Source organism: Lampetra fluviatilis, chromosome 51 (assembly GCF_964198595.1).
Source record: "Lampetra fluviatilis chromosome 51, kcLamFluv1.1, whole genome shotgun sequence".
In the NCBI taxonomy this organism is placed as follows: Eukaryota; Metazoa; Chordata; class Hyperoartia; order Petromyzontiformes; family Petromyzontidae; genus Lampetra; species Lampetra fluviatilis.
In genome coordinates, this window is record NC_136325.1 from 6428272 (window position 1) to 6500360 (window position 72089).

General features: G+C 50.4%; 1 protein-coding gene and 2 long non-coding RNA genes across 3 annotated transcripts; 2 read left to right on the forward strand and 1 right to left on the reverse strand.

Moving 5' to 3' along the window:
* Window positions 1-5508: 5508 nt before the first annotated feature.
* On the reverse strand, window positions 5509-17460 carry LOC144948908 (uncharacterized). Its single transcript, XR_013640213.1, has 4 exons — window positions 17201-17460; window positions 14272-14454; window positions 11450-11573; window positions 5509-5935 (listed from the first exon to the last, which is right to left on the reverse strand). It is a non-coding gene; the product is annotated as an uncharacterized LOC144948908 (long non-coding RNA).
* A 241-nt stretch (window positions 17461-17701) lies between these two features.
* Window positions 17702-19976, forward strand: LOC144948839 (transcription factor Sox-2-like; the record flags this gene model as incomplete). The annotated part of the gene is made up of 1 exon (XM_078878490.1): window positions 17702-19976. A coding segment is annotated over exon 1 (1029 nt), but the record flags the coding sequence as incomplete, so codon positions are not given.
* A 1-nt stretch (window position 19977) lies between these two features.
* On the forward strand, window positions 19978-50624 carry LOC144948909 (uncharacterized). The gene is made up of 3 exons (XR_013640214.1): window positions 19978-19992; window positions 20566-20685; window positions 49870-50624. It is a non-coding gene; the product is annotated as an uncharacterized LOC144948909 (long non-coding RNA).
* The last annotated feature ends 21465 nt before the right edge of the window (window positions 50625-72089 follow it).

A 72089-nucleotide genomic window follows, 5' to 3' on the forward strand; every position in this document is an offset into this window, starting at 1 on the left:
TCAACACCAGTCACGATTATCTGCCCCCCCCCTAGGTCGACTCAGCCTCAAATGAGTACCTGGCGCCACTGGGGAGACAAAGGCGGTCGTGCGTGGTAATGGTCATCTGCCTCGAGTCCCGTTCACAGCGGTGACAAATATTGGAACCAATCCCGGGCCTCCTCTACGTCGACTCAGCCTTAAATTGGTCAACCACCCACGTCGTGTGCTTTGACGGCCTTCATGGGTGCCCGCTGAACAGCTCTTTGCCCAACAGTCTGTCGAAGGCTACACGGGGACCTTTGTCTTTGGTTCACGTGTTAGTATATGCACGTGTGTATGAACTACGTGTGGTTATTCATTCACAAAGACAAAGATCCCCCGTATAGCCTCGAACAAGGCTGTTGGGGCAAGTGCTGGTAGCGAAAAGCGACTAATGAAGGCTGGCACGGCACACGAGGGGGTCAGTGGCCAGCACCACGCCCGGCCGCCTTTGTCTCCCCAGTGGCGATGTTTACACACCGCACCAGGTACTCACTTTGAGGCTGAGTCGACCTAGGGGAGGCCCAGGGCCGGTTCAGATAATCGTCACCGGTGTTGGCCGTGAGCGGGAATCGAACTCGGGTCGCCGGGTTCGTAGCGTAGCGCTAACCGCGACACTACCGCTCCCCAGCTCGCACGCAAACACACACTACATACACACACACACTTACACACATACACACTTACACACACTTACACACATACACTTACACACACTTACACACATACACACACTTACACACATACACTTACACACACTTACACACTAACTTTCACACACACACGTATATGTGTGTGTGTATATGTGTGTGTGTGTGTATGTAGAAAGTGTGTGTATGTAGAAAGTGTGTGTGTAGAAAGTGTGTGTGTGTATATATGTCTGTGTGTATAAGTGTGTGTATGTAGAAAGTTTGTGTGTGTGTATATGTGTGTGTGTATATATGTGTGTGTGTATATGTGTGTGTATATGTGTGTGTGTGTGGGTACACGCGCGACGCACACACGTTGTTCGCGTAGGCGTTCGTGCGTGCACGCGTGTGTGTACGTGCGCATTAACGTGTGTCACTGTGTGTGTCACTGTGTGTGTGTGTCACTGTGTGTGTGTGTGTGTCACTGTGTATGTGTGTGTGTCACTGTGTGTGTGTGTCACTGTGTGTGTGTGTCACTGTGTGTGTCACTGTGTGTGTGTGTCACTGTGTGTGTCACTGTGTGTGTGTGTCACTGTGTGTGTGTGTCACTGTGTATGTGTGTGTGTCACTGTGTGTGTCACTGTGTGTGTCACTGTGTGTGGGGAGCGGTAGTGTTGCAGTCAGCGCTACGAACCTGGCGACCCGAGTTCGATTCCCGCTCACGGCCAACAACACCGGTGACGATTATTTGAACCGTTCCTGGGCCTCCCCTAGGTCGACTCAGCCTAAAACGAGTACCTGGTGCAGTGTGTAAACTACGCCACTGGGGAGACAAAGGCGGCCGGGCGTGGTGCTGGCCACCCACCCCCTCGTGTGCCACAGTGCCGGTAGCCTTCATAGGTGCTGCTGCTACTCGCTAACTGCACTTGCACCAACATTCTCGAAGACTATACGGGGTATCTTTTTCTTTGTGTGCGTGTAACGATGACAAATGTCTGAACTGGTCTCTGGGCCCTCCCCTAGGTTGGCTCAGCCTCAAATAAGTACCGCACCTGGTTCAATGTGTAAACATCGCTGCGAAGAGAGACAAAGGCGGTCGGGCGTGGTGTTGCCCAAGCACCCGCTCGTTTTCCGTGACAGTGTTCATAGGTGCTCGCTAACTGCACTTGCCCCAGCAGTCTGTTGAGGCTACACGGGGTATCTTTGCATGTTGTATGTCTGTGTGTATATATATGTGTACGTACGCATAATTCAAATGTCTATTATTATTATATCCTGTATTGTATTGACACGCGTACATGTGTATACAGTATAGGATACAGTTTACGTGTTCGTGTGTGCGTACGCATCTCCGTAAGCGCGTCTATTATATACAGCGCTTGCCCCAACAGTCTACGAAGCCTACACGGACTCCCTTTGCCTTTGTATTGTGCGTACGTATCCGGGCAAATACGTACGGCACATATCCGTCGATGTTGTATATTTAAGTGTGACAGTACATCTTTGCGAAACGTACACCGCCCCCCCCCCCCCCCTAATGGAACATCTTCGCCAGTTAGAAACATTTCGGCTGGTCTGCTCACGATCTATCCTGTGTGTGTGTGCGTCTAAGTCCATGTGTTTCTATGTGTGTGGGTCGATGTCTGTGTGTGTGTGTAGTGGGGAGCGGTGGTGCAGCGGTTAGCGCGCTGCGCTATGAACCTGGCGACCCGGGTTCGATTCCCGCTCACGGCCAACACCAGTGACGATTTTCTGAACCGGTCCTGGGCCTCCCCTAGGTCGACTCAGCCTGAAATGAGTACCTGGTGCGGTGTGTAAACATCGCCACTGGGGAGACAAAGGCGGTCGGGCGTGGTGCTGGCCCACCCACCCCCTCGTGTACCGTTCCGGCCTTCATAGGTGCTCGCTAACAGCACTTGCCCCTACAGTCTGTTAAGGCTATACGGGGGATCTTTGTGTGCGTCTGCCTTTTTCGCCCGGGGAAACGCCGGGAACTTACCGCTAGTATCTTCATAAGTTCGTTCTTACGCACACGTGTGCGTCGATACGTCTGTGTGTATCCGTGAGGATGTACACACACACACGCCGCTGTACGCTTCCATAGGTGTGTATCCGTGCCTCTCCATGCGCCTGTCTGCGTGTGCTAATGTGGACTTGTGTGCATGATGGTGGTGCAGCGGTTAGCGCTACGAACCCGGCGACCAGAGTTCGATTCCCGCTCACGGCCAACATCAGTGACGATTATCTGAACCGGTCCTAGGTCGACTCAGCCTGAAATGAGTACCTGGTGCGGTGTGTAAACATCGCTGCTAGGGAGACAAAGGCGGCCGGGCGTGGTGTTGGCCACCCACCCCCTCGTGTGCCGTGCCGGCCTTTATAGGTGCTCGCTAACAGCACTTGCCCCTACAGTCTATTAAGGCTATACGGGGGATCTTTGTCTTTGTGCGCATATGCATTGCGAACAAGTGCGGAGCGGTGGCGCAACGGTTAGCGCTACGCTATGCTACGAACCTGGCGACCCGAGTTCGATTCCCGCTCACGGTCACAATCACCGGTGGCGATTATTTCAAACCGATCATGGGCCTGCCCCTAGGTCGACTCGGCCTCAAATGAGTACCTGGTGCGGTGTGTAAAACATCGCCACTGGGGAGACAAAGACGGCCGGGTGTGGTGCCAGCCACCCCACCCCCTCGTGTGCATCATAGGTGCTGCTACTCGCTAACAGCACTTGCCCCAACAGTCTGTTGAGGCTACACGGGGGATCTTTGTCTGTGTTTACGTACGTTGAGTCTTCTCGCTTTTTCGTGTGTGTGTGCGCGTGTCTCTTTTACGTCTTTTTTTTCTTCCATGTACGCGTAAAAGTAGGCAAATATATGATGCACGTTGCTTCGTGTAACTGTGTGCGCATGTGGGAATGCACGCGAACACGCACACAGAGAGAAAGCGAGAGAGAGAGAGGGGGGGGGTCTATGCAGCCCCCCAACTCACCAGGACCCCCTCCCCTCACCCCACCCCCCTCACCCCACCCACCCCCCTCACCCCACCCACCCCCCTCACCCCACCCACCCCCCTCACCCCCCTCACCCACCCACCCCCCCCCCAGTCTTAGCTCAACAAAAGAAATTGCAATTTCATTTTACGCCTTCTAAATCTCTCCCACCGAATTACAGAGAGGCTCACAAGACGCGGCCAGAGTTGAGTATCACGCCGCCCTAGTTTCGCGTACTCATCACACGCAACAACAACAACAACAACAACCAAAGAAACAAACAACAAGTGGCGGTGACATCACCACACAGCGCTTTGTGCCAGGCTAGGTGCAGGAGGTCACGGGACAGACCCGGGTGCCACGGATTTAATTGCTGTGCCAGGCTAGGTGCTGGAGGAGGTCACGGGACAGACCCAGGCACCACGGATTTAATTGCTGTGCCAGGCTAGGTGCAGGAGGAGGTCACGTGACAGACCCGGGCACTACGGATTGACTTGCTGTGCCAGGCTAGGTGCAGCAGGAGGTCACGGGACAGATCCAGGCACCACGCATTGAATTGCTGTGCCAGGCTAGGTGCAGGAGGAGGTCACGGGACAGACCCGGGTGCCGGGGTATGATGACTGGCTGAGGTGGCTGGCAGATGCACCGGTTGTGGCGGTGTTCTGAATTTTACCCACCCGGCGCTCCGCTCGTTGTTGTGAGCGTCGCTCCTCCGCCCTCCGCTGTTGTTGGAGGGCGACTGCCTCCAACTCCCCAGTAGCAGCAGCAGCAGCGTCCTTCACGAGCCTCCTCATCCACGGAGGCCGAATAATTGACACCGGCAAGTCAACTCAGCTCCACATCCTCCCGTACCACATCACCCCGTCTCTTCTCCAGCCCGTCGAACCCCCGTCGATCCGAACAAAACAGAAGCTGCTTGGCCATGCGGTGGTCTGGGCATGCTGTCGACGTGACACAACCAACGCAGCTTCGTCTGCCGGAGGAGCTCACTGGTGCTGGGAATGTGACCAGGTCGTACGAGGATTTGTGAGATCCTCGCACAAAGTAGTGTCCATCCCAAGCCTCATCCTCCTCCTCCAACTCACTGTGTGTGCCAGTTGTGTGTGGTGGTGTCACAGAGCACACAAAGACAAAGATCCCCCGTATAGCCTTTAACAGACTGTTGGGGCAAGTGCTGTTAGCGAGCAGCACCTATGAAGGCCGGCACGGCACACGAGGCAGTGGGTGGCCAGCGCCACGCCCGGCCGCCTTTGTCTCCCCACGTGGGACTGGTTCCGATAATCGTCACTTGGTCACAATCTTACGCAGTCACACACACACACACACCCCACACTACCCACACACAAGCGCACACACACACACCCCACACTACACACACACACAAGCGCACACACACACACCCCACACTACACACACACAAGCGCACACACACACACCCCACACTACACACACACAAGCGCACACACACACACTATACACACACAAGCGCGCACACAATCTTACGCAGTCACACACACCCCACCCCACACTACACAAACACAAGCACACACACACACACCCCACACTACACACACACACCACACTATACACACACAAGCGCGCACACAATCTTACGCAGTCACACACACCCCACCCCACACTACACAAACACAAGCACACACACACACACCCCACACTACACACACACACCACACTACACACACACAAGCGCACACACAATCTTACGCAGTCACGTACACACACACACCCCACACTACACACACACACCCCGCACTATACACACACGCAAACGCACACACAATCTTACGCAGTCACGCACACACACACACACAAACACACTCCAAGAAAAGAAAAAAAACATCACACGCACGCACGCGGCCCATGCTTATTTGTGTATTTATTAATCGGAATTGTTTCACCCACGAAAATCATCAACCGAGTCTCAAGACTCGCTGCCAGGAGAGGGTCTTTGTATCCTGCGTCGCAGTATCGGGGAAGGGGGGGGGCGATGCTTCCACACACACACACATCGATGCTGCTACACACACGCACACACACACATCGATGCTGCTACACACACACACGCACACACACACATCGCAAGCGGAGAGCGCGCGCGACAGATTCCCGACTGCACTGGGTGAGAAAGCTGTCGGCCCTCGGTCCAGCAGTGGATTTGCTCGGTCTGTTCGTGTTCTTCGATGAGGCTGTCAGCAGACAAAGACACCACGCGCTTCCCCACCCCGGAGAGCCTTTGACGGACTTTTTTGGGGTGCAAGTGCTGCATGAGGAGCACCTATGAAGGCCGGGGAAACACACCGAAGACAGAAATCCCCCGTGTAGACCTAACAGACTGTTGGGGCAAGTGCTGTTAGCGAGTAGCACCCTTGAAGACCGGCACGGCACACGAGGAGGCTGGGTGGCCCGCATTCCACGTCCGATGTTTACACACCGCACCAGGTACTCATTTGAGGTCGAGTCGACCTAGGGGAAGCCCAGGACCGGTTCATAAGAAGTCACCGTGAGCGGGAATCGGAGCGCAGCGCGCTAACCGCTACACTGTCGTTCCCCACGGACCCACTTACACACATTTCACACACGCACACACATTTCACACACAATTAGGAACGCTCACACGCACACAGACAAAGATGCCCCGTATAGGCTTCAAGGGAATGTCCGTGGGCCAAGTGCTGTTAGCGAGAGGCACATACGAAGGACGGCACGGACACGGGGACACGGAGACACGGGGACACAGAGACACAGAGACACGGGGACACACAGAGACACGAAGACACGGGAACACGGGGACACAGAGACACAGAGACACAGAGACACAGAGACACGGGGACACACAGAGACACGAAGACACGGGAACACGGGGACACAGAGACACAGAGACACGGGGACACGAAAACACGGGAACACGAGGACACAGAGACACGGGGACACGGAGACACGAAGACACGGGGACACGGGGACACAGAGACACACAGAGACACGGAGACACGGGAACACGGGGACACAGAGACACAGAGACACGGGGACACACAGAGACACAGAGACACAGAGACACGGGGTCACACAGAGACACAGAGACACGGGGACACAGAGACACAGAGACACAGAGACACGGGGACACACAGAGACACGGAGACACGGGGACACAGAGACACACAGAGACACGGAGACACGGGAACACGGAGACACAGAGACACGGGGACACAGCGACACAGAGACACGGGGACACACAAAGACACGGAGACACGGGGACTCACAGAGACACGGAGACACGGGGACACAGAGACACGGGGACACAGAGACACGCGGACGTGTAGATACAGAGACACGGGGGCACAGAGACACGGGAGCACATAGAGACACGGAGACACGGGGACACAGAGACACGGGGACACGGGGACACAGAGACACGCGGACGTGTAGATACAGAGACACGGGGGCACAGAGACACGGGGGCACAGAGAGACACCGCGACGCATTGACAAGGCGCATGGGGGCACGGGGAGACACGGGGACACACGGGGAGGAGGGGAAGCCAAAGTTTGAATAGGGAGCGAATTAAGAGTGGGGGTTGGGATGTGGGCGAGTGGAAGGAGAAGGGATTAAAGTGTTGAGGGTGCGTGTGTGTGTCTGTGTGTGTGTCTGTGTGTGTCTTTGTGTGTGTCTCTGTGTGTCTGTGTGTGTCAGTGTGTGTCTGTGTGTGTGTCAGCGTGTGTGTGTCTGTGTGTGTGTCTGTGTGTGTGTGTTTGTGTGTGTGTCTGAGTGTGTCTGTGTGTCTGTGTGTCTGTGCGTGTGTCAGTGTGTGTGTGTCAGTGTGTGTGTGTCTGTGTCTGTGTGTGTCTGTGTGTGTGTGTGTGTGTCAATGTGTGTGTTTCTCTGTGTGTCTGTCTGTGTGTGTGTCGGTGTGTGTGTATGTGTGTTTGTTAGTGTGTATGTGTGTGTGTTAGTGTGTGTGTATGTGTATGTGTGTGCGTGTGTGTAAGTGTCTGTGTGTGCGTGTGTGTAAGTGTATGTGTGTGGGGAGCGGTGGTGTAGCGGTTAGCGCTTCGCTGCGCTACGAACCCGACGAACCGGGTTCGAATTCCCGCTCACGGCCAACACCGGTGACGATTATCTGAACCGGTCCTGGGCCTCCCCTAGGTAGACTCAGCCTTAAATGTGTACCTGGTGCGGTGTGTGAACATCGCCACTGGGGAGACAAAGGCGGTCGGACGTGGTGCTGGCCACCCACCCCCTCGTGTGCCACAGTGCCGGCCTTCATAGGTGCTCGCTAACAACACTTGCCCCAACAGTCTGGGAAGTTTGTCTTTGTATGCAACCGATTAGGGGAGCGGTGGCGCAGTGGTTAGCGATGTTTACACATCGCACCAGGTACTCATTTGAGGCCGAGTCGACCTAGGCGAGGCACACATGCACGGCGTACGCAAACACAACAGCGCCCTTCCCTCTATCCTCTGTTGGATGATGTTGTTGTTTTTAACTATACTTCACCATGCCGGCCAAGCGAGTGTTTTCTTGCAAGGTGTTGGAGGGTGTTTTGAAGCGGAGTGCGCTAACAACAGCGCCACCGCTCCTCTGCGCCCCCCCCCCCAAAAAAAAATTAATAATAACAACACACTCGTCCATACACACGGTGGCCTTTAAAGGAGATACAATTGACGTTTCGGGCAATAACCCTTCATCAACACAGAGATACGCGTCTGCATTTAAGGCCACGCTGTTATGGAGTTTGTTGTTGTTTTTTTGCACCACTGCCAAACGCAGCAGCAGCAGCAGCAGCAATTACCCAAATAAGTAATGCGTGTGTAACAGGTGTGTGTGCGTATGCGTGTGCGTGTGTACGAAAAGCGAGGGAGCGGTGGCGCAGTGGTTAGCGCGCTGCGTGCGCCAGGTAACAAAAAAAAAACAGCGCCACGAGTTCGATTGCCATTCACGGCTACGACCAAACAAGCATCGGCGATCGCTCCGGACCGGTCCTGGGACCCCCTCCTAGGTCGACTCAGCCTCAAATTGAGAACTGTGCCCGGGTGCTGGTGTGTAGCAAACATCGCCACTGGGGGAGACAAAGGCGGTCAGGGCGTGGTGCTGGCCACCCACCCCCTCGTGTGCCGTGCCGGTCTTCACAGGTGCTACTCGCTAACAGCACTTGCCCCTACAGTCTGTTACAGGCTACACGGGGTATCTTTGTACAGGTGTGTTTGTGTGTGTGAGGCTGAATGCAGAGGGGGGAGGGTCGCGGGATGAGGGGAGGGGGTGGATTCATGTGGAGGGAGGGGTGATGAAGATAAAGGCAAGGGCGTGTGTGTGTACACGTGTGTGTACTTGTATGTAGATGTTTGTGTACACGTGTGTGTGTTCACGTGTGTGTACTTGTATGTAGATGTTTGTGTACACGTGTGTGTGTTCACGTGTGTGTGAATGCGTGTGCACGTGTGTATTTGTGGTGTGTGTACGTGTGTGTAGATGTGTGTGTACTTGTGTGTAGATGTGTGTGTACACGTGTGTGTGTGTGTACAGGTGTGCGTGTACACGTGTGTGTGTGAATGCGTGTGTACGTGTGGGGTGTGTACTTGTGGTGTGTGTACTTCTGTGTGTGGATGTGTGTACACGTGTGTGTGTGTGTACACGTGTGTGTGAATGCGTGTGCACGTGTGTGTGTACTTGTGTGTGTGTACTTCTGTGTGTGGATGTGTGTACACGTGTGTGTGTGTGTACACGTGTGTGTGAATGCGTGTGCACGTGTGTGTGTACTTGTGTGTGTATTTGTGTGTGTGTACTTGTGTGTGTGGATGTGTGTACACGTGTGTGTGTGTACACGTGTGTGTGGATGCGTGTGCACGTGTGTGTGTAATTGTGTTGTGTGTACACGTGTATGTGTGTACTTCTGTGTGTACTTGTGTGTGTGTGTGATTGTGTGTACACATGTGTGTACTTGTGTGTGTACTTGTATGTGTGTGTGAATGTGTGTACACGTGTATGTGTGTACTTCTGTGTGTACTTGTGTGTGTGTGTGAATGTGTGTACACGTGTGTGTACTTGTGTGTGTACTTGTATGTGGGCATGTGTGTGTGTGTGAATGTGTGTACACGTGTATGTGTGTACTTGTGTGTGTATACTTGTGTGTGTGAATTTGTGTACATGTGTAAGTGTGTGTACTTGTGTGAATGTGTGTACACGTGTATGTATGTATGTATGTGTACTTGTGTGTGTACACGTGTGTGTACTTGTGTGTTTGTGCTTGTGTGTGTGTGAAGGTGTGTAGGTATGGGAACAAAGATCCCCCGTATAGCCTGAATGGACTGTTGTCTTCATGTGCATGTGCGTGTGTGTGCGTGCGTGTGTGTGCGTGCATGTGTGTGCGTGCGTGTGTGTGCGTGTGTGTGCGTGTGTGTGCGTGTGTGCGTGTGTGTGTTTGCATGTGGCTGTGTGTATGTTGGTTGGGTGTTTCCAAAGGCTCCAGTTTGGCAGCGGAGGTCTCACTCCTAATCAGTCGAGCGGCATTATCTCTTCATCGGATGCGTAACGCTGCTGCGTGGAAGCTACCTGGCCTGTCGCTCCGCACGAAGCTCCGGGTCTTCTCGGCCACAGTCATTGCTTGCGAAACGTGGAGCCCTTTCAAAGGAACATCTGCGCCGGTTTGAAACATCCAGGCTGGGTTGCCTCCGATCCATCTCGGGTTTAACCACACCGGATTGTGTGTGGAGATCACAGATCATTGGAAGATCTGGACACGGTCCCATTATTGGAAGGCGAGGCCGCATTAGCTGGGTCATGGAGCCCGCAGACGCAGCCAATGCATGGCCAATCAGTTTCTGTTTGTCCGGATAGATGGGGGCTAAACGGGCGCGGCACGGGCCCGAGAAGAGATGTGGGCTTCTGATGTACAGAAAGAGCTGGAACTGAGAAGACTTGCCGATGACCGGTACCGGTGGTGTCAAGATCGGGCTCTGTGGAGGAGGCTCGTGAAGGACGCTGCTACTGGGCAGTTGGAGGCAGTCACCCTCCGGTAACAACAGAGGGCGGAAGAGCGACGCTCACAACAACGAAAGGAGAGCCCGGTGGATAAAACGCAGCAAGTTGGCACATGTGGTGCAACTGCCAGTCATCTCAGTCAGTCAACCTATGGCATCTGGGTCTGTCCCGTGACCTCCTGCAAGCAAAGAGCTTTTTGAAACTTTCACGTGGCCTCAATGCGCACTTAGCCTGGCACAAGCGCAGTGACGACATCACCGCCACTTAGTGGTCAATGGCGGTTGTTGTTGGTGTGTATCTGTGTGTGTCTGCGTGTGTGTGTGTATCGTATATGTATATCTCGTTGTGTATATCATGATGTGTCTCTAAGTGTCTGTATCTGTAGAGCGCGCTGCGCTACGAAACCGGCGACCCGAGTTCGATTCCCGCTCACGGCCGCCGACACACAGTGGCGATTATCTGAACCGGTCCTGGGTCTCGCCTAGGTCGACTCAGCCTCAAATGAGTAACTGGTACGGAGTGTATACGTCTCTGCACTGGGGAGACAAAGGCGGCCGGGCGTGGTGCTAACCACCCATCCCCTCGTGTTCCGTTCCAGCCATCGTTGGTGCTACTCGCTAACAGCACTTGCCCCAACAGTCCGTTGAGGCTATACGGGGGATCTTTGTCTTTGCGCGTGTTGACGTTCGTTTGTCTGTGCCCCCCCCAAGCTCAGTCAATCATCGAATCGTGCGCCTAGGTCGACTCAGCCGGAAAAAAAATAACAACAACAGAGTACCGCATGTTGCAATGATGGTCGCATCTGCAAGAGTCGAACCTTCGCAGTCCATTGGAGACAAAGGCGGTCGGGGGGGCGATCGCAGCGACGAAGCCGCCCACGCGGACCCATCACCACCACCATCACCATCACCACCATCACCATCACCACCTTCAACGACAATCTGAGAATAGATAGAGGCGCAGCCCTGCAACACGTGCCACCCCCACGTGCCACTAGTGACCGCTTGGGGTGGGTTTCTGACAGAGGTCGCAAACGGGTTTTGATTCCTTACCCGTACCCGTACCCGGCCGCACCAGGGTCGCAAACGGGTACCCGTACCCGTACCTGGCCGGGTACGGGTAACCGGGTATCGGGTAGGGTACGGGTATCGGGTTACCCGGTTGCGACCTCTGGTTTCTGACGGCGATCGGACGAACATCGCTTCGTGAACTTTCCTTGTGAACAGGCCGAGCGGGAATTTTAGACGAAATATTCGCCGGGTTCTTCCGAGTACGGAATGCCGTAATAAATTGATGTGTCGGTGGTTTTGTTGTTGTTGTTGTTGTTGATGTTGTTGTTGTTGTTGTCGCTGGGTCTAACGCGTGAGTCGGTGGGTTGTTGCCGGGAGGGAGCGGTGGCGCAGCGGTTAGCGCGCTTCGCTATGGACGCGCTCTCCCCTAGGTCGACTTGGCCTCAAACGAGTACCCGGTGCGGTGTGTAAACATCGCCACCAGGGGAGACAAAGGCGGTCGGGCGTGGTGCTAGCCACCCCCACCCTCGTGTACCGTTCTGGCCTTCATAGGTGCTCGCCAACGGCACTTGCCCCAACAGTCTGATAAGGCTATACGGGGGATCTTTATCTTTATTATTTCGTTGAGCTTCGAACCCGGCGACCCGAGTTCGATTCCCGCTCGCGGCCAACGCGAGTGACGATTACGCGAAGCGGTCCTGTGCCCCCCCAAGGTGGACTCAGCCTAAAATGTGTAAAAATCCCCACTAGGGAGACAAAGGCGGCCGGGCGTGATGCTAGCCACCCACCCCCTCGTGTGCCGTGCCGGCATTCATAGGAACCACACTCTACTAAACAGCACTTGCCCCAACAGTCTGTTAGAGGCTACACGGGAGATATTTATATATATATTGTTTTGTACTTACAAACATAAACACACGGAACATGTCTGTGATCATTGTAAGTACGCACATACGAGTTGAGAATACATGAACTTGCGTGTTTTGTATGAATCGGCATGTATGCTTGCGTATTCGTGATATGATTGTGGTGTATATTGTATGTATATGTGTGTGTGTATAGGGAGCGGTGGTGTTGTGGTTAGCGCTATGAACCCGGCGATCCGGGTTCGATTCCCGCTCACGGCCAACACCAGTGACGCTTATCCGAACCGGTCCTGGGCATCCCCTAGGTCGACTCAGCCTCAAATGAGTACCTGGTGCGGTGTGTAGTAAACATCGCCACTGGGGAGACAAAGGCGGCCGGGCGTGGTGCTGGCCACCCACCCCCTCGTGTGCCGTGCCGGCCTTCATAGGTGCTCGCTAACAGCACTTGCCCCAACAGTCTGTTAAGGCTACACGGGGGATCTTTGTCTTTGTGTATATATGCGTGCACCTAGCATGGCACAAAGATCCCCCGTGTAGCCTTGAGCACAGTCTGGGGCAAGTGCTGCGAGCGAAGACACGCTGGGAAGGTGCGGTCCTGTACCCCTTCCACGGCCGCCTTTGTCTCCCCAGTGTCACAGCGGCCGGGGGGGGGGGGGTCGAACTTAGATGGGGAGCGCGGTGCGCTAACCACTGCGCCACCGCTCGCCAACATGACACGCGCGCGACATTCCAAAGGTGGGAAAAACAAACAAAGATCCCCCGTGTAGCCTTAACAGACTGTTGGGGCAAGTGCTGTTAGCGAGCACCTATGAAGGCCGGCACGGCACACGAGGGGGTGGGTGGCCAGCACCACGCCCGGCCGCCTTTGTCTCCCCAGTGGTCGATGCTCACTCGTCACCTGCTGTTGGCCGCGAGCGCGAATCGAACTCGCGCTAACCACTGCGCCACCGCTCCACTAGAATTCGCGCGCGCGCGCGCGTTTGTTGGGGAGCGGTGGCGCAGTGGTTAGCGCTACGCTGCGCTACGAAACCGGCGAATTCCCGAATTCGGCCAACACCGGTGACGATTATCTGTACCTCAAATGAGTGCCTGGTGCGGTGTGTAGACATCGCCACTGGGGAGACAAAGGCGGTCGGGCGTGGTGCTGGTCACCCACCCCCTCGTGTGCCGCGCCGGCCTTCATAGTTGCTGCTCGCTAACAGCACTTGCCACTACAGTCTGTCAAGGCTATAGACGGAGCTTTGTCTTTTTACGTATGTATATGTGTATATGTGCGCGTCAGTGTATAGATACGTCCATACATTCAAGGACAATTATCCACACGTCCACAATACAATTACACACACACACGTCAATAAGACAAAGATGCCCCGGATAGCTTTTAAGACTGTTGGGGCAAGTGCCGTTAGCGAGCAGTGGTCACCCACACGAGGGTGTGGGTGACCAGTACCACACCCGGCCGCCTTTGTCTCCCCAGTGCCGGGTTCCGCAGCGCAGTGCGCTAATCCGCTACACTACCGCTCCCCGCAATACAAAGACAAAGAGCCCCCGTATAGCCTCCTGCAGACTTTGTTGGGGGCAGGTGCTGTTAGCGAGCACCGATGAAAACCGGAACGGTTCGCATGGCGATGGGTGGCCAGAATCCACCACGCCCGACCGCCTTTGTCTCCCTAGTGACGACGTTTCCACACCGCACCAGGCACTCGTTTCAGATATTCGATCACCGATACGCATCGATGTGCACGCGCCTCCGATGTACGTACGTTCGAAGTGGACACGCGAAAGTTTGCACGTCCCGCACGCGGCCATGGCTAGTGCCGGTCTGCGAGCACCTCTCCAGACGTGAACACCTCAGCATCGGTGGGGGGGGGGGTGGATGGGAGGGAGGCGGGGGATGCAGCGGTGATAGCATCCCCCGCCCGGCCGCCTTTGTCTCCCCAGTCATGCTGCACACACACACACGCACGCGCGGGTACAAATGCAAAGGAACGAGGTCACGCACCAAGAGAACTAATATTTTTTTCACCGGAAGCATATGCGCATGAACATATATATATAAAACGAAGACAAAGACAGTTCTACATTGCCGTGTCGCCTTCAACAACTGACTGTTGGGGTAACGCACACGCACACACATACACGCACACACACACATGCACACACATACACATACTCACACGCACACACATTCACACACACACACATACACATATACACACACACACATACACACATACACATACACACACGCACAAACACACTCACACACATACACACGCACAAACACACTCACACACATACACACACACTCACACATACACACACACATACACACATACACACGCACACACATACACACACACACACTCACATACACACACACACATACACACACACACATTCACACACACTCACACACATACACACGCACAAACACACTCACACACATACACGCACAAATACACTCACACACATACACACGCACAAACACACTCACACACATACACACTCACACACATACATACATACTCACTCACACATACACACATACGCACACTCACACACATATACACATATACACACAAAGATAAAGATCCCCCGTATAGCCTCAACAGACTGTTGGGGCAAGTGCTGTTAGCGAGCGCCGATTAAGGCCGGAACGGCACACGAGGGGGTGGGTGGCCAGCACCACGCCCGACCGCCTTTGTCTCCCTAGTGGCGATTTTTTACGCGCCGAACCAGGTACTCATTTGAGGCTGAGTCGACCTAGGGGAGGCCCAGGACCGGCTCAGATAATCGTCACCGCTGTTTGCCGTGAGCGGGAATCGAACTCGGGTCGCTGGAATCGTAGCTTAGTGCAGCGCTAACCGCCACACCACCGCCCCGCATATACACACAGACACACACACATACCCAAATACCCCCACACACAGACACACACACAGACGCACATACACACACACAGACACACATACACACACAGACACATACACACACAGACACACACACACACACACTACCGCTCCCAGTACACACATACGTACAACCGCATCATACAGATATACACAAAAATATACATAACTACATAAGCGCACACTCACTCTTTAAAACGCATTCGTAGACATAAACGCGCATACACACGATAAACACACGTAACCAAGCGTATACACTCATGTGTGTACACACACACACAATGCTGCACACTATATGCACACACCATTACATACACGCACAACACACTCACGCGGAAACACACACACACACATGCGCGTTTTACACACGCACGCACGCACACACATCCGCCCACATACACACACACACACACCCACCTATACAACCGTACAAACACACACACACACACCCACACAAAGACAAAGATCCCCCGTATAGCGTTCAACAGGACTGTTGGGGAGGGCAAGGGCTGTTTGCGAGCAGCACCTATGAAGGGGGTGGTTGGCCAGCACCACGCCCGACCGCCTTTGTCTCCCCAGTGGCGATGTTTACACACCGCACCAGGTACTCATTTGAGGCTGAGTTGACCTAACACATAGACACACACACAGACACACACATAGACATACATACACACACATACACACACATATACACACATTCACGCGCACACATAGACACACATACACACAGACACATACACACACATACAAACACACATAGACACACACATACACACAGACACACACATAGACACACACATACACACATAGACACACATAGACACACATAGACACACACACACATACACGCGCACACATAGACACACACACATAAACACACACACACATAGACACATATACACATACACACACAGACACACACACATAGACACACACACATAGGCACACACACATACACATCCATAGACACACACACATAGACACACACACATAGACACATACACACACACACACATAGACACACGCACATAGACACACACATACACACATGCGCACACACACCCTTACATACACGCACACACATACACACACACATACACGCACACACATACACGCACACACATACACGCACACACACATACACACACACACATAGACACACACATACACATACATAGACACACACACCCTTACATACACACACACACATAGACACACACACATACATAAACACACACACACACACATAGACACACACATACACACACACACATAGACACATCTACACACACACATAGACACACACACATACACACACGCACACACACACACATACACGCACACACACACATACACGCACACACATAGACACACACACATAGACACACACACATACACACACATACACACACACACATAGACACACACACATAGACACACACATGCGCACACACACACATACACATAGACACATACACACACACACATAGACACACACACATAGACACACACATGCGCACACACACCCTTACATACACGCACACACATACACGCACACACATACACGCACACACATACACACACACCCTTACATACACGCACACACATACACGCACACACATACACGCACACACATACACGCACACACATACACGCACACACATACACACACACCCTTACATACACGCACACACATACACACACTCGCGCGCACGCTCTCCCCCACACACCTGCTTGCCTCCCCATCCTTAAATTCACTCCCCACACCATCGCTCACCTCCACCGCTCGCCTCGCTCGCCATTGGCACTGTGGCTGAGGGGGGGAGGGGGGCACGGAGGGTGGAGGCGGTGACGTCACACGCCACCTCCTCCTCCTCCACCTCCTCCTCCCCAAACGCACAGGCAAGCGAACCTGTTTGACAGACTCCAACCACGGGCTCACGGAGGTGATGGGCGGTGCCTTGACGTTGTAACAGACCAACCACGCATCCAACGCAACGCAACCCAACCCACCGTCCCACCTATCCTCCCATCCATCCCCCCCCTCCTCTCTCGCTCATTCTCTCCACCCCCACCCACCCACCAACCCCACCCCCACCCACCAACACCACCACCACCCCCCACCGAGGCAACTTATTTATTTAATTATTTTCCGTAAAAAAAATTTCCGACTCGCCTTCAACTCCTCGCTATGCCAGGCTCTGTCCCCATTCATTCACCCACTCACTCGCGCGCGCACGCACACACATACACGCGCGCACACTCACTCACTCTCTCGCTCGCTCGTTCTCTCTCTCTCCGTGTATTCATAGGAGGTGGAGGAGAGTTGCATATCTCCTCTCGCCTTAGTTATATGGCAGAAGGAGTCGCTTGCACGGTAGTCGAGTTTGTTAGTTTACAAAGGCGGTAGTGATGCGTAAGTCGGCAACGTAGAAGTAGATTTGAGTCGATTTTGGCTTTTTAATTTCTCTCTCTTTCGCTCGTTGGTGTTGCTGTACGGATTCGTTCGTCGGGGTATTTGTCGCCTTTGGCTCACGGGCTGAAACTTGACGGATAGATAGATATATAGAATCGCATTGCTGTGGAAGCTATTGAAGATTTGGATAATAATACGAGTAATTATATTTATTAGTGGAGGGAGTGAGCGGGTGTGTGTGTGTGTGTGGTGTGTGTTGGGGGGGAGGGGAGAAGACGGGGTAGTAATTTCGCCCCCCAGAATAGCAAAACAAAAGGAAGAACGTGGAGTCGGTTTCAAAAGAATACATTAATTTCGCCCAACTACAGGAGTCGCTTTATCTCCCACTCTCGTTTTGTTATTGCTGCTGCTGTTGTTGTTTGCCGATCCTACTGTAGTTCGCGCTCGTTCAAAATCGACGAATGTTTCGTGCCGGGGAGGTAGTTAGTTAGTTAGTCAGAGTATAAGAACAAACAAAAATAACCGGTCACAAATCGTCTCTCGATTATTTTAGGGGTCCTCGTTTATCGATCGCGAGGAGTACCCAAAATACTCCGATTTATTTTGAATCACTTTTGAGTTCTTCCGGAGGGCTGTTCACGGTTAAACGGCTTGCGACTGTCGCCATCGTTTAGGGCAACTCCAAAAACAACAGCAGCAGCAACAGCAGTAGTAGCAACAGCAGCAGTAGTAGCAACAGCAACAGCAGCAGCAGCAGCAACAGCAGTAGTAGCAGCAGCAGCAGTAGTAGCAACAGCAACAGCAGCAGTAGTAGCAACAGCAGCAGCAGCAGCAACAGCAGCAGCAGCAGTAGCAGCAGCGTCACCTTTGCCAGATCGGCTGTGCGTTGGAGGAACTCTTTAACACAGACGGCGATCACCGTTGTGTTCGAACGAACCACGCTTTTATCTTCACGCCCTACCTCCCGAATCGAACCGCTCTCTTCGAAAGCCTCGGCAAGAAAGAAACCATCGCCAACACAACAGCAGCAGCAGCAACAGCATCGTGGTCGTCGTCTTCACAAGTAAACATTCTAGCGAGTCTTGAACGACTTCGCCCCGTCGCCAAGATGATGTACAGCATGCTGGAGAGCGACCTCAAGCAGCATGTGGCTCAAACTCACGGCGGTCTGTCCGCGAACTCCTCTCTCATCATCGGAGGAGGTGGCGTTGGTGGTGGTGGAGGTGGTGGTGGTGGAGGTGGTGGACAAGGCGGCAAAGTTGGCGGGCAGCAGAGCCAGCAACTTTGCAACGACCGCGTCAAGAGGCCAATGAACGCCTTCATGGTGTGGTCGCGAGGGCAGCGGAGAAAGATGGCCCAAGAAAACCCCAAGATGCACAACTCCGAAATCTCCAAGCGTCTCGGCGCCGAGTGGAAGCTCCTCACCGAGGCGGAGAAGAGGCCGTTCATCGACGAGGCGAAGCGTCTGCGCGCCCTGCACATGAAGGAACACCCCGACTACAAGTACAGACCACGCCGCAAGACCAAAACCCTCCTGAAAAAGGACAAATATTCACTGCCCGCGGGCCTCCTTGGACCGGGCGGCGTGTCGGTGAACAGCAATAGCCCCGTGGGTTCCGGCGCGGGCATGTCCTCGCATCGCGGAGCTATGGTGGACGGTGCCGCGTACCAGGCAGCTGTCAACGGCTGGCCAGGGAGTGGTTACGCGGCGACTCTCATGCAGGATCAGCTGAGCGTGGCCGCGGCCGCCGGTTACAGCCACGGCAGCGTCGGTGGTGCGCACAGCCCCGTCGGGCAGACCATGGGCCACCACCCGCACCACCACCCCGGGCATCCGCATCACCCGGCGCACCACCACCACCACCACCAGTCGCCCCTGCATCACCCGGCTCATCCACATCACCCGGCTCACCCCCATCATCCGGCGCACCCACATCATCCGTCGCGCTACGAGATGGCCGGTCTCCCGTACCACCACCACCACGGCCACTCGCACCACGCCGGACATTCGCACCACGCCAACGCCGTGGCCGCGGCTGCAGCGGCAGCCCACGGCTACATGAACGGGGCCGCCGTAGCCGCCGCGTACGGGATGAGCGCTGCGGCAGCGGCTTACGGCCAGACGGCCACGCTGGGCGGTGGAGGTGGAGGAGGTGGAGGAGGTGGTGGAGGTGGTGGTGGTGGAGCAAGCGGCGCGGCGTCGGCTGTTGCGGCGGTCGCGGCCGCGGCTGCTGCGGCTTCCTCCTCCTCGTCGTCGTCTTCGTCGTCGTCGTCGTCTTCGTCGTCGTCGTCGTCTTCTGCGGGATCGACACCTTCGGCGGCTGCGCAAGCGGCGGCGGCGGCTTCTTCGGGCGCATCGTCGGTGCCGGCTTCGAGCGTGGGCGGTGTTAGCGGCATCAAGTCGGAGTCGAGTCCTTCGTCAACGCCCGTCCACCACCAGCACCACCAGCACCACCACCAGCAGCAGCAGCACCAGCAACACCAACAACACCATCAGCAGCAGCAGCATCAACAGCATCAACAGCAGCAGCAGCAGCAGCAGCGCTCGCTGCTAGGGAGTGCTATGGCGGCAGGACAGGCGTGTCCGGGTGACCTCGGAGAGATGATCAGTATGTATCTACCCGTGGGAGCTGGCGCGGCTGCTGTTGCTGCTGCTGCTGGTGGTGGTGCTGTTGCTGGTGGTGGTGGAGGTGGTGGTGGTGGTGGTGGTGGAGGTGGAGGAGGAGGTGGTGGTGGTGGTGCCGCGTTGGTGAGCGGAGCGATTGAAAATCAAGTGAGCGGCATGGATTTGGGTCAAAGACGCCTCCACGGTCTGACCCAGCACTATCAGACGTCTGGGCTCAACGGTGAGTGGGGGGGCAACATGCGTGTGGGATTCCTTGTGTTTACATGTACTCGTATGTACGTGTGTGTGTCTGTGTGTCTGTGTGTGTGTGTGTGTCTGTGTGTGTGTGTGGGGAGCGGTGGTGTAGTGATTAGCGCTACGCTGCGCTACGAACCCGGCGACCCGGGTTCGATTCCCGCACACGGCCAACACCGGTGACGGATTATCTGAACCGGTCCTGGGCCTCCCCTAGGTCGACTCGGCCTCAAATGAGTAACTATTGCGGTGTGTAAACATCGCCACTGGGGAGACAAAGGCGGCCGGGCGTGGTGCTGGCCACCCACCTCCTCGTGTGCCGTGCCGGCCTTAATAGGTGCTCGCTAACAGCACTTGCCCCTACAGTTTGTTACAGCCTATACGGGGGATCTTTGTCTTTGTGCGTGGCCTCACCAGTCTGTTAAGGCTATGGGGGGGGGGGGATATTTGTGCTTTATTTGCGCGCGCTAACAGCACTTGCCCCAATCGTCTATTAAGGCTATATGGGGGATATTTATCTCTGTCTTTTACGTTCGAAAGTGCCGTCTTTAGATCTGCTGTACGGTGTGTTTAGTTTGGTGTCCTTCAAAACGGCACCTGCGATTAGCACGGTCGGTTACGTACGGCGCGAAAGAAGTTCAACATACTTTCTTAGATGCTGCTCGCGAACAGCACTTGCCCCAACATTAGCGCAAGGCTATAAGGGGGATCTTTGTCTTTGTGAGTATGGAAAGCACTTTACCGAGTGATCTGTCAGTCAACCCATGGTGTGTACCGAGGTCTATGCTCGTGACCTCCTGCACCTAGCCTGGCACAGCAGTCAACCCATGGTGTGTACCGAGGTCTATGCTCGTGACCTCCTGCACCTAGCCTGGCACAGCAGTCAACCCATGGCACCTGGGTCTGTCCCCGTGACCACCTCCTCCTGCCAGCAGCCAGCCTCCCACACTGCCCGTGACGGCCTCATAGTGCACCTAGCCTGGCACAAGCGCTTTGGTGACGTCCACGGCAACTTGTTGTTGTTGTTGTTGTGGGGAGCGGTAGCGTAGCGATTTCAGCTCACAGCCACCCACGACGTTGACTATTATCTGACCCGGTCATAGACCTCCCCTCTCCTAGGTCGACTCGGCCTCAAACGAGTACCGGATGCGTAAAAAAACCCATCACCACTGGGGAGAAAAAGGCGACCGGGCGTGGTGTTTGCCAAGTGTGGTGTGTGTGTATAAAGGGTGGTGTGTGTGTGTAAAGTGTGGTGTGTGTGTGTGTAAAGTGTGTGTATGTAAAGTGTGGTGTGTGTGTGTGTGTGTAAAGTATGTTGTGTGCAAAGTATGGTGTGTGTGTGTAAAGTGTGTGTATGTAAAGTGTGTGTATGTAAAGTGTGTGTATGTGTATGTAAAGTGTGGTGTGTGTGTATGTAAAGTGTGTGTATGTAAAGTGTGGTGTGTGTGTGTGTGTGTGTGTTAAGTGTGGTGTGCGTGTGTGTAAAGTGTGGTGTGTGTGTAAAGTATGGTGTGTGTGTGTGTAAAGTGTGTGTATGTAAAGTGTGTGTATGTAAAGTGTGGTGTATGTGTGTGTAAAGTGTGGTGTATGTGTGTGTAAAGTATGGTGTGTGTGTGTGTAAAGTGTGTGTATGTAAATTGTGTGCATGTAAAGTGTGGTGTGTGTGCGTGTAAAGTGTGGTGTGTGTGTATGTAAAGTGTGGTGTGTGTGTATGTAATGTGTGGTGTGTGTATGTAAAGTGTGGTGTGTGTGTATGTAAAGTGTGTGTATGTAAAGTGTGGTGTGTGTGTGTGTGTAAAGTATGGTGTGTGTGTGTGTAAAGTGTGGTGTGTGTGTGTAAAGTATAGTGTGTGTATGTAAAGTATAGTGTGGTGTATGTATGTAAAGTATGGGGTGTGTGTGTATGTAAAGTATGGGGTGTATATAAAGTGTGGTGTGTGTGTGTATAAAGTGTGAGGTGTGCGTGTGTATATATAGTGTGGTGTGTGTGTTTAAAGTGTGGTGTGTGTATATTAAGTGTGTGTGGTGTGTGTGGTGTGTGTGTGAGTAAACGCAATGGAAACGTGAACGCACTCGGGGGGGGATACGCAAAACGCTGACAGGCGGGGCCGGATTACGGTCCAGTAGCTGTTAAAGTTTTTGTTTCCTGTGAAACTCTTTAACTTTTCAACACAACCACCACCACCATCGCCCCAAGCGTCTGACGAAGCGTAACGCTCCACTACTATCCTGCCTGGGTTCTTTCAGTTGCCGTGTTTAAAAAAAGCGTTAAGTACTCGTAGAGACTCAGAACGCGACTCATAGAGCCACAGACTCGCACAGAGAGATAGAGACTCACAGACGCGGACAAAGAACCACATACTCGCACAGAGACCCACAGACGCGCACGCAGACCCACAGACTCGCACAGAGACCCACAGACTCGCACAGAGACCCACAGAGTCGCACAGAGACCCGCAGACTCGCACAGAGACCCACAGACTCGCACAGAGACCCGCAGACTCGCACAGAGACCCACAGACTCACACAGAGACCCACAGACTCGCACATAGACCCACAGACTCGCGCACAGAGACTCGGACACACGCACAGAGACTCGGACACACGCACAAAGACTCGGACACACGCACAGAGACTCGGACACACGCACAGAGACTCGGACACGCACAGAGACTCGGACACACGCACAGAGACCCACAGACTCGCGCACAGAGACTCGGACACACGCACAGAGACTCGGACACACGCACAGAGACTCGGACACACGCACAGAGACTCGGACACACGCACAGAGACTCGGACACACGCACAGAGACTCGGACACACGCACAGAGACCCACAGACTCGCACAATACCCACAGACTCGCACAGAGATCTAAATAACCGCATTTAATACATGGCAATTTTTGTGACAGATCTACATTCTAAAAAACATTTCTGGAAAAGTGAAAGGGTTCACCGATGCACATTCTGACGATGTTCTATTAGGGGCTAGAGAGCTGAGTGACTCATTGCGATTTCTCGCGATGTTCTAGAAGGCGCTAAAGAGAGCTAAACATTGTGGCGCAATCGTAGCCGAGTCTCGAGAAATCTGAGAATCAAAATAGTCCTCGTTTTATACCGCGGCGCAGTGTGATTGGCGTCGCTCGCACACAAGATTTTCTCGAAGGCTCGTCGAGAAAATCCGCCTCCCGTGGCGGGAGTGCGACGACAAAGCCGATAAAAAGCGCCAATGGGGCCCCCCCCTCCACTGTTTTATAAATAGGAAAATCATCATACAAGGGCAGTTATTTTATAATGTTTGATACACTTATGTCCTTACGGTTGTGGGTACGTATAACGCGGAATATATATGTGTATTTTATACTTTGACGCATAAGGTTAAAATTGACGTTTTCCGTAAATTAATGTTCATATTATGCTAGCGAATTTAATGTATAATTGTGTGTGCATGTGTGTTTGTATATATGTGTGTATGTGGGGAGCGGTGGTGTAGCGGTTAGCGCTATGAACCCGGCGACCCGGGTTCGAGTCCCGCTCACGGCCAACACCAGTGACGATTATCTGAACCGGTCCTGGGCCTCCCCTAGGTCGACTCGGCCTCAAATGAGTACCTGGTTCGGTGTGTAAATATCGCCACTGGGGAGACAAAGGCGGTCGGGCGTGGTGCTGGCCACCCATCCCCTCGTGTACCGTACCGGCTTTCATAGGTGCTCGCTAACAGCACTTGCCCCTACAGTCTGCTAAGGCTATATGGGGGATCTTTATCTTAATTTTATATATGTATATAGGTGTGGTGATCGTTGGCGCAGTGGCTAGGAGATGTTAACTAGCTCGCCTGGTATACAGGAGGTCGTGGTTTCGATACCAACCCTGATGATGCCTGCTGCTGCTGCTGTATATTTGTAGTTTTCGTGTCTCTCTCTCTCTCATCGTCATCACGGTGGCTAGGAGATGTTAACTACCTCGCCTGGTATACAGGAGGTCGTGGTTTTGATACCAACCCTGATGATGCCTGCTGCTGCTGCTGTATATTTGTAGTTTGCGTGTCTCTCTCAACATAACGCGGTTGTTATTTTTTACGCGAGTAATTTGGCCGCTATAAATTTCCACGTGATGATGACGATGATAATAAGGCCACTTGCGGAGAGGTGCAATCATTTGCGATTGTCCAGCTCGCTTCTTCAACAGCGCTAGAATATTGTCTCGGTGGGTCTTACCCGTTAAAATATTTGAAAAAAACAATAGTTTATTAGTTTGGTGTAAATAGAGACGGATCGTGTACCTGATGTACATCAATGTACACATGCGTACATGTAGGTGTATGTATGCACAATTACGAATTCAGATACGTATCGTCTACACGTGCGTAAACATGTAAATTGAGGAAATATTTACGAGTGCACGTGTATGGTTATTGCATGGTGCGCATATCTGTGTGTATCTCATGCGAATATATATACATCTGTATATATATATACATGCACGCGTTGACCTGCGTGGTGAAGTATGGTCAAACATACCCCGCGTGTGGGAGAGCCATTCATCCAGCAGTGGATTAACAGATTCAAATGGTGTTCTAGAACGGATAGAGAGCTGTAAATATTATTGCTATTTTTTTAATATAAAAGTTTTAACTTAATATCCTTAGCATGTTTTGTTTGAATCGAATCGCATGCGACTACGGCGTTGAAAATATTGATACACGCGTATAGGAAAAGCGAAGAGAAAGATCCCCCGTGTAGCCTTTAAGATGCTGTTGGGGCAAGTGCTGTTAGCGAGCACCTATTAAGGCTGACACGGGTGAACTGGTGGCTAGGCGGCTACCACCACGACCGGCCGCCTTTGTCTCCCCAGTACTGATATTTTACAAACTGCATCCAGTCCTCATTTAAGGCTGATTCGACCTAGGCGAGGCACAGATCATTGTCACGAGTGTGGGCAGCGCTAACCGCTACACCCACCGCTCCCCCCCCCCCAACATACACCAATATCACGCACAAACACATACGTAGTTGCACACAAGTGCACAATTTTAGATATCATCACAAATACACATCTGAGCCCCGAGTGAAGTCGGCTTAATATGATCGTATTAACAATAATAACACCAATTAAACTTACGGCCGTTATTGCACGACTTATGTTACGGAGAATTTAAGGCGGGTAAATCACAATCGACAGCGATTAGTGCACAACCGCTACTCGAATTAAGTTCGTTTTCCCCGGCACGGCTACATCAGTGGCTCGGCGCAGCCTGGAACCTGTGCACGGGTACATGAGAGGGCGGGTTGGACAGTGACCACGCCCGACCGCCTTTGTCTCTCCGATGGCAAAGCTTTTTTTTTTTTTACGCCTCGCAGATAGGATACTCATTTAAGGCCGAGTCGACCTAGGGGGAGGCCCAGGACCGGTTCAGATGATCGTCAAACGGTGTTTGCCGCGAGCGGGAATCGAATTCGGGTGGCCGTGTTTTTCGTAGGGCAGCGCGCTAACCGCTACACCACCGCTCCCCACGTCTCAAACACACTCACACAGAGTTGCTAACACACACACACACACATACACACACTCACTAACACACACACAGTTACTAACACACACACAGTTACTAACACACACACACACACGGTTACTAACACACACACAGTTACTAACACACACACATTCACTAACACACACACACATTCACTAACACACACACATTCACTAACACACACACAGTTACTAACACACACACACACACGGTTACTAACACACACACACACACACACATTCACTAACACACACACATTCACTAACACACACACAGTTACTAACACACACACACACACGGTTACTAACACACACACAGTTACTAACACACATACACACACGGTTACTAACACACACACAGTTACTAACACACACACAGTTACTAACACACACACACACACAGTTACTAACACACACACACACATTCACTAACACACACACACATTCACTAACACACACACAGTTACTAACACACACACAGTTACTAACACACACACACACAGTTACTAACACACATACACACACGGTTACTAACACACACACACACATTCACTAACACACACACAGTTACACACACAGTTACTAACACACACACATTCACTAACACACACACACAGTTATACACAGCTACACACACACACACAGTTACTAACACACACACACACACAGTTGCTAACACACACATACACAGTTACTAACACACACATACACAGTTGCTAACACACACATACACAGTTACTAACACACACACATTCACTAACACACACACAGTTACTAACAAACACATATAGACATACACCCACACACACTCACATTCAAACACGTACACATGCAGACTTTTTACGCATACACAAAGTTTTGCACACACATGTACGCACATACACACCAACACGGACACACGCACACGTTTACACAATTCACCCGAATTGAAGCCGACACAAAGACACACACATGTAGCACAACAGCGCACGTTGTGTACACGCGCATGGTGTGCGTGTGTGTACACACGCGTCGTACACATGCACACACGCACATACACTAACAATGCACACGTGTTGCACTACATGTAGATACACGCGCGCGAACACGCACATCTACACACACAAACGCACATCTACACACACATATACACACACACACACACACATCTACACACACATCTACACACACACACACCTACACACGCACACATCTACACACGCGCACACATACACACGCGCACATCTACACACACACACATCTACACACACACACATCTACACACACACACATCTACACACACACACATCTACACACGCACATCTACACACGCGCACATCTACACACGCGCACATCTACACACACACACATCTACACACCTACACACACACACACCTACACACACACACATCTACACACCTACACACACACACACATCTACACACACACACACACACATCTACACACACACACACACACATCTACACACACACACATCTACACACACACACATCTACACACACACACACACACACATCTACACACACACACATCTACACACACACGCACACATCTACACACACACGCACACATCTACACACACACGCACACATCTACACACACGCGCACACATCTACACACACGCGCACATCTACACACACATCTATACACACATCTACACACACGCACATCTACACACACACACCCATGCACACCTACACACACACCCACGCACACCTACACACACACGCACATCTACACACACGCACATCTACACACACACGCACATCTACACACACACATTTACTCAAACAAGTGCATATATAGTGGCGCGCACAGAGACAAAGATCCTCCGTGTAGACATCCAACAGTCCGCCTTGGCAAGTAGCAGCAGTGCGATGGGGCCAACACGGCACACGAGGGAACGGGTGGCCAGCACCACGCCCGGCCGCCTTTGTCTCCCCGTCGGTGGGAGGGGTGTACACATTTAAGGCTGAGTCGACCCAGGGGGGAGCGAGGCCCAGGACCGAGTGAGGCTCGCGCAATTGGGCTAAGAAAGCTGCGGCCTCGGATCGATTCCCGCTCACGGCTCGCATCAGTGGCGAGTGATGTAATGGGGAGCCGATGTTGGTCAGCCCCGCATCCAGTGACCAGAGTGGTGAAGTATGGTTGAACGGCTAACCTCCAATCAGCGACCGATACGCGGTCATGGTTATAGGTGAGTGGTGGAGTACATGCTTACTCAACTTCATTTTAACCTTTTAGCAATCATACGTGTAGTGGTTTAATTGCGCGTGTGCGTATTGGTCGGCTCAGCCTCGGGTGATTACCCGGTGCGGTGTGTTGTAAACATCGCCGCTAGGGAGACAAAGGCGGCCGGGCGTGATGCTGGCCGTACCGGTCTTAATCGGCGCTCGCAAACAGCACTTGCCCCCAAATGTCTGTTAAAGGCTATACGGGCGATCTTTGCTTTTGTGTATATGTCTATGCGTATACGAAGTGAACCTATTCATCTTCACGACCTAATTTTATATTGCGTTAATCACATGCTTTATAGTGAAATCGTACACATTACGTGTATGTTAGTTATTCTACGAGTATATATTCGTTGATCGACGTACGATTTATATGTACAGCGTGGGAAAAAAAAGTTTAACTACATCACAGGCAGTGATCTCGTTCATCTACAAGCATTTTTGTAAATCCACTGCTGGATGAATGTGTCACTCTCCACGCCATGTCGAGAGGGGGGGGGGTGACCATACTTCACCACGCTGGTCAATGCGCTCTCATGGAGAGGGGGGGGGGAGGGCGCTTAAACAAAAAAACAATTTCTGGAATCATTCGCCACTGATGTTGACCGCGCTCGCGAATCCCATCTGGGACCCATGGCGATGGTGCGCTAACCGCTGCGCCACCGCTCCCCTCCTAAATGTACTGAGCATTGTCACAGTAACACGATACGACTCGACGCATGTGTACATCGTACGCTATCTTATTTTCAATAGACAATTTGTTCGTAAATTACATTGGAGCGACCTATTGGTCTAAACTACTACCTCCGTTGCGTATCTACCTGGCTACTTACACAACTACCCACGTACCCACTGATTTCTAACAAAATGGTACCAATTTTATCGACCGTTGAAAGCACGAAGGTTTACGTGATGCGGGTGATGGTCGTCATTGACGATGATGTTACCATGGCTACAATGGGATTGTGATGGGCGTGATGATAGTGGTGGTGTGGTGGTTGTGATAATGACTTTAGAATTAGGATGATGATCATTGAGGTTATTGATGATGGTGCATTTGTATTTCCATGTACATTCACACGGTAAATGTACGTATATGACAGACGTTTTTCCAGCCATTTGAATGTGAAATTTCCACCACTAATTGAAGGGGCCAGTCCCATTTAATAATTTGAAGATCTAGAATAAATTATCGTTATGTTCAAGATGGGCGAGAGAGCTGAGTGACTGATGTGCATTCTAGTGATGTTCTAGAAGGGATAGAGAGTTGAGTGACTGATGTACAACTCTAGCGATGTTCTAGAAGGGATAGAGAGCTGAGTGACTGATGCACATTCTAGTGATGTTCTAGAAGGGATAGAGAGCTGAGTGACTGATGTACAACTCTAGCGATGTTCTAGAAGGGATAGAGAGCTGAGTGAGTGATGGTCAACTCTAGTGATGTTCTAGAAGGGATAGAGAGCTGAGTGACTGATGTACAACTCTAGTGATGTTCTAGAAGGGATAGAGAGCTGAGTGAGTGATGGTCAACTCTAGTGATGCTCTAGAAGGGATAGAGAGCTGAGTGACTGATGTACAACTCTAGTGATGCTCTAGAAGGGGGTGGAGAGCTGAAAATTGGCACAATAAAAATCCGCTAACAACTCTCGGAATCAGAAAACCCACAAATTAGTTCTCGTTTTATCCACCCAAAGCCGAGAGGAGCGCTCCGAGTGTGATCGCTGTGGCTCACAAGGACCAGGAGGCTCCGTCTCGATGTCCGCAATCGTGCTCAACACTCAGTGGTGGACCGAGTAATTCGCCTCCCGTCGACGGGGGAGGGAGGGAGAGGAGTGTGACGATAAAGCCGATAGAAAGCGGGAAACCCCCACCAACAGGTTTTACTGTACGTGTGTGTTTGTGTGTTTGTTTAAAGGTGCTCGCTAACAGCACTTGCCCCAGCAGTCTGTTGAAGCTATACGGGGGGAGGGGGGATCTTTGTCTTTGTATCAATAATTAGAGATCTCCCGCTAAAACTGAATTTGCATTTAAATGCGCTTGAAATCGTATCGGCGAAACGAATAACGTCACGTTTCATAGGGTTTAGATGATTATCGTAATTGTGACTTATTGCAGATGTTTATAATACCAACCATCATCATCATATTTCCCCCACTTAACAACCATCACCACGAGTATCGGATTCATCATCAGCAGCATCAATCATCGTCATCGTCATCCATACAGCGTGGGTGCTCAAAATCACTTGGTCACTGTGTCCTGTCGTTAGTCTGGCTCCCGTCAGGCGAACGTGGAATGTCCATCAATGGCGCCAGGATCCCATTGAGATGTGTAAGAGTTTTGATTAAATTGTATAAAAACAAGTTAAGGGAATTAGAATATCCAGTAGTGTAACCTCATGTTTTGTTAAACCCGTGGACTTGGTTATATGTTTTTGCGAGTGTAACGTATTTCTGGAAATTCCACCTTCCGATGCCGGAGTTTTGTACGTTTCTGAACGGGACAACCGCTTTTGAGTTTCGAAATCTCACGAAGTGGTACACCTTTTATCTTTTAGCGACCGTGCAAAGATGATGATGATGGTGACGGTGTTCATTTTGTTGTTGGTAGTGGGTAACTTTAAACTTTGAATAATCGTTGTGTAAACAATTACATTAATAATGCGCGTGTGTGTGTTTTGTGGGGAGCGGTAGTGCAGCGGTTAGCGCTACGCTACGAACCTAGCGACCCGGGTTCAAATCCTGCACACGGCCAACACCGGTGACGATTATCTGAACCGGTCCTGAGCCTCCCCTAGGTCGACTTGGCCTCAAATGAGTACCTGGTGCGGTGTGCCTTCATAGGTGCTCGCTAACGGCACTTGCCCCAACAGTCTGTTAAGGCTATACGGAGTGTCTTAATCTTTGTACTAATTGTAACGCTTGGAACCACACATCTGGGCGAGGGATGGAGAGGGAGGAAGAGAGAGAGAGGTTGAGATGAGATGGATCGAGATAAAGAGGAACACGTGGATCAGAGAAGATGCGCAGCAGGCCAATGTCATCATTCAATCCGTGGCGAAGAGTTGAGTGGTGGGGCTAAGTCAGGATGCGTCACGGCTAGGAGGAGGAAGTGGTGGAGGAGGAGGTGGTGGAGGTGGTGATGGAGGTGGAGGGAGGTGGAGGGAGGTGGTGGAGGAGGAGGTGGTGGAGGTGGTGATGGAGGTGGTGGTGGTGGTGGAGGGAGGTGGTGGAGGAGGTGGTGGTGGAGGTGTTGGAGGAAGAGGTGGTGGAGGAGGAGGTGGTGGAGGAGGAGGTGGTGGAGGAGGAGGAGGTGGAGGAGGTGGTGCTGGAGGTGGTGGAGGAGGAGGAGAAGGAGGAGGAGGTGGTGGAGGTGGAGGTGGTGGTGGTGGAGGTGGTGTAGGTGTTGGTGGTGGTGGAGGAGGTGGAGGTGGAGTTGGTGGTGGAGTAGGTGACGTCAGCTGGTTGTGCTGGCGGATCGCTCCCTCGCAAGGTCGTGAGAGGTGACGACAGAGTGAGGTGATGTGGGGGGGGGGGGGGTGGAGACCTTCATCCAGCAGTGGATTGAACACGGCTCATGCCGCTGCTGCTACTGCTACTGCTGATGCCTATATACATACACTCATTAACAAATTGGCCTTGTCACTTTCACTAAAGACCGCGACCCCACGATAACGATGTTGAGTTTCTCCCAGACGAGGGGTCCTGCAAGATGCTTGCCCCGAGGGGCGCCTTTTTAAAAGCCGCCTCGGTTTCGAGTCAACGAGGAGTAACAATCGCGCTCACGCATGGACTCTGGGGAGACACCCAGAAGTTTTCGACAACACCAACACCACGACAGCAATTACATCGCAACAACAACAACGACAACATAACGCCACGACTCCAGTCTTGAGTAGATTGAGTGAAGGTGTGGGGGAGGGGTGGTGGTGATGATGATGATGATGATGGTGGTGATGATAGTCATGATGGTGATGCTTTATCATGTGGGACGACCAGAGCGAGGAGGAGGGGGGAGTACATTACAAAGTCAAACAAATTACATTGGATCACTTTAACAATGTCAGAATATGCTTGATAATATATTTTCAGATAATGTAGACCCTTTTAGCGCTGGTTTTTTTGCTGTTTCTCTCTCTGTCGCCATAGATTCACCCCCTTGGTCAATGTGTCCGTTGTTTCTCTCCTCTCCTCTCTCTCTCAAAGAGAGGCTGTCCAGAATACCAAACGCAACTTTTGCACGAAAGTTTCGCTCTCAACGTTGGATGAACGTTACACGGGTGTTTTCCTGACCCCCTCCGCCTCCCCATCACGTTACAGAGGGAAACGGAGACTCGGAGCTGACTTTGCGTTGACCGTCTCGAGCCGAGCAGAGTTTTAAACGACTTTAAATTGATAGTGATCAGAATTGTCAACGTCGTCATCACCACCGTCACCAACATAATCATCATATTTTTCTATCATTCATGATCATAAAAACCATGATCATCAACATCACCGTCGTCGTGATTGTCAATAATACCATCGTAACAACCACCATCATCATCACCATCACCACTATCATCATCATCGACACCATCACCACTATCATCATCACCATCACCATTATCATCATCATCACCATCACCACTATCATCATCATCAACACCATCACCACTATCATCATCATCAACACCATCACCACTTTCATCAACACCATCACCACTATCATCATCATCAACACCATTATCAATACCCTAATCATCCTCACCACCACCACCATCACCTCCATCATTCATCATCACCACGCCGCGAATTGACTCGCCGTGAATGCTTCACGATGTGTGTTACTCTCTTCAAACAACAACCATCATCATCATCATCAATAGCCACGAAACAATCCACTGCTTGACGAAGGCTCCTCCAATTCAGCGCTCCGTCTCCCCGTGGGGTGAGCCCCGGGTGTACGTCCATCCTTTGGGCTGCCACTCGGCGCTTAGTGTCGCCCACCAATAGATCAATCAACCAATACATCAATTGAGCAATCAACATCCTATTCTCGCCAGCCACGCACCGAGAAACGCGTCCCTTTTCAAATGACTTGGGCCAATCATCTTAATTTGTTTTGCGCTCGATAAAAATCGGTACTCACTTGATTCGAGATCATTCTCATCATGGAGTTGGCGATCGTGCACTCCACGTGGTCGCAAAGTACTCGTTGGTAGAGACGTCTAAATAGTTCTAGATTTGAAGCTTTCGTGACTGCAAGGATTCATATTGTTAGGTTTTTTTCGGTAAAGTCACGTAGGTAAAAACATTAAAATTAAAATTAATAAAAGTAAAATAAAAAATAAAATAAAAATCACGACGTTTCGGAGGCAACACAAGCTTCCGTCTTCAGGTGGAACCGTCACAGCACGATAGCTGTATCAAGTAAATTCGTTTTTTATTTTACTTTTATTAATTAAAATTTTTACCTACGTGACTTTACCGAAAAAACCTAAGAATACGTCTAAATAGTGTTTGTGCGTACTAGTCGGTAATAGGAACGCCTGTATATTTAGCTGGGTATGTGTTTGCGTGTTGGATCCGCGCGTATCTATTAACATACACACACACACAAGGCACGTATCAAGTTATGCCAGTTCGTACGAATCCGTTGACGCGTTTACGCATCAATTAGTATGCGCGCGTGTGCGTTTATCGGACGCACGCGTTTTTAAAACTTTAGACACGCGCACGTATCGGCAGTTTTTCGCACGTGTATCAACTGCTGGACACGTCTGTGTTTATAAAAGTGTGCGAGTGTGTTTACATATATAGCGCGTATGCATGCATGCATCAGTCGGTATGCAGGCGTGTGCATATCGAAACTCCGCGTACGTTATGGGCTTGTACACGCATGCGTATCAATTGGGATGTTTTTTTCTTTCACACACACCTAACCATTGGTACGAGTTTTGTCGAGACCGCAAATGTGCGCGCGTGCGTGTCTACATACGTACGTATCGATCTGTGCGTGTGCGTGTATCGGCCGTACGAATTTAGGCCAGTTGTTCTTAATCTTCAATGCAGCCTTGTGTGCACCCCCCCCCCCCCCCTTTTCGTTGTCAATAGTTATAAGAAAAAAAAATGTAAAATGTTGATAAATACATAGGGTAATCTTTGGTTATTTCGGTAAAGTCGCGTAGGTAGCAAAATTAAAGCAAAATAAAAAATTACGACGTTTCGATCGCAACGCAAGCGGGTCGTTCTCAGGCAGAAAAAAAAAATAATCCAGCAGTGCAACTGCTGAATCGAAAGAAGCAAAGAGTTGTGGATGCCTGCAGTCAGTAAAGCTTCAAGTAAAGACTAAATACATAGGAGTTGTCCATAACACAGATGTGTTATTTTGGGGGGTTAGATCGCATAAATAAATGAATGTGTCGTTAAACCCGCCACCACCCGACACAGCCAACTAGTAAGGGTCGTCACGTAAATGGAACGTGGCCAATTCGTCACCTAGTACAGCACTAGTGTGTAGTGTATAGTGTAGTATACTAGTACACTAGTGTATAGTGTGTGTATAGGAGTGTAGTGTATAGTGTAGTGTACTAGTACAGCACTAGTGTATAGTGTAGTGTGTAGTGTAGTGTATAGTGTAGTGTATAGTGTAGTGTACTAGTACAGCACTAGTGTATAGTGTAGTGTGTAGTGTAGTGTATAGTGTAGTGTATAGTGTAGTATACTAGAACAGCACTAGTGTATAGTGTAGTGTATAGTGTAGTGTACTAGTACAGCACTAGTGTATAGTGTAGTGTATAGTGTAGTGTACTAGTACAGCACTAGTGTATAGTGTAGTGTATAGTGTAGTATACTAGTACAGCACTAGTGTATAGTGTAGTGTATAGTGTAGTGTATAGTGTAGTGTATAGTGTAGTATACTAGTACGGCACTAGTGTATAGTGTAGTGTATAGTGTATTATACTAGTACAGCACTAGTGTGTAGTGTAGTGTATAGTGTAGTATACTAGTACAGCACTAGTGTATAGTGTAGTGTATAGTGTAGTATACTAGTACAGCACTAGTATATAGTGTAGTGTATAGTGTAGTGTACTAGTACAGCACTAACCGGTGAGTTGGAGAGCCAAGCCACAACATTTACAAGTCTGAGCTACGACGTTTCGCCAGTAATTGCAACCAGCTTCATCAGGCGGACGGCCACATTTGTGGAGAAGCCCACCCGTCTCGTTCCTTAAAATTAGAGCCGTAGATGCGACGACAACATTCTTACGCGAAGTGGGGAGGAGGAGGGGGGGGGGGAGATGATTAATTAATGCAAATTCACGCATTAACACGTTTTTTTTATGTAGTTAGATCGCGTAAAAAACATATAAATGTGTCGTCAAACCCGCCACCACCCGACACGGCCAATCGGCGAGCAACATGCTGCCGATTCGTCACTGGTGCAGCACGAACCGGGGTCGGGTGGTGGAGGGCCCAGACCCACAGCATTTTACTATTCACAGCTACGACGGAGGGGGGGGGGGCTTAGATGAAACAGTCAACTTGATTTCGATTAAAAGCTTTCGTGACTGCAGGGATTCATCTTCTTGGTTCTTTCGGTAAAGTCACGTAGAAGGGAAGTAATACAATGATAAAAATAAAAGATAATAAAATACATTTCGATTAAAAGCTTTCGTGACTGCAGGGATTCGTCTCCTTGGTTCTTTCGGTAAAGTCCCGTAGAAGGGAAGTAATACAATGATAAAAATAAAAGATAATAAAATACATTTCGATTTAAAGCTTTCGTGACTGCAGGGATTCATCTCCTTGGTTCTTTCGGTAAAGTCACGTAGAAGGGAAGTAATACAATGATAAAAATAAAAGATAATAAAATACATTTCGATTTAAAGCTTTCGTGACTGCAGGGATTCATCTCCTTGGTTCTTTCGGTAAAGTCACGTAGAAGGGAAGTAATACAATGATAAAAATAAAAGATAATAAAATACATTTCGATTTAAAGCTTTCGTGACTGCAGGGATTCATCTTCTTGGTTCTTTCGGTAAAGTCACGTAGAATGGAAATAATAAAATATTACATTATTTCATTACGTTTTATTTTTATTATTTTATTATTTCCATTCCACGTGACTTTACCGAAAGAACCAAGAAGATGAAAAGTCAACTTGCCCGTGTTGAATTTGTCTTTTCGGCGATGAACATTCTCTAAACAACGACAACACAAACATCTGGCCGTGTCTCGCTACCCCCGGGAGAGGAGGAGGGGGGGGGGTGTTAGTGCACCCCCAGGTAAAGAACAACTACCAGGTACACGCGTTGGCATGTGCGTGTGTGCGCGCAATGAGTAGTTCAAGTTCAAGTAAATGTATTAGGTATAGCCCTGTGAGCCAATTCGGCTCTTGAATCGGGTACAACCGCAACAAACAAAAACATGAACAAAAAAACATCTTGAAGGGAATATATGTAACCGAGTGCAAACAGAACATACAAGAAAAGAAAACAGCAAAATATTGCAGAAAAAAACGCCGTACACCGACTCGATACGTGAAACGCATCGAGTGAGCGTGCAACCACCAAAGGTACCTACCTCGTGTTAGCCTAACCCAGGGGTCGGCAACCTACGGCTCCGGAGCCGCATGCGGCTCTTTGCGGGCTGCTTCTTGACGATATGTACGCATGTACAGTATGTACTCAGATGCATTGCGGCTCTTGAAATACTGAATTTTGTACCGAATTGGAAAGAAATGGCTCTTCTTGTTATTTTGGTTGCCGACCCCTGGCCTAACCCAACGCGGCCCTGCGCACAGCGATACAAAGCAGTGCTTGGCCACAGCCGCTCAACTATCAACTGGTACGTGCAAGTTCGCTTGTCTGTGTGTGTGTGTGCGTGGGTGGGTTTTTTTTGTTTGCCGAAACCTGGGGGGAGCGGTGGCGCAGCGGTTAGCGCGCCGCGCTACGAACCCGGCGGCCCGAGTTCGATTCCTGCTCGTGGCCATCAGGTTCTGGCGGCGTGGAGCCCGTCGTGTCGGCCTTAATAGGTGCTCGCTAACAGCACTTGCCCCGACAGTCTGTCGAGGCGACACGGGTGGTCTTACCGGGAAATGTGTGTCTTGCGTACGATTCATCCGCAGTGGTTACGTATAGCAATTGGTACGTGCAAGCCCGTATATACATATACATTACGCATTTGATCTTCCATACCCAGTGGGTCTGTACGTATCAGATTCACGCAGCGTTAGCACGCGTCCGTGTATCACTGGTACGCGTGTACGTATCGGTGGTACGTGTTTCGTATCGTGGTGCCACTACTCGAAAGGCGCGCTCATTTGCCTACCTACTCACCTCGCTCATCCACTCACCTACCCACTCAATTATCAATTCACTCACCGACCCACTCGCCTATCCACTTGTTTACCTACTCACTCACCTACTCGCCTACCTCATTAACCTACCCACACTCACCCGCCCATTCACCGACTCACCCACTTACTCACTTACTCACCTACTCAACTACTAACCCGCCTACTAACTGACCTTCACACTCGCTCAGTCACCTACTCACCAACCCACTCACCAACTCACTCACTTGTTCATCCACTCACTCACCGATCCACCCACTCACCCACGATGCCCCCTCTGTGCCGTGTGGAGGAATCCTCTCTCAACTCGATCACTCGCTCACTCGCCCACCCACCCACTGACTCACCCACCCACTCACTCGCCCACCCACCCACTCGCTCACTCACCCACCCACTGACTCACTCGCTCGCTCACTCGCTCACTCACCCAGTCACCCACCCACTCACTTACTCACCCACCCACTCACTCACTCACCCACCCACCCACTGACTCACTCACCCACCCACCCACCCACTGACTCACTCACCCACCCACTCACCCACCCACTCGCCCACCCACTCGCCCACCCACTCGCCCACCCACTCGCCCACCCACTCGCCCACCCACTCGCCCACCCACTCGCCCACTCACTCGCCCACTCACCCGCCCACTCACCCGCCCACTCACTCGCTCACCCACTCGCCCACCCACTCGCCCACCCACTCGCCCACCCACTCGCCCACCCACTCGCCCACCCACTCGCCCACCCACTCGCCCACTCACTCACCCACCCACTCGCCCACTCACTCGCCCACTCACTCGCCCACTCACCCGCCCACCCACTCGCCCACCCACTCGCCCACCCACTCGCCCACCCACTCGCCCACTCACTCGCCCACTCACCCGCCCACTCACCCGCCCACTCACTCGCTCACCCACTCGCCCACCCACTCGCCCACCCACTCGCCCACCCACTCGCCCACCCACTCGCCCACCCACTCGCCCACCCACTCGCCCACTCACTCACCCACCCACTCGCCCACTCACTCGCCCACTCACTCGCCCACTCACTCGCTCACCCACTCGCCCACCCACTCGCCCACCCACTCGCCCACCCACTCGCCCACCCACTCGCCCACCCACTCGCCCACCCACTCGCCCACCCACTCGCCCACCCACTCGCCCACTCACTCGCCCACTCACTCGCCCACTCACCCGCCCACCCACTCGCCCACCCACTCGCCCACCCACTCGCCCACTCACTCACCCACCCACTCACCCACTCACCCTCTCTGTGCTGTGTGGAGGAATCCTCTCAAATCGCAGAGGACGCAGTTTAAGCGATGCACGCTGGAGACCCCCCCCGGGTGAGAAAACGACAACAACAACAAACTTTAACTTCACGTGCTAATTTAAATTACGACTACCGGCTATATATTCGTACCACTCTGTGAGTGTGTGTGTACACACCCGTGGTTATGCACATGTATACTACGTATCATCTGCACTCGTTTAGCAGACTTATGCTATACCAATCACTACACGCATGTATTTTACGGATCGATCGGTCTGCACGCATAGGGTATGTTGTACGCCTACTCGTTACGCGTATCGGCTTTTTTATTTTTCATAAGTGTACGCACATTCGCGTGTACGTTTCACGCGCACGTATCAGTTGGCGTGTGTGTGTGTGTGTGTATCAGTTGATCTGTTGTACGTACGACGACATGCGCAAGGGTTCCTGCAATTGGCGTTAGCGCTCGCGTACCAAGGTATGTACAATACCGAATCACCGTTAGCGCATCGGCATCTGTGTATCGATGAGTTACAATAATGTCAGTCTTTATTTTCACGTATACACACACACACAGATATCCATGCGTGCGATGTACGTATCGATACGTATCGATACTGACTAATCAACGTTTGTTGATTGATTCGACGCTCCAATCGCAACTGTTGGTACGGATACAAAAGTTACGTGCGTATCGATTTCGTCTCACCTTCGTCCGTTGATGCGAGCGCGTACGGCTCCCCATGTATCCGTCGCCACGTATCGATCTATGGCGCGCGCATATCGATTTGAATCGCGTATTGGGGAGCGCGTTGGTCTAGACTCGAGTTCGATTCCCGCTCACGGCCACCAACAGCAGTGACCGATTATCCGAGCCGGTCCTGGGCCACTCCTAGGTCGACTCGGCCCTTAAATGAGAACCTGGTGCGGTGTGCGAGCATTGGGCAGTGGGGAGACAAAGGCGGCCGAGCGTGGTTCTGGCCCACATCCCACCCACCCACCCCCTCGTGTGCCGTTCCGGCCTTCGCGAGTGTTCGCTCGGAGCACTTGCCCCTGCAGTCTGTCAAAGGACATCTAAGCAGGGGTTGAGCCTGGATCAAGGTCGTAGCCATGGAGTTAACATTTGGGCGGGCAAATCTTCTAGGGGGTCTGCCCCCCCCCCCCCCCCAGAAAAAAAATCTAAATTTTAAAACGAATTTCTTGTCTAAAATATAAAACATTTCACTAACACTTATATGGACTGCAATGATGTCTAAGAGTGTATTGTATTACATTGCTCTGTTTTTGCTTTTTTTTTTACCTTTTCTTGTCTCATTGTATGTAACGGCAGAGAATAGGGATTAATAAAGTACAACCATAACCACAATCGTATAAACAGAAATCTGTTTTAGAGAAACATATTGGGAGGGGGGGGGGAATTTTGAGCATACTTGAATATTGGGGGGGATGTGTGCCCCCCCCTAATCAATATTATAATCGCGGATGGGTGACTGGTGGTTGCGGCTGCTGGACTTTACTCTGCGTGCCCCTAAGAACGTCCTCCCTGTATGGACTGGCGTGGCGTAGTATGGCCAAAATAATCGCACATGAAACCGCGAAATTTGACGCCTTGAGCGAAAGCCGAGTAGCGCTTCTGTCCCGGTTATAACCTCGAGGCAGTGGTGGGCAATTCCACATTCCCGCGGCGAGGGTGGAGGGTTAAGTCCATCCATCAAACAATCAATGTCGACTTTTTAAAGAGTGGTATCGATTTTATGTACTCTGAAAGGACAGTGTTGGTATTGAGTGTTCTAGAAGGGATAGAGCTGAGTGACTGATGTACAACTCTAGTGATGCTCTAGAAGGGATAGAGCTGAGTGACTGATGTACAACTCTAGTGATGCTCTAGAAGGGCTAGAGAGCTGAGTGACTGATGTACAACTCTAGTGATGCTCTAGAAGGGATAGAGAGCTGAGTGACTGATGTACAACTCTAGTGATGCTCTAGAAGGGATAGAGAGCTGAGTGACTGATGTACATTCTAGTGATGCTCTAGAAGGGCTAGAGAGCTGAGTGACTGATGTACATTCTCATGATGTTCTAGAAGGGATCGAGAGCTGAGTGACTGATGTACAACTCTTGTGATGTTCTAGAAGGGATAGAGAGCTGCGTGACTGATGTACATTCTAATGATGTTCTAGAAGGGCTAGAGAGCTGAGATTGTGTTCAAATATTGAAGTCGATACGTTTATAACTTGAGAAGAAAAATACCAAGATAATATGCATAATAATGGGCCGCAAAATCACGGCGCCTGGGAAATCGACGGATTTAGAACCTCAATTTGAAAATCATGAAAACTTTTATTAACTTTCAAATCTTAAGCATTTTAACCAAGAGATGCATGCTAAAGATGTTCACCCTAGAATCCGTAAAAAGGGGTTGACACACTTAATCGTAACATAATATACATTAAGGCAAGCAAGTTGCTAAGCCTCGATAACATAATTTATTTAAACAAATTACTTAATAATTCATCGAGTTTCCCCCCGCCTACGTAAAACTTTCTGTAATTCCCTCCCGTGAAATACTTTAAGAACATCACAGCCATGTGGCTTCAATCAACCCAAAACATGTGCCCGCGTGTGCGCGCGCGCGCAACGCGGTCCTGTGCCTCCCCTAGGTCGACTCGGCCTCAAATGCTCGCTGGTGAGACAAAGGCGGTCGGGCGCGATGTTCGTCACCCAACTCCCTCGTGTGCCGTGCCCGACTTTTATGCGGCACTTGCCCCAACAGTCGGTTAAGGCTTTCCGCTGGGGGGGGGGGGTGGCTTTGCCTTTGTGTTTGAGGGATCGGTGGTGCAGTGGTTGGCGCACCGCTCCTACGATTCCTGGCCACGGCTAACGTCAGGTGGCGTTCGTGATTAGCTGTGTCAAACGTTGGCTAAGTTGTGGGGAGACAAAGGCGGCCGGGCGTTGTTTAGACCACACCATACTCACGGCGCAATAAGCCCCAACAGTCTATAACGTCATGCGAGGTATTTCTATACTGTATAAGTGTACGTGCGTATGCTGTGTACGTGTGTGTACGTGTGTGTACGTATGTACGCGTACGTATGTATGCGCGCTCATATGTGTGTGTGTACCTTAATAGGTGCTCGCTAACAACAGTACAGCACTGCAGATTTCGTCTTATCATTGACCCCATATGTTGACATGCGTGTACGTTCTTATGCATGTATGCGTGTACGTACATACGTATGTGTTAGCACTTGCCCTAAGAGTTTGTTTAGGCTATATGGGGGAGAGGGGGCTTTGTCTTTGTGAGTCTGTGGGGAGCGGTGGCGCAGTGGTTAGCGCACAACTGTTGCTACATGTTGACATGCGTGTGCGTACATGCGTACGTTCGTACGTGTGTATGTATGTACAGCGCCCTGGGTGCGATGTGCAAACATCGCCACTGGGGAGACAAAGGCGGCCGGGCGTGGTGTTGGCCACCCACCCACCCCCACCTCGTGTGCCGTGCCGGCCTTCATAGGCGCTCGCTAACAGCACTTGCCCCAACGGCCCGTTAGAGGCTATACGGGGAGAGGTTTCTTTTACCTTCTTACCGATGTATCGGGATCGTGTTTAAGTTTGTGTGCGCTCGCGATAACTGCACTTGCCCCGACGGTCTAGTAAGGCTACACGCGGGGAACCTTTGTCTGTGTCTGTGTGTAACACACTTTTTGTGTGTGGTCACAAACAAACAAATATATAGACCCCCCTCCGCCCCGGATAGGCTTAACAGACTGTTGGGGCAAGTGCTGTGAGCGAGTAGCAGCCGGCACTCGCAATTGGCCAGCGCCACGCAGGGCCGCCTTTGTCTCCCCAGGGGCTACGCTTACTACACACACACACACCGTAACCAGCTACTCATTTGAGGCCGAGTCGACCTAGGTTGTAGGTCCAGGACCGGTCACTGAGCGTGTTTTTTAATAGAGCGCCGTGAGCGCGAATCGAACTCGGGTCCCTGTCTTGGTGGTTGTAGGTTCGTAACGCGCACGCGGCTATTAGGAACCTCGGTGCGTTACGCACGGAACCCCGAACCGAAGTTCGATTCGATCGCCACGGCAAACGCCCGGCGGCTGGTGACGGCAGGACCAGCGTGGTGAAGTATGGTCAAAGCGAGCGGACACGGCGTGAGTTTGTGAGGTTGAGAAGAGTGAAGTGACAACGAACGAACACAAACGGAGAAGCCCCTCGGCAGATCTGTCCACAGCGCAGGTGGGTGCTCCTGGAAGGGAATGAAAACAGTGTCGATAACGTGCGACGTTTCGGGGAATGAACCTTGTTCAGTACCCGAAATGGCTCATATTATTTATATATATATATATTCGCGTGTACGGACTTTTGTGCGGTTATTACGTTAACAGTTTATTACTTACCGATTTCGTCGTCTGATATTTCGCGACTTGGTTATAATTCGCGTTCTATTACCTCCTCCGCCCCCTCCCCCATTTAAGTCTAAAGGGGCTTCGGGGGAAATCGTAACGACGACGGACGGATGACAAATTGACGTTCCAGCGACGTTCAGATTTGCGGTCAAGTGCAACCTCGCTCGGGGCAAACTCGCCACAGAAGCGGCGTCACGGGAGAAGGGGGGGGGGGAGTGGGTCAATTTTAGGGAGAAAGTCGTGAACGGTAACGTGGACTTTTTTTTTTAAAGGGGTGAGTGGGTCAATTTTAGGGAGAAAGTCGTGAACGGTAACGTGGACTTTTTTTTGAAAGGGGTGAGTGGGTCAATTTTAGGGAGAAAATCGTGAACGGTAACGTGGATTTTTTTTTTAAAGGTGGTGAGTTGGGTGAGTGGGTCAATTTTAGGGGGAAAGTCATGAACGGTAACGTGGACTTTTTTTTTAAAGGGGTGAGTGGGTCAATTTTAGGGAGAAAATCGTGAACGGTAACGTGGACTTTTTTTTTTAAAGGGGTGAGTGGGTCAATTTTAGGGAGAAAATCGTGAACGGTAACGTGGATTTTTTTTTAAAGGGGTGAGTTGGGTGAGTGGGTCAATGTTAGGGAGAAAGTCGTGAACGGTAACGTGGACTTTAAAAAATGTTGTAAAAAACGTAGCAGCTTTTCGCGAACCGATATTATTCGTGTAAAAGTTTTTTTGTGTTTGCGTGGTTAGATCGCGTAAGTATGAATGTTGTGTCGTGAACTCTCCACCACCATGGACAACGGCCAATTATTATCAAGGGATTAGTCGCGTAAACAAAACGCCAAGTGGGTTAACTACTTCAGCCCACCGGGGGGTGTGTTAGAGAGTAAATCCACAAACATTTACTCAATGGAGTCGGCACTGCGAAGTTTCGCTGCTAATTTATTACGATTAACTGGAACTTTTTTTTGTATTCATGCGGGAGCGGTCAGCGGTGTACAACCTAAGTTCGATTCCTGTTCACTGGGTCACACCAACACCCATTGACGACGATTATCTGAATCGGTTTTGGTGCGATGTGTAAGCATTGCCACGGAGGGAGACAAAGGCGGCCGGGCGTGGTGCTGGCCACCCACCCCATCGTTCATAGTCGCTACTTGCTAACAGCACTTGCCACGCCAGTGTGTTAAAGGCTATATGGTGGACCTTTGTCTTCGTGTGAATCTGTACGAATATATTCTTCTGCTAAGACTTAATGGGGGATAAACAACATGTAATTGCCCCGTATTGATTATGTATTAATTATATCAGGTATAATAGAATTACGCAATGATGTTATAACTGACTGTGTGTGCGTGCGTTGGCTGCACGCGTGAATCTTCCACACGTAGTAGATGGTTGACTGACCGGTGATTAACTGAAACAAATGATCGTGATGTTCTAGAAGGGCGAGAGAGAGAGAGCTGAGTGACTGGTGTGTTAGTGGTTGTACGTTGTTGAACTTCTTTCGCATCGTACGTAGCCAACCGCGCTAATAGAATGTGCGAGGAAAGGACAGAAAACCGGTGATTTAAAAGGGCACCGCGCCAGTCGCTTTTTAATACTGTATCGGAAGGAAGAGCGTTCCAGACGGCCGCTGAAGTGCATCTGAAAGCGCGCGGTGGTGATGGGTGTTCTTTTAGGGCTAGAGAGCTGAGTGACTGAATTATATTGATGTTCTAGAAGAGATAGATAGCTAAGTGACTGCTGTACATTATAGTGATGTTCTAGAAGGGCCAGAGAGCTGAGTTACTGATGTCCATTCTAGTGATGTTCTAGAAGGGATAGAGAGCTGAGTGACTGATGTACAACTCTAGTGATGTTCTTGAAGGGCTAGAGAGCTGAGTGACTGATGTACAACTCTAGTGATGCTCTAGAAGGGATATAGAGCTGAGTGACTGATTTACCGGTTTCGATTCCCGCTCACGACCAACACCGGCGATTATTATCTGAACCGGTCCTGGGCTCCCCCCCTAGGTCGACTCAGCCTCAAATGAGTACCTGGTGCGATGTGTATAACATCGCAACTGGGGAGACAAAGGCGGCCGGGCGTGGTGTTGGCCACCCACCCCCTCGTGTGCCGTGTCGGCCTTCATAGGTGCTGCTCCTCGCTAACAGCACTTGCCCCAGTAGTCCCCCGAGGCTACACGGGGGAGGGGGGGGGGCTTTGTCTTTGTGTCTTGGCGCAGTGGTTGACGCACTGCGAAGCCTCAGTAATTCAATTCCCCGCTCACGGCCAACATCAGTGGCTATTATCTCTGAACGTGACTGTGTGTGCATTTAAATTACCGTGCACGTGTTTGTGTGTGTGTGCACGTGTTTGTGTGCGTGTGTGTACACGCCTGTGTGCGTGTACACGCCTGTGTGTGCGTGTGTGTATGCGTGTGTGTGTGTACACGTCTGTGTGTGTGTGTGTACACGTCTGTGTGTGTGTGTGTGTACACGCGTGTGCGTACATGCTGAGAGTTGAATCTTCATGTTTGTGTGTGAGTGGGGAGCGGTGGCGCAGTGGTTAGCGCGCTGCACTACCAACCTGACCCAACCCCCACTACCTCCCCCGAGTTCGATTCCCACTCGCGGCCGCCAACACCCAGTGACGATTATTTGAACCGGTCCTGAAGCTCCCCTAGGTCGACTCAGCCTCAAATGAGTACCTGGTGCGATGCGTAAAGAAACATTGCCACGAGGGAGACAAAGGCGGTCGGGCGTGGCGCTGGCCACCCACCCCCTCGTGTGCCGTGCCGGCCTTCATAGGTGCTCGCTAACAGCACTTGCCCCAACACTCTGTGAAGGTTATACCGGGGATGTTTGCAAACGCGCATTGATCAGCTTGGCGAAATTTCGATTTAAAGCTTTCGTGACTGCAGGGATTCATCCTCTTGGTTCTTTCGGAAAAGTCACGCAGAAGGGAAGTAATAAAATAATGAAAATAAAACATAATAAAATAATGAAATTTCGATTTAAAGCTTTCGTGACTGCAGGGATTCATCTTCTTGGTTCTTTCGGAAAAGTCACGCAGAAGGGAAGTAATAAAATAATGAAAATAAAACATAATAAAATAATGAAATTTCGATTTAAAGCTTTCGTGACTGCAGGGATTCATCTTCTTGGTTCTTTCGGAAAAGTCACGCAGAAGGGAAGTAATAAAATAATGAAAATAAAACATAATAAAATAATGAAATTTCGATTTAAAGCTTTCGTGACTGCAGGGATTCATCTTCTTGGTTCTTTCGGTAAAGTCATGTAGAAGGGAAGTAATAAAATAATAAAAATAAAACATAATAAAATAATGAAATTTCGATTTAAAGCTTTCGTGACTGCAGGGATTCATCTTCTTGGTTCTTTCGGTAAAGTCACGTAGAAGGGAAGTAATAAAATAATGAAAATAAAACATAATAAAAAAATGAAATTTCGATTTAAAGCTTTCGTGACTGCAGGGATTCATCTTCTTGGTTCTTTCGGTAAAGTCACGTAGAAGGGAAGTAATAAAATAATAAAAATAAAACATAAGACCTGGTTTAACTTGAGGACGGCTGCTTGCGTTGTGGCCGAAACGTCGTGAGAATAATTTTATTATGTTTTATTTTCATTATTTTATTACTTCCCTTCTACGTGACTTTACCGAAAGAACCAAGAAGATGAAACACTGCTTGGCGATGTTTGGTGAAGCCATCCAATAAGCGTCACAGCGTGAATCGACATAGACACACACGTCTGCGTACTTCGTGTTTTTGTGCGTGTATGTTCGGGAATGTATTTCGCTACTGTGTGTGGTGGTGGTGTGTGTGGGTGTGTGATGGTGGGGTTGTTTGGTGGTGGTGTGTGTGCTGTGTGGTGGTGGTGGTGATGTGTGTGTGTTTGTGTGGTGGTGTGTGTGCTGTGTGGTGGTGGTGGTGATGTGTGTGTTTGTGTGGTGGTGTGTGTGCTGTGTGGTGGTGGTGGTGGTGTGTGTGCTGTGTGGTGGTGGTGGTGATGTGTGTGTTTGTGTGGTGGTGGTCTGTGTGTGTGGGTGTTTGGTGGTGGTGGTGTGTGTGTGTGTGGGTGTTTGGTGGTGGTGGTGTGTGTGTGTGTGGGTGTTTGGTGGTGGTGGTGGTGGTGTGTGTGTGGGTGTTTGGTGGTGATGTGTGTGTGTGTGTGGGTGTTTGGTGGGGATGTGTGGGTGTGTGGGTGTTTGGTGGGGATGTGTGGGTGTGTGGGTGTTTGGTGGGGATGTGTGGGTGGTGGTGGTGTGTGAGTGGTGTGTGTGTGTGTGTGTGGTGTGTGTGGTGGTGTGTGTGGTGGTGTGTGTGTGTGGTGGTGTGGTTTCTGTGTGTGGTGTGTGGTTGTGTGTGTGGGCGTATGACTGCTTGCGTACACCGCGCCAAAGATAAAGATCTCCCAGGTAGTCTTCAACCGGCTGTTTTGGGGCAAGTGCCGTTCGCAAGGACCTCTTGAAGGGCCGGGGGGACTGTGCAAGTGGAGATGGGGGGGAGGGGTGGCCAGCACCCACTCACAGCCGCCTTTGTCTCCCCTAGTGTTGACATTTTACGCATCGCCCATTTGAGGCCGAGTCGATCTAGGGGAGGCCCAGGACCGTCGCTGATGATGTCCCGTGAGCCCGAACATAAACAATTCGTGTACTTTTCGTGAAACGTAATCCACGCGATTTTGTTCCGTTTGCGTGCTTACAACGTTGTAATTTACACGCGCCTGTGCACACAAAATAAACCGCAGCCTTATGTACATATAGAGACGTAAAACACGAATATTGCTGCAAATATGTGCACGCTCGTATAGTTTAACGATCGTGTAATAGTCACACACACACACATTCTTGCGCGCGCACACACACACGCATACACACACACACACAGTGCTTGTGTAGTGTACATGCGCAAAGACAAAGGTCCCCGGTATAGCCTTAACAGACTGTTGGGGCAAGTGCTGTTAGCGAGCAGCAGCTGCACTTATGCAGGCGGGAATGGATAGAAAACGCCACGCCCGGCCGCCTTTGTCTCCCCAGCCGGGGGGGGGCTTTACAAATCGATTTCTTCTGGGGAAATCGAACTCTCGCTGCCTTGTGGGTCCAACCAGCTGAACAAAGTCATGGGTTCGTCACCGGTCTGTGGTCGGCAAATCGCTTTGTGGGGATCGGGAACCGTTCCATTAATCGCTCGCTGCATCAGTTCCTCGCCTTGATTACTGGAGCATCATCGTCATCATCGTCATCATCAGCACATCGATTATTGAAAATCGATTATTTCATACTAACCTCGCGTCGACGTCTGCCCCGGGCGCACCGGAATAATCTCGAACATTCTAAGAATCCGTCATCATTTTTACTTTGTTATTAAAGTACCAACGTCTTCGAGTGATACAGTTATTTTGCTGTGACGGTTCCACCTGAAGACGGGAAGCTTGTGTTGCCTCCGAAACGTCGTGATTTTTATTTTATTTTTATTTTAACTTTTATTACTTTTTTTTACCTACGTGACTTTACCGAAAAAACCAAAGAGAAGTGTGAATCCTTGCAGTCACGAAAACTTCTAATCTAGAAAGTGGTTGGTTTCGCGACGCGGCAATTGTGGTGCGTCCCTCCAATCCACACACACGCGGCGCGCGCTCCTGATGCGTTTGTGCGACACTCACAGCGTTCGATCGGTTCGCCCGAGGGAATTTGTGTTATGAGGTTGTTATCAGGAGGGTGGCGAGATGTTAACTCCCTCGCCTGGTATGCAGGAGGTCGTGTATTTGGAGTTTGTGTGTCTCTCTCTGTGGGGAGGCCGTAGTGTAGTGGTTAGCGGAACGCTGCGCAATGATCCTGGCGACACGGCCAACACCAGTGACGATTATCTGAACCGGTCCTGGGCCTCGCCTAGGTCGACTCAGCCTTAAATGAGTACCTAGTGCGGTGTGTAAACATCGCTCACTGGGGAGACAAAGGCAGTCGGGCGTGGTGCTGGCCACCCACCCCCTCGTGTACCGTTCCGGCCTTCATAGGTGCTCGCTAACAGCACTTGTCCCTACAGTCTGTTAAGGCTATACGGGGGATCTTTATCTTTGTGTGTCTCTCTCTCTCTCCCCGTGGTCGCGTGGATTTTTCTCCGGGTCCTCCGGTTTTTCCCCTCCGCATTTAGAATCGACATCGCGAGTCTAGAAAGTAGTTGGATGCTGCTGTAAATGCCCACGTGATTGAGCCACTTGGTTGAGCTATAATTTGTGATAGACATTACCTGGTTAAATAAAAAAAAGTGTTTAACGTGTTTTTTTTTATAGATTGGTTTTAGTTTTGTATGTCTGGCTGACTAACGTGTCTCTGTCTCTCTCTCTCTCTCTGTCGTGTCTCTTTGTCTGTGCCTGCTTTGTTGTGACCAGTTCACGACACCTACACGATATGGTGAGAAGCGAGATGGAGTGGATGGGCAAGTCGACTTGAAATGCTCTCAACAAACAACCAACAACCAACAACCAACAACAACAACAACAACAACAAAAACTGACCACGCAAAATTACAATCGATTCTAATATTTTATTTTGTGAACACTCAAACCCCCACCCCCCCCTCCCCCATCCCCTTGAATATTGATGGATTATCGATAAATGTTTTCCTCCAATGACAAAAAAACACACACACACACACACACTTTATAACACATGATAACAACACACACAATAGTACAACACGTTTAACGCGTGCATATAAACACGCGTGCACACATGCCGGATTAACGGGGGGGGGGGGGGGGGGTTGACGGATCGGAACGAGATGGGTATATTTGGGAACGAAATGATGAATGAGTTTAAAAAAATATCAATCCCGTGTCTCTCTCTCCGTCAGTATCGACACTTAACCACACGCAGACAAAGACAAAGCAACCAGCGGCCCCGGTATAGCCTTGGGGAGGTTGGGGGGGGGGGGGGCAAGTGCTGTTAGCGAGTAGCACCAATGAACAAGCAAGGTCGATGTGAGCGTGACATCTGCCCGTCCCCTCCCGCAATTACCACGCCCGACCGCCTTTGTATCCCCACCCGGCACTACACAGCAAGTGGTAGTCGTGTTTTAAGGCCGAGTGGATCGAATCGGGCAGGGAAGCCTCAAATGTATTCGATGCTCAGTTATAGGGTAAGGGGAAGGGAGGGATGGGGGGGGGGGGCAGAGGGGGGCGGGGTGGGTGGGGGGTGCCGTGGGGGAAGGGGTTAAGCTGGGTTCGTCTTGGAGCGCGGTGCGCTAACCGGAGCGCCACCACTCCCCACCAAACGCACGCACACGCGCGCATCGCTTTCATTAAGGCAAGTTAATATCAAGAGTAATAAAGTGAATATAAGACTACGTTGTTGTAAGGGTTATTTATAAAAATGCCATTCTTTTAAATAAAAAAAAAATACAAACCACACAAAATATAAATATGTTCATTTTCGTTCATCATTGAAAATTGTTGCTATTAAAATAATATTAATAATTATAATTGACTGATTTGTGAATAGATTGTTAAACTATGTAAGCATGTCCGTTTCAGGCAATTGCTTATATATTTAAAAAAATACGATGCGTTTATATGTGTGTGTGTATACACTGTCTCTTAATGTCTATACAAAACGAAATGATATAAATACGTAAATACATGAATAAAATAAGTTACTAGATCAGTGTAGATTTTTTTCCTGATATAATTGTTTTTTTGTTTTGGAAAGCTTCGTTAAAATAAAGTTGTATAAACAATTATCATCGTCATTATGATCGGCAAAGTCATCGCGATCATCAGCAGCAGCAGCATCATCATCAGCAGCAGCAAAATGTACATACGCGAACTAATGGCTTTGATTTAAATGATTTAAAGAAATTAAGACCTCCTTTGAATTCAATGAATAAAATTTGTGGATAGAGTGAACTTCTTGAGTGAGGCTGCATTCCAATGTTCCGAGTGTGTGGGTGAGTGCGGGAAGACAAAGGCGGCCGTTTCGTGGTGCTGGCCACCCATCCCCTCGTGTGCCACAGTGCCGGCCTGGGTGAGTTGGTGGGTGGGTGAGTTGGTGAGTGGGTGGGTGAGTGTTGGTGGGTGGGTGAGTTGGTGGGTGGGTGAGTTGGTGAGTGAGTTGGTGGGTGGGTGAATGTGTTGTTGCGGGGTGAGTTGGTGAGTGGGTGAGTTGGTGGGTGGGTGAGTGTGTTGTTACGGGGTGAGTTGGTGAGTGGGTGGGTGAGTCGTTGGGTGAGTGTCATGTTGCGGCCTGAAGTGGGGTGAGTTGGTGAGTTGGTGGGTGGGTGAGTTTGTGGGTGGGTGAGTTGGTGAGTTGGTGGGTGGGTGAGTTGGTGAGTGGGTGAGTTAGTGGGTGGGTGAGTTGGTGAGTAGGTGGGTGGGTGAGTTGGTGAGTGGGTGAGTTGGTGGGTGGGTGAGTTGGTGAGTGGGTGAGTTGGTGGGTGGGTGAGTTGGTGGATGGGTGAGTTGATGGGTGGGTGAGTTGGTGGGTGGGTGAGTTGGTGAGTGGGTGAGTTGGTGAGTTGATTGGTGGGTGAGTTGGTGGGTGGGTGAGTTGGTGGGTGGGTGAGTTGGTGAGTGGGTGGGTGGGTGAGTGTTGTTGGGTGGGTGAGTTAGTGGGTGAGTGAGTTGGTGGGTGGGTGAATGTGTTGTTGCGGGGTGAGTTGGTGAGTGGGTGAGTTGGTGGGTGGGTGAGTGTGTTGTTACGGGGTGAGTTGGTGAGTGGGTGGGTGAGTCGTTGGGTGAGTGTCATGTTGCGACCTGAAGTGGGGTGAGTTGGTGAGTTGGTGGGTAGGTGAGTTGGTGGGTGGGTGAGTTTGTGGGTGGGTGAGTTGGTGGGTGGGTGAGTTGGTGAGTGGGTGAGTTAGTGGGTGGGTGAGTTGGTGAGTAGGTGAGTGGGTGAGTTGGTGAGTGGGTGAGTTGGTGGGTGGGTGAGTTGATGGGTGGGTGAGTTGGTGGGTGGGTGAGTTGGTGAGTGGGTGAGTTGGTGAGTTGATTGGTGGGTGAGTTGGTGGGTGGGTGAGTTGGTGAGTGGGTGGGTGGGTGAGTGTTGTTGGGTGGGTGAGTGTTGTTGGGTGGGTGAGTTAGTGGGTGGGTGAGTTGGTGGGTGGGTGAGTTGGTGAGTGGGTGGGTGGGTGAGTTGGTGAGTGGATGGGTGGGTGAGTTGGTGGGTGGGTAAGTTGGTGGGTGGGTGAGTTGGTGAGTGGGTGGGTGGATGAGTGTTGTTGGGTGGGTGAGTTGGTGGGTGGGTGAGTTGGTGGGTGGGTGAGTTGGTGGGTGGGTGAGTTGGTGGGTGGGTGAGTTGGTGGGTGAGTTGGTGAGTTGGTGAGTGGGTTAGTGGGTGAGTTGGTGAGTTGGTGAGTGGGTGTGTTGGTGGGTGGGTGAGTTGGTGAGTGGGTGAGTTGGTGAGTTGGTGGGTGGGTGAGTGGGTGAGTTGAGTTGGTGAGTTGGTGAGTTGGTGAGTTGGTGGGTGGGTGAGTTGGTGAGTGGGTGAGTTGGTGGGTGGGTGAGTTGGTGAGTGGGTGAGTTGGTGAGTGGGTGAGTTGGTGAGTGGGTGAGTTGGTGGGTGGGTGAGTTGGTGAGTGGGTGAGTTGGTGAGTGGGTGGGTGAGTGTTGTTGGGTGGGTGAGTTGGTGGGTGGGTGAGTTGGTGGGTGGGTGAGTTGGTGAGTGGGTGAGTTGGTGAGTGGGTGGGTGAGTGTTGTTGGGTGGGTGAGTTGGTGGGTGGGTGAGTTGGTGAGTGGGTGAGTTGGTGAGTTGGTGAGTTGGTGAGTGGGTGGGTGAGTTGGTGAGTTGGTGAGTGGGGAGCGGTGGCGCAGCGCGATCTACGCGCTGTGCTACGAACCCGGCGACCCGAGTTCGATTCCCGCTCACGGCCAACACCCAGTGACGATTATCTGAACCGGTCCTGGGCATCCCCTACGTCGACTGAGCCTCAAATTAGCTCCTGGTGCGCATGTAAACGTCGTCACTGGGGAGACAAAGGCGGCCGGGCCTGGTGCGTGTCGTATCGGCCTTTACAGGTGCTCGCCAACAGCACTTGCCCCAATAATCTGTCCAGGCTATACGGGGAATCTTTGTCTTTGGGTGAGTGTGTGTTGTTATGACGTGCACTGTTGCGTCAACCAGTTTGGGACCACACGCTGCGTTTGGCAGACTTTACGTGAACAAAAAAACAACAATGAATAGGGTGACGTTTCATGCAACGAGCCTTTGTCAAGGCACGTGGGGAGGACAGAGAGGCAGAGCGAGTTTCCGCGGCTTTTTTAAAAGCATTGCGTGATTAGAAATTACGTTCGTTCCAAAGTTGATGAAAACTAAAATAGTGGAGAACGTTTTAGCCATCCCATCAGCCGCGCGGCCATTGGGAGGAGGTCATCATTTCAGCAGCGTTGATTCAAGACGAGCCGACAATCTGGAATGCCTTCAACACCCGGTGTCTCATCAGCAGTGCCAGGCTTTGCTGGCATCAATGATGGAGAAACTACCAAATCTTACAGGCAGGAACTGGTTTCGAGACCCAGTGTCTCATCAGCAGTGCCAGGCTTTTGCTGGAATCAATGATGGAGAAACTACCAAATCTTACAGGCAATAGCGGGTTTCGAGACTCAGTTTCTCATCAGCAGTGCCAGGCTTTTGCTGGAATCAATGATGGAGAAACTACCAAATCTTACAGGCAATAGCGGGTTTCGAGACTCAGTTTCTCATCAGCAGTGCCAGGCTTTTGCTGGAATCAATGATGGAGAAACTGCCAACTCTTACACGCAACAGCGGGTTTCGAGACTCAGTTTCTCATCAGCAGTGCCAGGCTTTTGCTGGAATCATTGATGGAGAAAATGCCAAATTTTACAGACAATAGCGGGTTTCGAGACTCAGTTTCTCAAAAGCAGTGCCAGGCTTTGCTCGAATCAGCGCCGGTTGTTGCTGTTACAGTAGTTTGCGCGAACTCTGTGTTTGGGTAGGAAACTAAGCGTGTGTGCACCCAGCCTGGCACAATCGCTGCGGTGACGTCACCACAACTGGGTGAAAAATAACAGCTGTTGTCGCGACGTGTTTCTCTATTCGTGGGTGTGTGGGGAGCGGTGGTGCAGCGGTTAGCGCTACGCTGCGCTACGAACCTGGCGACCCGAGTTCGATTCCCACTCACGGCCAACACCAGTGACGATTATCTGAACCGGTCCTGGGCCTCCCCTAGGTCGACTCAGCCTCAAGTGAGTACCTGGTGCGATGTGCAAACATCGCAACTAGGGAGACAAATGCGGCCGGGCGTGGTGTTGGCCACCCACCCCCTCGTGTGCCGTTCCGGCCTTCTTAGGTGCTCGAACAGCACTTGCCCCTACAGTCTGTTAAGGCTACACGGGTGATCTTTTTTTTTGTAGGCGAAGAGCGGTGGCGCAGCGGTTAGCGCACTGCGCCGAGAACCCGGCCACGAGCGCGATTCGATTCCCACTCACGGCCACAACCAGTGACGACGATTCAACCTGAACCGGTCCTGGGGCTCCCCTAGGTCGACTCAGCCTCCAAATTAGTGTCAAACATCGGCCAAGGGGAGGAAGACAAAGGCGGCCGGGCGTGGTTCTGACCATCGTAGGTGAGCACTTGCCCCAATCAGTATGTTGAAGGCTGTACGGGGTGTGTGTGGTGGGGGGTGGGGTGATCTTTGTCTGTGTGTGTGTATCTGCGTGTGTGTTTATTCCCCGTGTGTTTTCCTAGCTACCTGGGCTCACACCTGTTGCATCTCTCTTCTCTCCTCTCTCTCCTAGCCTGTGGCAGTGTCTGTCTGTACGTGCCAGGCGTTTGATCTGATCTGCCGTCCTACGTTCGTGTATCTGTGTGTGTATGTCTGTGTCTCTGGGTCTATGTGTCTGTCCGTCTGGCTAAGTCTGTGTGCGCATGTTTGTCTGTGTGTCTGTCTGTCGATTTGCTCGTGTCTCTGGGTCTATGCCTGTTTGTCCGTTTGGCTCTGTCTGTGTGGGCATGTTTGTCTGTGTGTCTGTCTGTCTGTCTATTTGCTCGTGTTTCTGAGTCTATGCCTGTCTGTGTGCGTCTTGTCTGACTGTGTGTCTGTGTGTGTACGGCGTGTGTCTGTCTGTATCTGTCCCGTCTGTCTATGCGGCAGTGTGGCTGTTAGTGCCACGCTGCGCTACGAACCTGGCGACCCGAGTTCGATTCCCGCTCACGGCCAACACCGGTGACGATTATCTGAACCGGTCCTGGGCCTCCCCTAGGTCGACTCAGCCTCAAATGAGTACCTAGTGGGGTGTGTAAACATCGCCTACCGGGGAGACAAAGGCATAGGGCTACACGGGAGATGCCACGTGCTCTCCGCATCGATGTTTAAGAAGTGCTTGCCCGACAGCCCAACATTACTGTGTGCACTTACAACCAGGCGACAGATGAACAGTTAGGCCACATTTATGGACTAAAGGACGTCTCGAGTGCTAGGCCTCGAGAAGGTAAGGTAATTGTAACCTTTGTACCGGGTAAAAGGGTAAAGGTAAAGGGTAAATGTGTCGACATGCCAAGGGGTAAGGGTAAAAAGGTAGGCTCGTTGCTTTTTAAATCCTTTATATTAAGTTAACTTGCTTGCTTGCTTAGGACCGTGCAAATCTTTCGGTCGTTTTTTAACCCACTTCCCGTGATCCAATCGAGCTGACATTTTGCACACAGACTCGTTGTGCGTGACAATTGATTTTCGTGAAAACATTTTTCCAAAATGTTACACTTCTTAGGAACAAAAAATTATATGTAATTACCAATTGCTTAATGGTGGCAGGCAATCATCTGACCCATAGGTGGCAGCCATCTCAAGCCAGAGGACGAGAGGACTCTAGCCGCCACGCATATAAAGGATTTATAGTGAAAAACTTTGTTTTTACGGGTTAATTTTTTTACCTTTTACCTTACCTGCTAAAGGGTAAAAGGTAGGGTAGAGTGATTGTATTGTGGTAAGGTAAAAGGTAGGCTAGTAGTTTTTACACTTTTACCTTACCTTGCCGAAGCCTAGTTTCGACTACAACTCCCATGACAGCAGAGCGTACGACAGCACCTTCGTTTTCATAAGCGTTGAAATTCAATCGTGCCAAGTTGTGAAACGAAACCCGTGTTGTCTCGTGCGTGCGTCTCGCGTGTTGGGCTGGCGGCACAAACAGATCTGGTGGTGGAAGGAAAGAAACGCGCCACCTCGCCTAATCGGAGTCTTTATGGAAGATATAAAATTTCGCCGTCGTTTATTTAAACGTGAGACACGCACAGTGACACGCACGAAACACAGCGACAAAGATTCACCGTGTAGCCCCTAACAGACTGTTGGGGCAAGTGCTGTTAGCGAGCACCTGGGTGGCTACACGAAGACAAAGGTCCCCCGAGTAGCCCCTAACAGACTGTTGGGCCAAGTGCTGTTATTGAGCACCTGTGAAGGCCGGAATGGCACACGAGTTGGGGGGGGGCGGGGTTGACCACACACACACTGAGTCACACAGCTGACACGCGCAAACAAAGATAAAGACCCCCCATATAGCCTTAACAGACTGTAGGGGCAAGTGCTGTTAGCGAGCACCTATGAAGGCCGCAACGGTATACGAGGGGGTGGGTGGCCAGCACCACGCCCGACCGCCTTTGTCTCCCTAGTGGCGATATTTACACACAGAACCAGGTACTCATTTGAGGCTGAGTCGACCTAGGGGAGGCCCAGGACCGGTTCAGATAATCGTCACTGGTGTTGGCCGTGAGCGGGAATCGAACTCGGGTCGCCGGTTTCATAGCGCAGCGCGCTAACCGCTACACTACCGCTCCCCCCCATTCTTACACACATACAGACACACACACACGTTGACACGCACACACACACACGCTGACATACGCACACACACACACGCTGACACACGCACACACACACACGCTGACACACGCAAACACACTGACACACACACCCTGACACACACACACACACGCTGATACACACACACACCCTGACACACACACACACCCTTACACACAACAACAACAACAACAACCGCCATTCACCACTAAGTGGCGGTGACGTCACCACGACGCTTGTGCCAGGCCATGTGCACCCTGAGGCCACGTGAAGTGTCGAACGCCCGCTGGCATGAGGTCACGGGGCAGACCCAGGTGCCACGGGTCGACTGACCGAGATGACCGAGATGACTGGCTGATGCACCACCTGTGCCCCCTGCTGTGCCAACTTGCTGTGCTTTAGCCACCCGGCGCTCCGCTCGTTGTTGTGAGCGTCGCTCCTCCGCCCTCCGTTGTTGTTGGAGGGCGACTGCCTCCAACTGCCCAGTAGCGTCCTTCACGAGCCTCCTCCACTGAGGCCGATCTTGACACCGCTGGTACCAGTCATCGGCAAGTCCACTCAGCTCCACGTCCTCCTGTACCACATCACTCCATCTCTTCTCTAGCCCGTGCCGCGCCCGTTTAGCCCCCTCGATCCGGCCGAACAAAAGCTGTTTAGGCATGCGGTGGCTGGGCATGCGGGCTACATGACCCAGCCAACGCAGCCTTGCCTGCCGGAGGAGCTCACCGATGGGACTTTGCCCAGATCTTTCAAGGACTTGTGAGCTCCTCACACAATCCAGCCTGGTTAAACCCAGGATGGATCGTAGGCAGGCCAGCCTAAATGTTTCCAACCGGCGAAGATGCTCCACTAGGGGGGTCCATGTTTCGCAAGCGTAGAGAAGGGAGGGAATGACCGTGGCCGAGAAGACCTGAAGCTTCGTGCGGAGCGACAGACCAGGTAGCTTCCACACAGCGCTACGCAACCGATGAAAAGATATTGCCGCTCGACTGATTTGGAGTGAGACCTCTGCTGATAAACTGGAGCCGGTCATAAGCACACTGCCCAGGTATGGGAAACTCTCCACTCTCTCCACAACTGCCCCATCACCGATTGGGAGTTGTGGGGGCGGAGTGCCCGATGTTACAAAATACCCAGGCAGGTGCTTAGTTTTGGTGGGGCTGATGGTAAGGCCCCACCTCTTAGTGGCACGCTCCAGTCTCAGCAGCAGCGTCTCCAACTCCTCTTCTGAATGAGCAGCTATTACCAAATCATCGGCATACATAACGTGGTTGACCAATAGGGAGCCATCCCTTGATCGCACCCGGGCGTCGATCAGCCTCCCATTATATCTGTACCAAATGGTAATTCCCCCGGTACAGCTATTGAAGGCTTCACGAACTACGCAGTCGAAATAGATGTTAAATAATGTGGGAGCCAGAGGACATCCCTGTCGCACCCCAAGGTGTACAGGGAAAGGCTCCGACTCCCGGCCACGTAGTTTTACCCGGGCCCGCTCACCATCATGAAGGTCCTTAATGATCGTGAGCAGAGGGTCAGGGACTCCGAAAGCACGAAGAACAACCCAGAGCCCAGTCCTACTGATGATATCATAGGCCTTGACCAGGTCAATAAAGCAGAGATGTAGGTCTTTTTGGAATTCCCTACACCTCTGCTGTAGCAGACGGACAGAAAATATGGCATCTGTGCAGGACCGCCCTTTCCTGAAACCGCATTGGGGCTCCGCAAGCCTCTCCTCAGCGTGCCTAGCAAGGCGATGTTGAATAATCCTTGCCAGGACCTTTCCCGGCACACTGAGGAGTGAGATGCCGCTGTAGTTGTTACAGTCGGTACGGTCCCCCTTCTTAAAGAGGGGGACCACCAGGGCATCCTTCCAGTCCTGCGGAACCCGTCCACTGGTCCAGACTGTTGTTATGATGTCATATAGGGCAGTCTGTGCACAAACGCCACCCTCCCTCAGCATTTCGCTTGGGAGATCATCTCTGCCCGGTGCCTTCCCTGGTCTCAGACTCCGGATCGCCCTCAGTACTTCCTCAACAGCTGGTACCTCAGCCAGCCACTCACAGGGGGTGACCTCTTCCAATATTTGAGGCACCGCAGCCTCAGCAGGGTTATCCCCACTTTGTGCCATGATGTTTTCCTGGCTGAGAGATTTTCCCTCCCCCAGGAACTCACACACACCCTGACACACACACACACTGACACACACACCCTGACACACACACACACGCTGACACACACACACACACACCCTGACACACACACGCACTTGACACACACACACGCTGACACACACACACACACGCTTGACACACGCACACACACACACACTGACACACTCACACTTGACACACACACACACCCTGACACACGCACACACGCACATGATGACACACGCACACACACACGCACACACTTGACACACACACACACGCTGACACACGCACACACACACACACTGACACACACACACTGACGCACACACACACACTCTGACACGGACACGCGCTGACACGCACACACACTGACACACACACACACACACACACACTGACACACACACACTTGCTGACACACACACACACTCACACACTCACACACACTCTGACACGCACACGCGCTGACACGCACACACACTGACACACACACACACACTGACACTCACACACACACGCTGACACACACACACACACTCTGACACGCACACGCGCTGACACGCACACACACTGACACACACACACACACGCTGACACATACACACACACTCTGACACGCACACGCGCTGACACGCACACACACTGACACACACACACACACTGACACACACACACGCTGACACACACACACACACACGCTTGACACGCACACACTCTGACACGCGCTCCGCCGCTATTAGCGCTAACGTTCTCGTTAGTGAAACGTGTCCCCCCCCTACCCCCCGAGGCTAGGCGAGGTATTCTCTGGGGCTCTGCGGGCTACTTGGTTCACGGGAATCGAGGCGTGACCGTGCGTTCGTGCGGAGGGGAGGGAGGAGCGGTGGCGCAGCGGTTAGCGCTACGCTGCGAACTCGTTCGGGCGATCCCCAGTTCGATTCCCGGCTCGCGGCAACCGACAGCGCTGGACCTGGGACTCTCACCTAGGTTGACTCGGACTGAAATGAGTAACCTGGTGCTGGTTTTTGGAGTAAACATCTTCGCTGGGGAGACAAAGGCGGTCGGGCGTGGTGCTGGCCACCCACCCCTGTCGTTCTTCATAGGTGCTCGCTAACAGCACTTGCCACGAACAGCCTGTGAAGGCTGTACGGGGGATCTTTGACTTTGTTTTGTTCGGGGGGGGGTGGGGGTGGGTGGGGGGGAGCGGTGGCGCAGCGGTTAGCGCTACGCTGCGCATCGAAACCCGTTCGAGCGACCCGAGTTCGATTCCAGTTCATCCGTCCACCAATACCGCTGACGATTATCTGAACCGGACGTGGGCCTCACCTGGGACCCAGTAAACATCGCCACTGGGGAGACAAAGGCGGTCGTGTCGTAGTGCTATTCGCTCACAGCACTTGCCCCAGGCACGCGTCGGAGGCTATACGGGGCATCTTCGTCAATGCGTGTTCAGAATAAGGAATACTGCGCCGAATACATTCCACACCTTAATGTTTTAACCATGCAATCAGCCCCTGCATCTCAAATTAAGCGAAGCACCGTGACACTGACTAAGTAAAGAAATAATTAATGCCGTAATAATTAATTATCTCACCGTTTAAAAAAAAAACAAGATATGTAATTAGATTTTTTTTTTCCGAATGCCTCACTATGCTCCACTAGGTCAGCTCAGACTAAATATTGGGCGAGCAAACGGGTGGGAGATACAAAGGTGGCCGTGCGTTGCGTGCTTTTTGAACTCCCCTAACAGCACTTGCCCCATACAGCCTCCGTAGACTATACGGGGCATCTTTATCTGTGTGTATTTCTATACAATGGACTGGGGTCTGTCTCTCAATAGGTGCTCGCTAACAAGCAAAGACAAAGATTCCCCGTATAGCCCGTAGAGATTTTTGGGTCAAGTGCTGCTAAGCCAGATCAGCTCGTGCGGGAGATGATATCCGTGGCCAACAGCACCACGCCCGGCCGCCTTTGTCTCCCCAGTGGAGACGTTTTACACACCGCGCCCAGGTCACCTACTTGAGGCTGAGTCGACCTAGGAGAAGCCCACAAACCGATTCAAATAATCGCCACTGCCGTTTCGTGGCCATTGAGCCTGGAATCGAAAACTCGACTTGGGAGGGCGGCAACGCGCTAACCACTGCGCCACCGCTCCTGCCGTGTTACTCACAGCCCACCCACGCGTTCAAATAACTTTGTGTTGTTTCTCTCTCTCTCTCCGCTCTCTCTTTGTCAATTTGCAGATCTGGGCGGCTGATCTGCCCGCCGAGTTCATGCGGACGAAGCCAGAAGCAAGGGAATTGTTAACTGGTTGAGCGAGAATTCGAAACGCGAGCGACGTACCGATTCACGTCCGCAAAAAAAACCCACCGTTCTCTCTCGTCTTCTCCTTTGCATCACTTTGAACTCCCCGCACTTACGACGCCGCTGGCTGCATCGTGCGTCCTGTCTCGTTGTCCGTCGTCTCTCAGCCGTTCTTCCTCCGCCACCACCACCTGCTACTACCATGTTCGTCGCTTTCATCTTGCGCCATTCCGATATCCGTCATCGCGCTATTCAGGAACGCATCCACGACGTTAACCGGAGTGTTACTGTACTCCCTAACCCTGCCTCTAACCCGACCCCTAAACTTTAACCCTTTCCATTACCCTACCCCTAACTCTAACCTTAACCCTACCCCTAAACTTTAACCCTATCACTTACCCTACCCCTAACTCTAACCTTAACCTTAACCCTATCACATACTCTACCCCTAACTGTAACCTTAACCCTACCGCTTACCCTAACCCTAACTCTAACCCTACCCATAAACTTTAACCCTATCACTTACCCTACCCCCAACCCTACCTCTAACCTTAACCCTACCACGACTGCAGGGATTCATCTTCTTGGTTCTTTCGGTAAAGTCACGTAGAAGGGAAATAATAAAATAATGAAAATAAAACATCATAAAATAATTCTCACGACGTTTCGGCCACAACGCAAGCAGCCACTGAGAAAGAGAGAGAGAGAATGAATCACCAACATCATCATCACCACGCACACCATTCAGACGCTGTCTTCCCGACAGACCTGTTCTTCACCTGAGGACGGCTGCTTGCGTTGTGGCCGAAACGTCGTGAGAATTATTTTTATTATGTTTAATTTTTATTATTTTATTATTTCCCTTCGACGTGACTTTACCGAAAGAACCAAGAAGATGAATCGCTGCAGTCACGAAAGCTTCAAATCGAAATTTAATTATTTTATTACTTTTCTTTTTATTATTTTATTATTTCCATTCTACGTGACTTTACAGAAAGAACCAAGAAGATGAATCCTGCAGTCACGAAAGCTTTAAATCGAAATTTTACTGTGATTTAATTTATTATTAGGTAAAAAAAATATATATAAATGTATTAAATCACTGTGATTTCATTTATTTTTATTTAATTTTTCACCTCCGTGACTTTACCGAAAAAAACAAAGAGGAAACTTGCCGCTATGCTTATTATGTAATAATCTCAACCGAGGAAAAATTTGCGGTGCAACTTTTCCAATGAATGCATCTCGGCATGCAATGTCCCCGCTCTCGCGAAAGACGTCACGAGGTCTTTAACGTCCCCTGTGCCCAAAAGCAGCCTGGCGACTCGGAGATTCCTTGCCCGGGTTACTCTACCGCCGCAGTGGCGAGGAGATGTCAACTACCTCGCCTGGTGTGCAGGAGGTCGTGGGATCGATCCCGACCCTGACGCCTGCTGCTGTATATTTGGAGTTTGCGTGTCTCTCTCTCTCTATGGCGAGATGTTAACTACCTCGCCTGGTGTGCAGGAGGTCGTGGGTTCGATCCCGACCCTGACGCCTGCTGTACATTTAGAGTGTGCGTGTCTCTCTCTCTCTCTCTCCGTGGTGAGATGTTAACTACCTCGCCTGGTGTGCAGGTAGTCGTGGGTTTGATCCCGACCCTGACGCCCAGCTGCACATTTAGAGTGTGTGTGTCTCTTTCTCTCTCTCTCAGTGTTGGGGTGGATTTTTCTCCTGGTCCTCCGACTTTCAAAGTTTTTTCCCTCCGCCTACACAAGAATCAACATCGAACGCGTTGGGAGTGTTTGGCTGCTGTAAATGTCCTCGTGATGGGGAAGCCAACTTCGCTGAGCTGTCGTTTGCGATTGCCACGTCGCTTCTGCAAACAGAACTACGTAGCTCAGAGGGCCTTTATCTGGTGAAACAACAAAATACATATTTTAAAACACTTTTTTTTAAACACGCTTTTAACACATTCCTGCGGAGGGAACTGGTAGGAACGTTGGGTTGCTTGGTCAATGGCCAGGGTCAACGGCGGCGTGGTGTATTCCGCAAATATGCCCGACTGTAAGGGCGGGCACAAGCCGGCGTGAGGAGGTTAAACGTTGAGTTTTATCAGGGCACCACGGGGTGACCAGCCCCTCCTCACCCAGCCCCACCCCTCCCACCCCCAACCCAGCCCCACTCTCCCGGCCCAGCCCCTCCACAGCCAGCCCCTCCCCACCCTCCTCACCCAGCCCCTCCCTCCCCACCCAGCCCCGCCATGCACGACGGACGAACACAATAATTGCCTGTGGGCTGGTGTAGCGAGGAGGTTCCTACCAGTATGAGATGTACCGTACGAGTAATGGAAGAATTCCACGACTCCAGGAAGTGGCCCTGAAGCTTGCCACAACGTAAGGGGACCGTGGTCAATTACAGCCAACGTCAGTTGAGCGTGGACAATTAGACCCAAGCTGAAACATAACATTTTTTAAAGTTAATGTTTAAAAATATATTTGTATTTTTTTACGATGGAATACGTTTACAGTCGATACCACATTGGGAAGTGGGTTAAAATTGTGTTACAAGATTTGAGGATTCAACAACGACAACAACAACAACAACAGACAGAGTGAGTTAAATGAAAGCGTGTTAAAAGAGTTGTTTTTTTTTGTTTAGTGCGCTAGCCACTGCAAACTCATGATCGTCACAGCCATCATCAGGGTACGGGACCTTTCATTCAAAAGTGTCAAAATAACAAAATAGGTTGAACCCTCTCTGGCAATGAAACAGTTGTGTGCTAAGATGTTAAAAACACCAAACACATTTTTCAAGGAACCGTGTACTGCACTAACCACCCGTGCTAGTTCTGAACATGAAAACAAAACAGAAACATGCTCTGCTAGCATTGTCTTTGAAACTGATTTGGCCACATCAGAGGCAGCTTTCTTAATTTGAAGCTTTCGTGACTGCAGGAATCCATACTCTTTGATTCTTTCGGTAAAGTCAACGTGGGTAGAAACATGTAAACCCGTAAAAACAAAGTTTGTCACTATAAATCCTTTATATGCGTGGCATCGCGGCGGCTAGAGTCCTTTCGTCCTCTGGCAGCTTTACACAATTGGTTAATTAAATATTAAAAAGAAATTCCCTAAACAGTGTAAAATTTTTTATGAAAATTCATTGTCACGCACAACGAGTCTGTGTGCAAAATGTCAGCTCGATTGGATCACGGGAAGTGGGTTAAAAAAACGACCTAAAGATTTGCACGGTCGTAAGCAAGCAAGCGAACTTAATATAAAGGATTTAAAAATATACTGGTAGGAACCTCCTGGTTACACCAGCCCACAGGAGATTATTGTGTCCGTCGTGCAGGAAGGGGCAATACACGCAATCATCGTCAGTCGAAACGTCGTGAGAATTTTATTGTTTTATATATTTTTTTATTATTTTATTATTTCCCTTCTACGTGACTTTACCGAAAGAACCAAGAATATGAATCCCTGCAGTCACGAAAGCTTTACATCAAAATTAAATGCATATATAATTATTTTCACAGCTTGTCTGTGTGTTTTGGTGTGCATGTTTACCACTAGTAACGGGTGGCTAATGCAGACAGGATTCCTTGAAAAAATGATTAATTGTGGTGCTTTAACATCTTAACGCGTGTCGTATTTCCCTTAAGGGTAAAACCCATCGTTACAGTCATCATCATCATCATCACCACCGCTACGATCACCACCACCACCAACAACAACAACATTCACGACGATCGTGATAATAATTCATTCTAAAAGTTTTTTGGCTTCAAGTATAAATGCGTCGAAACCCTCCACCACCCGACACAGGCAATCAGTAAGGGATATGTCACGTCAACAAAACGACAAAATAGTTCCTCTTTGACGATGAAGTCAAACTTGGTAACCACTAAGATTGCAAACAATCCGCATCATGAGAAGGGGGATGTTCCCAGCGTTCGTGTCCTTCTCGAAGATGAAACGCCCTTTGACGTAAACTTACAGGGAAATCTGCTCGCCGCACACAAAGACAAAGATACCCGTGTAGCCTTCAACATACTCTTGGGGCAAGTGCTGTTAGCGAGTAGGCCGAACGGTACACGAGGGGGGGGGGGCAACACCCGCCCGACCGCCTTTGTCTCTCTGGTGGCGATGTTTATACATCGCAGCTGAGTCGATCTAGGGGTTGGCCAGGAACCGGTTCAGATAGTCATCTGGGTTCGTAGCACAGCGCGCTAACCACTGCCTCCACTGCTCAAAACACAAAACAAACATAGACAAAGCTCCCCCGGGTAGCCTTAACAGACTGTCGGGGCAAGTGCTGGAAGCGAGCACCTATGAAGGCCGGCACGGCGCACGAGGGGGTGGGTGGCTAGCACCACGCCCGGCCGCCTTTGTCTCCCCAGTGGCGATGTTTTTACACACTACGCCAGGTACTCATTTGAGGCTGAGTCTACCTGGGTGAGGCCCAGGACAGGTTCAGATAATCGTCACCGGTGGTGATGGCCGCGAGCTGGATTCGAACTCGGGTTCGTAGCGCAGCGTAGCTCTATACACAATATACACACACGATACACAATACACACACACTATACACAATGTACACACACGCTATACACAATATACACACACGCTATACATGATGTATACACACATGCTATACACAATATATACACACGATACACAATATATACACACGCTACCCACAATATACACACACGCTATACACACACGCTATACACAATACACACACACGCTATACACAACACACACACACGCTATCCACAACACACACACGCTATACACAATACACACACACGGTATCCACAACACACACACGCTACACACAATACACACGCTATCCACAACACACACACGCTATACACAATACACACACACGCTATACATACAACACACAACACACACGGCTTGGGCGTGGTGCTGGCCACCCACCCACCCAGCCTCTCGTGTGCCGTGCCGACCTTCATAGGTTGCCGCTACTCGCTAACAGCTCTTGCCCACCACAACACACACACACACGTGCGTCTGTGTGCACGCTTTCTCGTGCTTCTGTTTTAGCCCAGGTGCTGTGTAAGATATCTCTCGAAGAAATCTTACACCTTCAAAAAAACATTTACCCCCCCCCCACACCACACCACCCCCTTTAACTAAAAACAAAAAAACCCGAAATCACTCTAATCCTGCCTTTGATGTCTGGCTCTGGGCATTCCCGAAAGGCGTCCAGTCGCCTTTCTCACACCGCTGCTGGCGAAAGGACGCAGAGAAGTAGGGTTCTATATCCTTAGGTTTTTTTCGGTAAAGTCACGTAGGTACAAAAATGTAAATTAATGAAAGTAAAATGAAACAAAATAAAAATCACGACGTTTCGGAAGCAACACAAGCCTCCGTCTTCAGGTGAAACCGTCACAGCCACGACAGCTGTGTCAAGTAAATGAGAGATCACAATAAATACCACCCCGTATATATAATGGGCTGGTATTTTTTGTGATCTCTCATTTACTTACTTGATACAGCTGTCGTGGCAGTGACGGTTCCACCTGAAGACGGAGGCTTGTGTTGCTCGCGAAACGTCGTGATTTTTATTTTGTTTTATTTTATTTAACTTTTATTAATTAACATTTTTTTTACCTACGTGACTTTACCGAAAAAACCTAAGAACATGAATCCTTGCAGTCACGAAAGCTTCAAATCTAGAAGTAGGGTTCTAGATTTGAAGCTTTCGTGACTGCAAGGATTCATACTCTTGAGTTTTTTCGGTAAAGTCACGTAGGTAAAAAATAAAAATTTAAATTAATTAAAATAAAATTAAAATTAAAATCACGACGTTTCGGAGGCAACACAAGTCTCCGTCATCAGGTGGGACCGTCACAGCTAAATTTACTAATTTACTCACTTGAGACAGTAAATTTAGCTGTGACGGTCCCACCTGATGACGGAGACTTGTGTTGCCTCCGAAACGTCGTGATTTATTATTTTATTTTATTTCTATTATTACTTTTATTAATTTTAATTATATTTTTTTACCCACGTGACTTTACCGATAAAACCTAAGAGTATGCAAAGTAGGGTCTTGGGAGCCCTTGGCCTACTCTTCCACGGTGGTGTGCGCGTGTGCGTGTTGTCCAATATGTAGATGATCGGAGCCGGTCTTAGGCCTCCCTTAGGTCGACTCAGCCTCGAATGTGTACCCGGTGCGTTGTGTAGCAAACATCGAGAACCAGAGAGACAAAGATGGTCCGGGCGTGGTGCTGGCTGGCCTGACCCACCCCCTCGTGTGCCGTGCCGGCCTTCATAGGTTGCTGATACTCGCTGTGACAGCATTTGCCCCCACAGTCTGTTGAGGCTATACGGGGAGGGGAGGGGGATGGTGGTGATGGTGGGGGGGGATCTTTGTCTTTGTGTGTGGCATGCGATATTTAAAACATCAGAACTGGAGGTAGCCGGATTGGCTGTGGGAGGTGAGGTTTACAATAGCCACGTCGCGGACACGGGAGATGATGGGTTCGTATCCTGGTCTAAGGCACGTTCCCACTGCGATTGAAGCGGGTTCCAAACTAAGGCTGAGCGATTAATCGATTTCAAATCTAAATCGATTAATCGATTTCAAATCGAACTCGCAATTTGAAACAATGCGATTAGCAAAGCGCGAAGGTTGCGATTTGAAAAATCCTGTTACTTTCTAATAGGATTTTTTTTTATTTTTTTTTATTATTGTAACTTTATTTATTTAACTTAACAATTGTTCTATGTTTGATTGTTCTATTTCATCGTCTTGGTTCTTTCGGTAAAGTCACGTAGAAGGGAAGTAATAAAATAATAAAAATAATAAAACATAATAAAATAATTCTCACGACGTTTCGGCCACAACGCAAGCAGCCGTCCTCAGGTGAAGAACAGGTCTGTCGGAAAGACATTCAGACGCTGTCTTTCCGACAGACCTGTTCTTCACCTGAGAACGGCTGCTTGAGTTGTGGCCGAAACGTCGTGAGAATTGTATTTTATTATGTTTTATTTGTATTATTTTATTATTTCCCTTATACGTGACTTTACCGAAAGAACCAAGACAATGAATTCCTGCAGTCACGAAAACTTTAAATCGAAATGTTCTATTTCAATTAAAATGTTTTTATAAATACATGTTGGAAGCAATTTAAATATTTTAAGTTCTCATCCTTGCATTAGATTATATAGAGCAGTTCATATTTTGATGGAATCATGTGGTAATGCTCAATTACATGTTGAAAATCTATTACGCAGTGAATATTGAACTGAAACTTGGCAATTAATCGCAAATCAAATTGCAATATCTGTCAGAAAAATCTAAATGAGATATTTTCCCCAAATCGTTCAGCCCTATTCCACCCTCCGGAGGAACCAGTTAGAGGTTCAAACCCAGTGGTTTCAACAGAACACCAATCGACTCGTATGAAGACCCATAACGCTAACTTGGATGATCATAGACTCGCATAGAGACCCATCTAGTTACAACCAGACTCAGAGATCCATAGACTCACACAGAGAACCATAGACTCACAAAGAGACCCATAGACTCACACAGAGACCCTCAGACTCACACAGAGACACACAGACTCACATAGAGACCCAAATACTCACACAGAAACGCATGGACTCACATAGAGACCCATCTAGTTACAACGGGACTCAGAGATCCATAGATTTAAATAGAGACCCATAGACTCACACAGAGACCTGTGCAGTTACAAAGAGACTCACAGACTCTCATAGAGATCCATAGACTTATGTAGAGACTCATATACTTACACAGAGGTTCACAGATTCATATAAAGATTCACAGACTCGCATGGATATCCATAGACTCACACAGAGACCAATAGACTCACACAGAGACCCATAGACTCACACAGAGACCCATAGACTCACACAGAGACCATTAGACTCACACAGAGACACACAGAATCACATAGAAATCCATAGACTCACACAGAGACTCACACCGAGACCCATAGACTCACACAGAGACCCATAGACTCACACAGAGACCATTAGACTCACACAGAGACACACAGACTCACATAGAAATCCATAGACTCACACAGAGACTCACACAGAAACCCATAGACTCACACAGAGACCCATAGACTCACACAGAGACCATTAGACTCACACAGAGACACACAAACTCACATAGAGACCCAAAGACTCACACAGAGACACACAGACTCACATAGAGACCCAAAGACTCACACAGAAACTCATAGACTCACATCGAGACCTAAAGACTCAACGTCGACTCAGAAGGTCACAACCGGTTCAGAGTTTTACTGCTTCTAAACAATTATAATAATGGGTGTGAAACACATTTATTATTTACTTGTGGGCGACACATATGGAGACACACGTTTGGCTTATAGACAATAATTCATCTTAAGTGTAAATTATTCATCCAGGATGGTGACGTGGCTAGCAGCTGTAGAGCCGTTCGCCGCCCGTCCCTTGCAGATCGTCGCGGTTGGAACCAAACGGCTGACCTGGTTAATACTACAACTTAAATTTCGATTTAAAGCTTTCGTGACTGCAGGGATTCATATTCTTGGTTCTTTCGGTAAAGTCACGTAGAAGGGAAGTAATAAAATAAAACATAATAAAATATGTTTTATTTTTATTATTGTATTACTTCCCTTCTACGTGACTTTACCGAAAGTACCAAGAAGACTACAACTTAATTTTTTTTTTTTAACCAGGTAAGGCTGGTAAGAGGACCCGGAGAAGAATCCACGCGACCACGGGGAGAGAGGGAGAGAGAGAGAGACACGCAAACTGCAAATATGCAGAAGGCATAAGGGGTCGAACCCACGACCTCCTGCGTACCAAGCGAGGTAGTTAACAGCTCGCCACCACGGCGCCCACTGCATTACAAACGCTGTTCGAATCCAGTTGGCCACCCTGGTGAATGCGGTTTTAACCGTAAAAAATGCCACTCAGCGCCATTAAATGAATGCGTACCAAGCGAGGTGGTTAACAGCTCGCCACCACGGCGCCCACTGCATTACGAGCGCTGTTCGAATCCAGTTGGCCAACCTGGTGAATACGGTTTTAACCGTTAAAAAATTAACCCGTAAAAACTAAGTTTTTCACTATAAATCCTTTATATGCGTGGCATCGGTTTTATTTTATTATTCATTTCAGTTTTTCTTGAGTAAGAGTTTCATTTTCATCACATTGGTATTTTAAATTAAATATGAAATTTTGTTTTCCTAAAAAGTGGAAAATTTTGGAAAAAAATTTTCACGAAAATTTATTGTCACGTACAACGAGTCTGTGTGCAAAATGTCAGCTCGATTGGATCACGGGAGGTGGGTTAAAAAACGACCGAAAGATTTGCACGGTCGTAAGCGCGCAAGCAAGCAAGTGAACTTAATATAAAGGATTAAAAAATGCCACTCAGCGCCATGAATGAAAGAGATCCCGTGACGCCACTCGCAAGGGCAGAGGACGGAATAAAAAAATGACAATTTGTATTAATGTACATAGCAAATTAATTACGAACTTCTCAAACTAATTGTTGAACTTCTTTCACGCCGTACGTAGCCAACCGTGCTAATGGGAGGTGCGGGGGAAGGACAAACTACAGGTCTCTGTGTGAGTCTATGGGTCTCTGTGTGAGTCTATGGGTCTCTGTGTGAGTCTATGGGTCTCTGTGTGAGTTTATAGGTCTCTGTGTGAGTCTATGGATCTCTGTGTGAGTCTATGGGTCTCTGTGTGAGTCTATGGGTCTCTGTGTGAGTCTATGGGTCTCTGTGTGAGTCTATGGGTATCTGTGTGAGTCTATGAGTCTCGGTATGAGTATGTGGGTCTCTGTGTGAGTCTGTGGGTCTCTGTGTGAGTCTATGAGCCTCTGTGTGAGTCTGTGGGTCTCTGTGTGAGTCTATGGGTCTATGTGTGAGTCTATGGGTCTCTGTGTGAGTCTGTGGGTCTCTGTGTGACTCTATGGGTCTCTGTGTGAGTCTGTGGGTCTCTGTGTGAGTCTATGGGTCTCTGTTTGAGTCTGTGGGTCTCTGTGTGAGTCTATGGGTCTCTGTGTGAGTCTGTGGGTCTCTGTGAGAGTCTGTGGGTCTCTGTGTGAGTCTGTGGGTCTCTGTGTGAGTCTATGGGTCTCTGTGTGAGTCTATGGGTCTCTGTGTGAGTCTGTGGGTCTCTGTGTGAGTCTATGGGTCTCTGTGTGAGTCTATCGGTCTCTGTGTGAGTCTGTGGGTCTCTGTGTGAGTCAATGAGTCTCTGTGTGAGTATGTGGGTCTCTGTGTGAGTCTGTGGGTCTCTGTGTGAGTCTATGAGTCTCTGTGTGAGTCTGTGGGTCTCTGTGTGAG